This window comes from Varanus komodoensis, unplaced genomic scaffold (assembly GCF_004798865.1).
Source record: "Varanus komodoensis strain SLA01 unplaced genomic scaffold, ASM479886v1 scaffold14_1, whole genome shotgun sequence".
In the NCBI taxonomy this organism is placed as follows: Eukaryota; Metazoa; Chordata; class Lepidosauria; order Squamata; family Varanidae; genus Varanus; species Varanus komodoensis.
Genome location: NW_025335438.1, coordinates 25,891,463 through 25,956,836, shown reverse-complemented (window position 1 = coordinate 25,956,836; position 65,374 = coordinate 25,891,463). Strand labels below are relative to the sequence as shown.

General features: G+C 43.2%; 1 protein-coding gene across 2 annotated transcripts; it reads left to right on the top strand.

Moving 5' to 3' along the window:
* Window positions 1-22,017: 22,017 nt before the first annotated feature.
* On the top strand, window positions 22,018-61,153 carry GATA6 (GATA binding protein 6). 2 transcript variants are annotated; one of them, XM_044424071.1, is made up of 7 exons: window positions 22,018-22,265; window positions 23,870-24,864; window positions 37,868-38,034; window positions 43,132-43,257; window positions 45,957-46,044; window positions 46,128-46,237; window positions 59,338-61,153. In XM_044424071.1, exons 2-7 carry the CDS (start codon window positions 23,943-23,945, stop codon window positions 59,506-59,508), a joined length of 1,584 nt encoding a protein of 527 aa, XP_044280006.1. In that variant the 5' UTR covers window positions 22,018-22,265; window positions 23,870-23,942; the 3' UTR covers window positions 59,509-61,153. The 2 variants fall into 2 exon arrangements, with proteins under 2 accessions (XP_044280006.1, XP_044280007.1); XM_044424072.1 differs by lacking the exon at window positions 22,018-22,265 and adding an exon at window positions 23,252-23,379.
* Window positions 61,154-65,374: the final 4,221 nt, after the last annotated feature.

Genomic DNA, 65,374 nt, shown 5'->3' with positions numbered 1-65,374 from the left:
TCTCATTATCCAAACCTTAACCCTACCCTTGTGAACCCCCCCTAACCCTAATATAGGGGGACATTCCCACTGATAGGAGGGTGATTACGAAAAAGCCTTCCCTGAGTAGCTTTTCTGCACTGCTCAACCTTTTGGCCCAATCTAAACACATTCCAACCTGCAAAACCATTCCAGAAAACCTCTTTTTCTGAACCCTAACCATACCCTGGTGCACAACCCTAACCATAATATAAGGGTAATGTTCCACTGAAAAGAGGGAGAATTTTAAAAAGCCTTCCTTGAGTAGCTTTTTCTGAACTGCTCATCGTTTCTCCCCACTGTAAACACATTGCAAACATCAAAATCATGCCAGGACATCTCATTTTCCCAACTCTAACCCGACCCTCGTGCACAGCCCTAACCCTAATATAGGGGTAAAGATCCACTGAAAAGAGGGGGATATAAAAAAGCCTTCCTTGAGAGGCTTTTTCTGCACAGCTCATTGTTTCTCCCCACTGTAAACACATTCCAAGCATGGAAATCATGCCAGGACACCTTGTTTTCTGAACCCAAACATAGCCTGGTGCACACCCGTAATCATAATATATGGGTAACGATGCACTGAAAAGAGGACAATTTTGAAAGAACCTTCCTTAAGTAGCTTTATCTGCACTGCTCATCGTTTCTGCCCATTGTAAACACATTCCAGCCATAAAAGTCAAGCCAGGATATCACGTTTTCTGAACCCTAACCCCACCCTAGAGAACACCCCTAACCCTAACATAAAGTTACACTGAAAAGAGCAGGATTTTGAAAACGCCTTCCTTGAGTAGCTTTTTCTGCACATCTCAACATTTCTGCCCATTCTGAACACATTCCAGCCATCAATATCTAATCCTAACCCAGTGATGGTGAACCTTTTAGGGACCAAGTGCCCAAATTTCAACCCCAAACCCACTTATTTATCACAAAGTGCCAAATAGCACTAAAACGTTAAAACTGAGGGTTTAGTTTAGAAAAAACAAAGCTAGTCTTAGCAAATATATATATATCCTTGGTAGCCCACTGATCGGCAATGTGAAAACTCAGACTAGTCACTTCTAATGAGTCGCGGCTCGTGGCATCATCTCCTGGCGCAGCTACTCCTTTCCATGCATACCCATGGTCCCTATGTGCACTGTTTTTCGATCCTCTGCTGCTGGGGCGATGTTGGCATGACATTGCTCGCGTGCTGACAGAGAGGGCTCTGCATGCCCACTGTGACCCATGTGCCATATGTTCGCCAGCACTGGCTTCAGGCATCAGTTGGTTTAAGCTGACTCTGTAAATATCAGTAAAAACCCTCAAGACTCTCTTCGAGAACGTCTCTCAAGGTTGCTCCTGTGGAGTACTTTAGGTGAAGCAGTGTACCTCAGCAACTGCAGTGGCCCAACTACACGTTCCTTTAAGCATGCTTTGTAAGCCAACTGACAGCTTACAGTGAGAAAAGTTAATCCATTGTTAAACAGTAAATAGTGACTTTTCTTCCCTTTCTCTGTCTGCAGGGATGTGGTGTGGGACCTCAGCCAGGAAGCCCTTCTGCCTTCCCCTGGTGCCTCCACCTCTGAAACAGAGTTCCATTAGCACTCTGTTGTGCTTCCGCACAACTAAGGTTCTTATTCTCATCCATGGAAGCAGTAGTGCCACATAAATCCATTTCATATAGTATAAGTATGCTACCCCATGTCCAGCTATGTGTTTTGTGGGCACTTTGCATTGTGCAGGAGAGTGGATAAGCTCCATGTGCACTTTGAGTGCTCACAGTCATGTGAACCAAGAAGAAGTGCTCCAGAGCTGCTACATTCCGCACTGTTTAACGATTGCATTTGACACACCTAGTGAATTGCATGCCATAATTAGGTGATTTAAAGTGTCTCATGAATGCTGTGCAATTGACCTCTTCCCTGTATTGTTTTTGCAGCACACTGTCTTTGTTGGATAATTTGGGCACTGATCCAATTTATATTTTAGTCAACAAGTAATAATTCTGGTACTGCTTGATGGCCCAAATGAATAATTGTCACCAGCAGATGTAATTAAATTATTTTCCTTTTTAAACACAATAGGCACTCTGCACTCAGATGTGGAGTATATTTCAATTATTAACATATTTTTTCTGGTGTTTTTGTTACTGGTTTTTACTTCTGGCTGAGAATAACGTCCCAGTTTTGCAGCCAGTTTGTCAGTACCTTTTCCCATAGATTCATAGTGTTGTGGAATAGTAGGGTCGAAAGGGGCAAAGAAAGCCATTGAGTCCAACCCCTGCTGGCACAGCCTATCTCATCTCCCTCATTCCCACTCTGCTTATGACTCTATCTTGTTTGTTGCATCCCTCCCACACATCCAGAATGTAATAAAATGTGCACAGATGTCTTTTTTAAAAACCATTATGGCAGTAATCTTTTGTACAAATGTTGCTACAGATGTCAGAAGTATATGTAGTTTTGCCTGGTCAATGCCCTTGTATGTTTCATCTGTTAAACAGTACCAGAACTGACTGCATATTGAGTCATTTGGGAACAATTGACAGCTGTCCACTGCCTAACTGTTAACTGGAAATGCAAAAAAGCAGTGTAATAAGTACCCCAGAAGGGTGTGGCACCTCAGCAAAGCAATTCCCTCAATCTGCAGTGTTGAACTGATGCTTCTCAGTTATCTGCACCTTTTCACCATCTCTTTACATTTCCAGCTATTTAGAGATCTTAATGCTATCCATTTTTCATGGTTTCTTTTCAAAGCTGTTATTGTAGTTTCATGACATCCAAAACCCCAAGTAGGCAGCTGAATGTGCCACACTGACAGGGTGCCCCAAAGGGCATTGGTGGGGTCTTCACTAGCTCCCACTGGCACAGTCTGGGTGAGAACAGCAATGGGGAATTGCTGTTCTTGTTGAGTAACTCATCAGTCCATCCTGGTAGTGCACAATTAAAGCACTCTGCTGTATTCAGACAATATAGCAACCCACTGTGGGGCAAAACAAAGCACTGGGCCCCAGACAAGCCAACCTATGAAAAGTGGTCTGGGCTTGGATAACATGACAATATACTATGGCTTCTTACCATGTCAGATTGCTGAGTTACGAGTATGTAAACTCAGTTTCTGTTAACTTGTGAGTATAATGTATCATTCAGCCATGAGTTTATTGTGACAGTTTTTCTTTGTTGGTTTGAAAATGTAGTATGATGCCATGTGTGACGCCTTTTTAGATTGTAAACCTGTGTGCAGAGACTGTCTTGCTTTACTGATTCTATGTAAGGTGCTTCAGGGGCAGTTTTGGCTGGGGAGTGGGATAAAAAGGAGGAGATGTTGGTGGAAGGGTGATCTGAGTTGGACTGCAACACACCTGGAGGGCAATAGGTTGGGAAAGCTGAGATGGATAAAGTGCAGTGACCTTATGCTTACTGTGGTGTTCTTTTTTATTCAAGAGGAAACCTCTATTGAGTATGCATTTATTCATGGGATTTCATTATAAAAAGAAAAGCACAGTTCATGTTTGTTTAGAAACCTGCAGTTAAATGGAAGGTCAATTTAACATCAGGTCTCATTTGGATGTTTGCACACTATTTTCCCAAATGAAATATATTTTCTCTCTTGAAGCTGCTATTAATCCTGTGGGTGGGACAGTATGTGCACCTATCTTTTCCTCTTTTGGGGATAGAAACAACTTATGAGAAGGAAGAGGAAAATTGTTTGTTGTGATGTTAAACACAGCTTCCCTGGCATTACTTTCCTGAAATCCATTTCTGTTAATGATGAGAGATCCAGACCTTTGTAATTTTGGTCTTAGTTTTTAAGGTTCCTTCAAGTTCTTATTCGCTATAGTCACAAGAAGGGATATGAAGATCCTGTTGGAATTCAGTTCTCTTGTGCTCTCCAGACTTTTTTCTCGTGTTCAATCCTGGCCCTGGAATTGAACTGAACCAAAATCAAGTCTGTGAATGCTCAGGAACACTAGCATGCCCTTTCTTTGTACTGAATTATTCTTGCAAAAAGTATTTAAATCAAGACAAATGAAACGGGGGTTTTACTTTCATGTCATTGCATACTGCCAGAGACAGGACCCTTCCATGCCTGTCATTTACAATGAAGAAAGAGAGTGGGAAGGCCAGTGAGCTGTAACACCCTGCCCCCTGAAATCAAAACATATACGCACACAGAAAGAGCCAGATGCTGGCGGGGGGGGGGGGGAGTGTCTGTCAGATGAATATGTGCAAAATTAGATTCAAACAACTATTAGAACTTTGATAATATGAAAAGGGTGAATATGGGTGCAGATCATGGAGGGATTGTGCAAGCAGAGGATTGCTAGCACTAAAGAATGTTATGGAAAGATTGGCAGGCCTAATATACAAATGTTAGTGTCTAGGAATAAATCACAAATCAGGGCATGACTTCATTGTAAGAATTCACGATCAAGAAGCAGAACAAGTACTTCTCATTACACATGTTGTTTTATAGTAGGAGCTAAGAAACAAAACTGGCATAAACTTAAATTACACAAAAATCAAGTAGTACAGATTTGGCTTAAATTTAATTTATCGATGCAGAATATTTATTTATGATTATCTCACAATATTTATTTATGATTGACATTAAATCTTTCATTTCAGAGTTTCCCATACCTCCACAAGCCTTGAAGATATGCCAGTATTACAACATTACACAGAACCTGGTTGAGCATGGGGGTGTTTGAAAGTGCATGAATGTCATCCAGCCACCACATCCACTCCCATGTTTCTTTTCACAGGAAACTTGTATGTGATACATCTTTTCCCCTCCCTTTTTAAACTCAAGAGAAAGCAATTCATCATTGCAAGCAATAGCAAAAAAGAAAACAAAAAACACTGAATATATTTTTCTACTTCTTGAAAGCAATTTCCCATTGTAAGGCTGAAAGTGAATTTTTTATGGTTCTTGATGGAAGCAATCATTAGTAACTTCTGTTAAAGTGATCAGATTGAAAAAATAAGTTTGAAAATGTGCAAGAAGCCATGTTCAAGGTGTTTGAGAAAAGCAGTCATATCCATAGCTTTTCCAATATTTGTTCTCCAAAATGGTGAAAGTAAATAAATTGCTTAGGAAGCACTAAATAAATTGCTTAGCTTAGAAGCATTTGCTTTGCTCAGCCACTAACTAGCAAAAGAGGTGCAATTGCAAACCAGAAGAACATATATTGGGCAGCATCTTTCTTCTTTTTGCCTAATTTTTTCCCTATATATGCTCATGTTTTGTGATCAATTCAGAAAACAAAATTGCCAAAGGGCAACTAAAATGATCAAGGGACTGGAGCAGTCCATTATACAATTCCTTCCCAAACTTTGAGGAATGCTGGAACTAGAAGTGGCAGCAGGAAATCAAAGAGGACTTTGTTACCTGTGTATTTGCCATAATCCACCCTCATATGCTGTTTTCTCTTGGAATTTAAATCATTTCTTAGTCATTCACATGATGAGGCATACCATTCACATGAGCAGAATTTATGGATTCCTTCTAATCAAGTGAAAGCATTTCAGGTTGGAGCAAGAGATCCCACCTTCACATATATTCCAATGGGATCTTTCCTGATTGGTCAAGAAAGAGATAATGGATTTGTGGGGGCTACTCAGTGAAAAAGTCAACCAAGAGTATAGCAGTTGTTAAAAAGGCAAATCTCATGTTGGGCATAATTAATTGAAAATAAAACTTCCAATATCACATGGTCATTGCACAACTCTATGGTGTAACCTCACTTGGAATACTGTGTATATTTCTGGCCCCCACACGTAAACAAAGATATTGCAGAGTTGGGAAAAGTGCAGGAAAGGGCAACTAAAATGATCAAGGGACTGGAGCAGCTGCTTTATGAGGAAAGGTTACAACAGCTGGGACTGCTTAGCTTTGAGAAAAGGTAATAGAGGGGAGAATTATAGACATGAACAGAATTGTGCATGGTGTGGAGAACATGGCTAGGGAAATGGATGGTTCTTCCCCTCTGACAAAAGTAGAACCTGGAGTCATCTCATGAAGTTGATTCATGGGAGACTTAGGACAGATAAAAGAAGCACTTTTTCGCAGAGTGCATAAGATGTAGGGATGGCCATCAAAGCGGATGACTTTAAAAGGGGTATAGGCAGATCCATGGGGGATAATACATTATCTGTGGAACATCCTTTCGAATAGCACTGGGGATTTACCTGGAGGGCCCTGGCCTTGCATGGTGGGCAGTGCTGGAAACTGTCCTTTGAAGTGGGGAAGTGAAAAATTCCTGAGCACAGAGTGAACTCCTTATGCAGCATTTCAGATCCTAACCACTGAATTTCATTTTTAGTTTATTCCTTGGTGGATAGTACATGTATGTCTGAATAATAATTCAAGCTTTTGACATTTTTCTTTTAATTAATTTGATAGAAATCACGTACCAATTTTGGATCCTTAGAAAACAATCCACAAAAGAAACTAGAATAACATTGTTGTTATTATTGTTACTAATTACGTATCTATGCTGACCATATCTATGCTCTCTGGACAGTTTACAACACTGAAGTCACCCATCCAGATTTCAACCAAACCCAACCCTGCTTACTTTCCAAGATTAGGCAGGATTAGCCACTTCAGGCTATATGGAGGCTATTCTTATTTATATAACATATTTATTAGCAGCTGATTAGCTACTGTATGAATGGAATGCTGCCTAGATGGACACTTGCTCTGATGCAGCAGGGCTTTCCTTCTAATATTCTAGAAAATAGAATTCCATTCAGTGATGAGAAAGAATAATGAACTGTAGGTGTTGTGTTTGAAAGCAGCCAAAGAGGAATTCCTACTTCTTTTCTTTCAGGAAATGCATTGCAAGATCAGGTTGGTATGATTTTTAAAAATGGCAGTAATGACAGTTATGTATATGGACTTTTAGGTTTCAGTGTGGAAAAACAAGGTTCAGCTCTTCTTTCAGTTATGAAGCTGGCTGGATTGTTTGGGGTATATGCTAAGACATAGTTGGAAACTATGGACATTGTTGGAAACTAAACTATAGTAGAAAACAATGGTTTTAAATGGTTCACCTACAAAACTGATGATAGAAGATGTGTGAGATACAAATGCATTAAATCATTGGTTAATGGCAAAACTTTAGCTTAGTCTTCCTCACAGTATAGTGAGGCTGATGTGCTGCTCATACTTCCTTGGAGAAGGGGAAGGATACAAATGCTGTGCTGACCTTTGGAAGTGCCCTAAAGACCTCTTTGTTTCAGTTGGCTGTTGAATGATTTATATAGCTGTAACTGTTTCATCTGCTACTGCCATTTTAATGTTATTATGTACTGCTGATAGTTTTATTTGATTGTGCTATCTGATATTTTCATATGCTGCTCTTATTTCATTATATTGTTGTTTATGCAATTCTATTATTATTGTCAATTGGAAACTATCCTGGGATTGGAAATGCCTTGGGAGGCTTTTTAAAAATGAGTTCATCCTCATAAAGACAGTAAAATATTAGGAATCTACTTATTTACTTGTGCTGTTTTACTAAAGAAGTCATTAAAACACACACACACCCTGACCGGGGGGGGGGGGGGGGGGGAGAGTGAGAGAGAGAGTTCTACTTCATATATTACCTGGAACAACACTCCAGAGCAATTTTGCCTTGAATAATATATAACGTTGGCTAACTAATCCACTTTTGCACTGATCGTACACAGTCTTCACTTTCAGTGGAATTTATTTTTGTATGCGTGTCCAAAAGCAACTGACTGGTCTCTTATGGCTTTGATGTACACATAGAACTCTGGTCTATAAGCCTTTCCCCATGTTTCAACAAAAGAAGAAACTGTGCATTGGATCAGTCCTTTTCCATGCACAGAGTTATCACCTCTGCTGAAAACTATAGGACATGGGTCCTCAAACTACAGCCCGGGGGCCAGATCCAGCCTGCCATGACCATTTATCCGGCCCGCCTCAGAGGTTTTCAAAGCGCCGTGCACGCATGCGTGAAACGCACATGCTACCCGCGCCTGCCGCCACCGCCTTGCCCCCCACGTGGGGAGGTAGCAGCTTGCTCTCGAGGAGTTCATTTTGGACTCGCTCAGAGAAAAGGATCCCCAAGTGAGCAAGCTGCTGCATTGCGCGCCCACCCGCCTGCGCCTCGCCACACCCGTGTGCCCTGGTGTGCCCTGCTCCCTGCCTCAGCACAAGTGCCCACGTGCCCCATCCCCGCTGCTGCGCTGGCCCACGCACCCCTCCGGCAACACCTTTCTGGCCCATGCCCAGCCCTGGCACCTTTCAGCGGCTCCCTGGTGAAAAAATTTGAGGACCCCTGCTATAGGACAAAGGAGGGTTTATGATCTGCTTTGTGTTTTGTTAGAACACCGAGGTCCAGCCGCTGAAGCCAAATGAAAACTGGTGGCTCAGTGAGCAGAGACAATTACCAACTATAATCCAGGATGACCTGAACAATATAAATTTACATCCAAATTATTACATCTCAGGATTCTCTGTTCATTTAGACCTAATGCTATCACTCAACAATTGGAAGTTAGAGATCCTTGTTGACCTGCTGCAAATCACCCACTGCATTTCAACCTACCTTCTGTTCATACCAGTTGAAAACAACTGTATGCCCATTAAATTAAGTTGGAATGCATAGAGTTCTAAAGTTGGAATGAATGTGTGTGGGACTGAGATATTAAGCATTATACTACACTTTATCTGATTCCACTGTTGTCAGACTAGCAGTACACCCATGAACTTACCATGATCCATTGCTAGTTCAGAACAGAACAGCTGAGAAGCCTTACTCTAAGCCACATTCAAGGAATGGTGGCAACAGAATCCCTAATGCAGCAACAAGTGGTTGCAAAATGTGTTGTACTCATTCAACTGTGGCTTTGCCCTTAAGTTATGCTGCTGCTGAAGTTTCTTTTGGGATTGTTCCAGATTTAGTCATACATGGAGTTGGTCCTTAGAAATCAATAACTGTTAAGTTAACCCTGAAATTCAGTCCTGAGGTTACTCTGGTGTCCCCAGGATTGTTACACCTTGCTGTCCTGGACTGCTCAGGGATTGGACTCGATGACACTCTGGCCCCTGTTACCTCTACTATTCTACATCTCCTATCGGAACCAAGGCCTTTGATAATAATGGGAGTTGTGATCCAGTGCAGCAGGAGGGCAATAGAGGGAAGAGGCAGGCTTAGCTGTGACAGAATGGGAGGTGTTAGACATAAATCAGAATAAATATATCTCCAGCAGTAAGAGGAACCTTTGGAAGTTTTCAGGAAGATGAACAGGGATCTTTCACCTTTGAAAAGATGTCTTGATTGATGCAGATGATAACAGTGGGTGGAAACTACCTTCCCAGCCTCTCCCTCTTTTGTGCTTTACTCTGCTAGCTCTTCCCTGCAAATGCATGAGGATTTAATCAACCCTGAGGCAACCCGGGAGGCAACCATGTTGAGACCCTGTAAATATGGGAGCACTGGAAGCATTCAGGGTCTTGAACTTTATCAAGTTTGAATGTGTGATTGTGAAAGTAAAGAGCAGGAAAGTGAGGGCACTCAGTAAATCAAGCCAAAGGAAGATCAGTGCTGCCAATGGCAAGACTTTGTCAAAGGCTGAGACAGGAGGGAAAGCACTGCATCATCTTAAAAGCAAATAGATTTCAAATCCTTTAGACAGATTCTACAGGGACATGGCTCTCCTTTGCTTGATAGCTTCACATTTATTTATCAATTATATTTCTGTTCTTTCCAACAGCCCAGGGAAGATGCTGGGAACTGAAAATGTGTAGAATACATGCCCACAGCCTATCAACTGCTGCAGCAGCAACAAATGCACAGATATGTGTGAGTTTTTACAGGACTTTGTCTCCTAAGGACACCCCTATTTGCAAAAAGGGGTAAATGGACAGGGGAGACGAGAACAATTGATTTCAGAGGGGGAGAATCTCAGGTAGAAAGATGCAAGGGGTGTGGGGTAGAATTTAAATTCATTTAAAGTAACATAAATATATATTTCTTGTCTTCCCTTTCCTGTGCTCTCCCTGTATGGGCTAGGGAACCCACAATCCTCCAGATGTAATTGCACCACAACTTCCATCACCCCGACCATTGGCCATGCTAGATGGGGCTGACAGGAGTTCTAATCTGTCTGGAGGGCCAAAAGTTATTGAAGCCTGGTATACAGAGACCAGAAATTCCAGTGATGCATGGCTAGGAACCATGACACCTGAGATTTATGTATTTATTTATTTGTTTGTTTATTACAGTCATAACCAAGGCTAACTCTCTCAGCCAAATGAAGAGGCACACCCTGAGCCATACTGGGACTGAGCAAAATAATATTCAGTCTCAGTTCCAGAATTTTCCTGTTTTATGGTTTTTAGAAAGCCTGCAAAATAGCTAGTCATTTTTCTATCACCTCACACTGAATAATGACACATTTCCCCATTTTGCAGAAGGAAAAAATAGTTCATTATCATTATAGGATTTTTGCTCTCCAGGAGGAAAAGATGTGTTTATGGATTTTTCTGACTCAACTTGTAGGCCATTTTTCAGGACAAAATCCCACCTAAGACTGTATACATAGTAAAAATTCCATAGAAAAATTATAATAAATAATACAATCAATAAAGAGCAGAAATAGTAAGAAACATGCCACACAGAAGTACCAGAGTCTAAGACACAATTTGCAGCTACAAAGCAAGAACAGTCCAAAAGGACAACCAAGCAATGGCCAGAGAAAGCAGATGGCTCTTAAGAAACTGTCTGAAAGTTTCAAAGATGTGGAGGCCAGGTAGCAACCTGTTCCAGAGGTGTGGAGCCACTGCTTGAAAGGACCCCTTATTGCAGACTGAATTGCCCTCAGAGGAGAGCAAGTATGGATTTCTTGAAAATCGTAAAGTTAGGCAGGCTGAGATATGGGTCAGGAGTGTCCTTCAAGTCACTTCCCCCCAAATTTAAGAACTTATATGTTAAGACCTTAATTTAAAATTGGTTCAGAGTCAGAAACACACTAAAAACCAGAGCAGTTGGGGTGGTAGAAGTGTCATATGATCCCATGCACTTTTACTAGTTGTGGTGGGGGTTCAAAGTTGCCTCATGTAGCAAAATAACTTGGGCCAGCTCAGGTTTCATGGTAGTCCATATAAATACCATGGCAATTGAGTTGCTGTTGAAGGGTCCAAGAAGCCAGTAAGCTGACTCCAAGAATTAGCATTATTTTTCACGTGCAGAAGGTGATACAAATACTTTGAAAACACAGGACTTCTTTCTTTACATAGCAATAGTCTATTACTAGCAAATCCTGAGTCAAATGGCCAGGCTAATCTTCTTGATGGGAATGTCGTGCCTTTCCAACAATAATATACCTAATTGTTGTCAAACTATGATCTAGTGCAGAATAGCTAATTAGAAGGTGCAAAGCAAAGCAAAAATCTTGAACTTACAAGAAATGCATCTTACTGATGTCAGTAGCCAAACACCCTTTCATTTGGTGGTACATAATTATATCCATGGAGCCAGTCATATCCACAAGGTTGCCAAATTCCAAGATAAAGAGAAAGATGACATTAGCACTGTCATTTCTAAAATATGACTCAGGTCAGATTTCAAACAACACCACCAGCTTCTCTAAGTGTTAAACACACAGACACACGTATATAAAAGTTGCAAGAATACAGGGAGAAGTTGCTCTCTGGATAGAAACAGACTGGTGTCTTGCCTAAGGAACCAATGGAGGTAATTTCTGGGCAAAAAGATTCATAAATGAACTTCTTCTTATCAACATTAGCAATCCATTACCCCAAGGGACTAATTCATGATTAAAGGTGATACAGAACCTGCCAGGTCACATGCAGTTTGTGTCACATGTAATCTCCATCTTGTCATGAGATGTGTTTGTGGGGGAAGTAAAGGTAGGACAATACAGATCATGAGATCCAGAGACAAGATGCTGGAGGTTATTGGATGCTGATCTAAGAGCCAGTAAACAAGAAGTGAGGACAGGCTACTATGGTCACGGCACTAGTAAGTACAAAGAACAAAATGTGGTATTGTGCTGGCCTGATGGGATGGCTTGGTGTGTCACTAGTGTGAGCTCTGATGCATCCTTACATCTATTCCCTGATGACTATTTTTTTCTTCAGTTCAAGATAAAATCTATGCATGTTTAGACAGAAAAAAGTCCTGTAGTTTCCAGAGTGCCCTAGCCTCAGAATTTGTTTTAATCCCTTGCAATTAAGCTTAAATTTGGATGATTTGGGGCAAATGACAAATCTATTTAATTTGAGGTGATTAGAATGAAAAATGGATTGATTGTCTTGGTTGCCACTGAAATTTACATAATGGAATGATCCTAGCCAGACACATTCTCAGAAGCCCCTTCACGCATTTGTTACCACCCCCAACCAAACATTACTTCTGAGTAAACAGTGATAGCATTGTTCTCTAAATATTTCAGTTATGCCCATCTATTTGTTTTAGCAATCTACAGATGTAGACATGGGAATCCATCAAGTAAAATGCATGTTGTTGTTGTTTTATTTGATTGCTATTGACATACAGTCAGTGTGGACACTGGACATGACTTTGGGTTACACAGTGTTTTGCACCATTGGTGATAAGGTAGACCTCAACAGTCTTTAAGTAATTCTACATTTTCCTTCCAAGGAACTCAAGGTGGCTTATATAATTTTCCTCCTCCTTTCAATCTTATCCTCACAGCAACAACCCTGTGAAGTAGGTTGGGCTGAGAGTCTCTGACTGGCCCAAAGTCACCCAGGAAGCTGCACTGCTGAGTGGGGAATAGAAGCCAGATTATCCAAGTCCTAGCTCTTAGTTACACTCTTAACCGCAGCACCACAATTTCATCTCCAGGAAAGTTCTCAGGGAGGCACATTCCAGTAGAACATGGAACCAAAGACAAGGAAGGCAAGGCCAAAAATACCAGCATATTTCAGCATTATCCTGCTTCTGTCCATAACTTTGTCATTTCAGCCTTTCAAAATGGGGAAATATTCAAAAGCTGGAAGACCAGCAAAGAACTAGCAGCCGGAGTAAAAAGGGATGGCATGGAGGAAAGAAGTGTGGCCTTTCTGGAATCCAAGAATGTTGATCTGAGACCCTAGGATTTGGCCCACTGCCTTAGGCTCAGTACTCCTGGAAGAAGAAGAAACTCACCAACTTGCAGGTTTCATTAACCCACAAATTAGGCTGTGCCTCATGGATGCTACACAAATCTGAACAAAAGATCCATTTTCAATGTGTGAAAGAGTGTGTGGGGAAAAGCTGAGTATAAGTGCAAGTTGAAATTTGAACTAAAAATGAAAACAAGGCTGAAATTATGTCCCATGCAACTGATAAGATAAGAAACACTAACATTACAGCCATTTCAAGCCTATAAACCTCAATGATTAAAACACTAACTGTGCTGAGCTGATGGTACAGCATAGAATGGATGGCACGGCCCTGTTTGTGTTCCTCTCCTGCAAACATGGGATCTGCTTGCTTGGAAACACCTGCCACTGAAATCAGCCCAAACTATGTCTCACCAGAGAAATATCGGCATTATAAAGCTTGTTCATATTCTAAATGAGAAGCCCACTGAAGGTACAAATCCTACTTATGTTTAGACCAAAAATAATAGAAAATCCTACAACTCCCAAGATTCCAAAGCCAATATGACGGGCTGCAGAATGCTGGGAGGTGTAGGACTCTTTCCTATCAAAACATGTACTGAACTAGCTTTAAATCAGCTGCAGGTTTCTTTCACCCCATGCCCATTTACTCTGCTTAGATAGTCCATTGTGCAAGGATACAAGCAGGACTGCTTATATTAACATATACACGTATCTATGTACACAAGAAGAAACATGCTGGATCAGACCAAAGGTCTATCTAGTCTACCAGTCAGCCAGCTGCCTCTGGGAAAATCACAAAAAGTACGTGAGTCTTGGAGGTCCTCTAGTCCAGCCTTAGAATGGGATCTACACTGTAGGAAGTATTCCCAACACTTGCTGATTAATGGTCAGATCCACCCTCTTCTTCAAACGGAAACAAACGAATAAGAATAAGAACAAATGCCTTCAGCAATGTGCTTAGGATTTGCACTCAGAATAGTCCATCAAGTATGAATTAAATACTCCTTTATCTCGAAAGGAGGCTGATAGGATTTTGGAAAATAGCCCAGTCAACCAGAATAGTTGGAAGAAACCTTCTGCGTTTGCTGTTTGAAATTATGTCTGCTTGGCTGGCTGTATTTTTCAGGGTGAAAGGGATAGCTTTTTCGAGGGAACGCAACCTCGACCCTTAAAAAACCGCGCGCGCGCACTCATTTGCTTTGAAGGAATGGCTGCGTTTGCTGTTTGGGGTGTCTGAGAGTGGAAATAGTTGTATCATTGGGTGGCCTTGATAACCCTGCATTTGGCAGGGGGAGGGGAGGGGAGGGGAGGGGAGGGCAGCCCGGCACGGTGGCTGCAGCTTTCAGTAAGGTGCCCCTTCTTATCAGGCTGCTCCGAGCTGAGCAGCAATTTATAAAGCACAGCGTGTTACATAAACACCGTTGGAGAAGAATGCGTCTCTCCCTTTGATAGCTGCCAAAGTGACCTTTCGTTCTGTGCCTCACGCCGAGGAGGCGATGCCTGGAGACACGTTAGTTACCCGCGGATCTCCACGGCTCCGGGCACGTTCTGATGCGAAGCGCCGCGAGGCCCTCCTGGCCAGCGCGGTCCAGCCTCGCCCCGCGATCCGGGGAGCAGCCTCCAGCACGCCTCGGCGCCTGGTCCGCTCGCTTCTCAGGCTCAGCTGAAGGGTGCCCTTCCATATGTCCTTCCATATTCAGGACGGAAGTCATCGTTATAAGAATAAAAAGAACACAAACATAATAATAGAAAATAGTAAGGAAGAGATGATGATGATGATGATGATGGCAAGCTCTTTTCCTTCTCCTCCCCTAATTATTTTTCTCATTATTTTGTAATAACAGGCTGGCGAATAACACCTGGATTTCTCCACTAGTTTAACCACACGACTCTCCAGAAATGTCGTTCATTTTTCTCTCCCAGCCAGACGCGATTACTTGAAAGTAAAGCGGGAAATTAAAGGGGCGGCTGGTAGGGGCACACGACCCCTTAACATCAGTGCACCTCGCGTTTGTTTCATAGAAATCTAGGGTGGGTATCTGTCCAAAAGAGACTGATCCAGGTACAGTGTCAACCACAAATCACGGATCCCAAATACGGAGTAGTTTCTTCGAACGCACATGGAGACTTCCAAGGTAGCATCCAGGGACTGCGTCTTTCGTGGGAGCCCGCGTGGACGGGCGTGAGGCAACATGCTTTCAGACAGTGCTCCTTCCAGCACAACTCGACCCCCAAGCCCGATGAGGCGATGTACCTAACCTTCAGCCGGTATTCAACCCAGGGGAACCAAGCATTAGCCTTCAAAGACATCGCATCCATTTCAGTACGACGGGCTTTCCATCCGTCTGCAACCCAAGGCATAATTCCAAAAGGATTTTTTTGAACTTTTGGGACATGCTGTCATTTTCTCTGCTTCTCATTTGCTCAAGGTTGCGGGGTCGATTAGCGCCCGGGAGAGAAATCCAAAATAAAGAGGCAGACAGGTAAAGTAGCATTACTGAGCAGAGGTCTGTGAACAACGAAGAAGGGGGGACCAAAGCGCAATAATCTATCAGGAGCGCGGTCCCCCCCCCCCTTTTGCCTAGATGCTGCCACGTATATTTGCTCATCTGTCAGTTCCACGTGGTTCACCGCCCCTCACGCTCAAGGAAATGCGCAGAGGGTTGCCAAACTAAAATCAGTGGTACGTTTATGTGTGTTTACAACGTGAGCGTTTTTTGTCTTTAATTTTGCTTCCCTTGTTTAGCGCTAGATCGAATGTCGACTTAACATTCTGTAGTTCGCCTTACTCGGTTCCGGGATCGGGGTATGCTATCTGAAGATCAGTAACTGTGAACGTTTTCTATTCTAAAAACAAAAAGTGTTCTGTCCCCTTGCTTTTTGTGTTTTGCTTCACAGGACAACTCTCAGCACTTTTCTTCTAGACTACGCTATGACTACAATTCCCTGTTCCCCTGTATCCCATTGAATTCCATGGAAAACACTTCTGATTCAATATACCTAGGATCCGCAGCCTGGGGGAAAGGAGGGTGCGGGTAATAAATCCACTACTTTTCCGTTCATGGTAGCGGAGGCAACCCAATCCTCACTGTGCTCCACAGAGAAATGTTGAGTTCTGCTCTGGTCTTTTACCTCCAGAATAGGTCCTGGATAAAGTTCCGTTCTTCAAGCCATGTGCACCTTTTTGATTATAGCTGTTCTAGCAGCTGAGAGAAGTAAATTAGTTGGATATTCCCTGCTACACTAATTGCTGTTGTGTAAACGAGCTGCTAAACGCGCGATTCTATGCATTTTTACTCCGGAGTAAACCCCATCAGGTTCAAAGGGAGTTATTCCCAGATAATCGTGCATATGCAAGATTTCAGTCCAAGTTAAGGTGCATAATTTCTATTGAAATTAATGGGACTTCCGTTGGCAATGATGGACTATTCTCACTGAAAGCTATGTTAATGAAACCTAATGTGCGAATAAAACATTTACTCAGAAGTAAGCTGTGTTCTAGAGGCGTACTCTTCGATAAGAATGTCTAGAATGTAAGACTCGAAACTTATTTGAGGGTCCATCCCAATGTAATTAGCTTCTAGATAGTAGTAAAACTTCATTTGTGCAGAATAGCCTCCTCCAAGACACCCCAGAGGATTTTCTTGAACATAACAAAGTGGGTTTTTTCCCTATTCACATCGATTGTATCCGTTCCTACTCATCTGTTATTGAAGCCAGGACTAAGTGTATTTCTGGCCATGTTATAGAGTACCTGACTGGTACAAACTATGTTAGACCTCGGCCCCACAGCCTGTTGGCTTTGAGGGCCTAATTTGCGACTTCTACTCGTTTTAGAAATTAATCCAGCTACTTCGGAAGACAAGTGGGCAAGCAGTGGTGAAAATAGAGAATCTGAAACTTTGAACTTAATGTGCTCAGTTTGTGTGTGCATGCATGCACATGTGTGGATGTATTTGATGATGTATCTTACTTCAGCTGCTTTCAAATGTGGATGCCCAGCGCTGCTGCGGTTCCCCGCAGCCCCTCCTTCTGCTGAGGAGGACCTCTAGACTTTAGTCCCCCTGATGCCCCAACAAGTAAAGAAACGAGCAAGCTTTGGATATGAATATGAGCACCCCATTCCAGAATCTTATCACTAGAACGCTAAAACACTTTCACGTGAGACTTTCCAAGTTTCTGCCAGCTGTATGTGACACATGTGTATGTCCGTCATTTGGACCTCAGTCAGAAGAGAAGAGAAAAAACACGTGCTTTCTTGTGGTTGGCACCAGTAAAAGCCTTTTGTTCGTTTTATAAAACCACAGAATGTACAAGACAAACAGAAACAAACAAACACCATAGGTATAAAGGCGGGTTAAACACATTAAGAATTTCTTTTCCTGCCTCCTTTGGGGTTATTTTTTCTTAAATCAACAATGCTTCCACACCATCCTAACTTTCCTGTCAGAATTAAGACACATTCATATAGATGTGCAGGCAGAAGGAGTTTTTGTTTTCAGTATGGCTGAATGTTTAGTTTTCAAGCCTTTGGGTTCTGGGGTGTAAGCATAATATGTCCCCGGGTATTTGGAACTGCCTCTCCCTAAGAGAGGTTACACGCTTCTTGACACGCACAGCAGGAAAGCAATTGCAAATATCGAAGCCTACCAAAAGAACAAGAATGTGGTGGCACAAAATATAGACCTAACAGAGTGCTCGAAGGCCCACAAAAGGAACATCAACATCAACACAAGAGAGTCAGTGTGATGTAGTGGTTGAGAGCATGGGACTGGACTCAGACGATCCGGGTTCTAGTCCCTGCTCAGCCATGGAGCCAACTGGGTGACGTTGGGCCAGTCACAGACACTCAGCCCAACCTACCTCACAGGGTTGTTGTTGTGGGGATAAGATGGGGGAGGAGAATGATGTAAGCTGCCTGGAGCCCTTTGTCGGAAAGAGGCAGGATATAAATAGAAAAATAAATAAAAAAAATAAATAAAATATGCTACCCGAATAAATCTCTTCTGTGCATTTGTTGGGATGGACTGATGGGAGGCGACTGTAATTATTTCCCCACGTCCTAACTCTGGAAGTCTTTGTCTTGAACACAGAGTGACGGAGGTGCATATGTGTCCTCAGCCAAACCGAATCCATAGCAGAAAGCACCGGGGACTGTTTACCTCATGTCGGGGATTGGTTGGCTTGACCCCCCCCCCCTTTCTGCCTCGTGGTGCGATGCTGGGCAAGACGAATGCCTGGGTGGGAGGGGGTGCCCTGTGGTTCGCCACAGCTAATTGGATTCACACGTGCGGAAATGAACTCTTCCTCCAGAAACCTGCGGACAGACTTCCGCGGACTCCTCTCACCTCCCGACGCCCTCCGCTCGCCAATCCATTTGCTCCCACCACTGTGGAGGGACGCCAGCTTCTCTCCCTTCTCCTCCGCCCGTTTCAGTGCCTGCACTACTCACAGACACGCGCATCCGTAAAGAACCACCACGCAAGATGGTTATCCGACTCCCCGAAAAGCCAGCCAGGGGATCGACTGCCCGCTTTGGGAACTGCAGCCTTTTGGGTCCTGGCGGCAGGGGAGCGGGGCTCTGGCGTGTGCTGGCTGCTGTGAAACTGTGCCCTCCGTCAGTTGCGTTGGGCTACCAAAGCTCAGCATGGCTTGTTGAGGGACACTGGCAGTCGTAGTCCAATACCTGGGAAGGAGAGCACCAGCCTGTGGGGGAAGGTTGGTGCCAGACTAGGAACATCGCGGCGCTCTTGGCCAAGCTGGTGACTTCTTCACACAGTCGACCTTGATTCAGGGCTCTCCTACCATCTACTTTCATTTCCTAGGGACCACCTGAAGGACAGAAATGAGCCAACCTAAACAGTGGCAGCCGCGCGTGCAAATGTGAGGCTGACGTCCTAAGCACACTCAAGAGACGATCCTGAGCACATTCTGCAGAGAAAGTGAGCTACGTAGAAGGCGATATCCAGTGTTAATCCATTCTGAGCTCCATTCGTTTCAATGCCTCTACTCTAATTGGGACTAACAATGGCTGCAATTCATAGCATGGTCCACAAAACTAATGGGACAATAGCTGGAAATGAACGAGGCGTGTCAGCCTCGCTCACATGCCTGCAACAGGAACCATTCACACGAGCCAAGAAGGGGACATTCCCGGGCCACTCGCCTCTGCTTGTTATGGCCCTCCGTGGAGACGCGCTGCTTGCGCCCCTTTCGGGCTACTGCGTGCCGACCACGCCGAAAGCGGTCGAGTGGAAGGCGGTTGCCCGGGCTACTTGACCCTCCGCGGTTCTCCTCTTTTATTGCGGGCGTCAGATCCCGAAGCCCGGCTTCTTCTGGGCAAAGCAGAGGATAGAAAAGAGTTCCCCCCAAAATTCCACCCAGAAGCAGGTTCCCTATGAGAGTTCCACATAGAAAAGAGGAGAAAATGTGAAGCAGGAGAAGGAGGAGAGTGTCTTGGCTGTAAGGTAAACAGACAGCTCAAGTGCGATGAAAAAAAAAGGCTCGCGGGTGGAGGTTAAAAGGCAGGTCACTGCTGAGCCATTAGAGGAGAATCAGACCTTTGCTAGGCCGTCGCTCTTCTCCCGCCCCCGAGCAGAGGGCGGCCAAACCACCGAGCTGCTGTTAGTAATGGGGCGTGGAGATTTCCACTTATCACCTCCGGTCCCCGTCCGAGGAGAGCTCGCAGATCTCAGGCCCAAGTAGTCCTCGCCTCGCTTCCCCGGCAAAGGGCAAAGGGCGCAGGGCACGCATCCAAGGCCCAGCAGTGCTGCGCTGCGCAATCCAGTGCGCGGCTGCTCAGAAGTGACCTCCACTGAATTCGACGAGGCTCACTTCGAGGCGACGGTGCATGGGGCTGCCTCAGCGGCAGTCCTATGCACCTACCTGACAAACGGCCCACTGAACTCCACCGGTTTACTTTTGAGTAGACTGTATAGGATTGCGTAGTTTATTCTTATTTCAATCAAGCAAAACGCCCCCGTTTCCCGAAGACTACCAAGCTTATTTATTCAGGAAATCATTTAGATTTTCGTCGAAACGGGGAAGCTGGATCGGAAAAGCAGAGCCCATCGGTCTTGGATCTGGGCTTTTCACCCGCGGGTTCCCTTGCTCGCACGACTGCAGCGATGCTTGCAGGTTTCTGTCCACGTCGCCCAGTTCAAAAAGAGCCGACCAAAGGAACGCTGCGCTCCAGACGCGACGGGACTTCCCGAGCTCTCCGGGTGTGAATACGAGGCGCACCGCAGAAATGCGTTTAGGGAGTGAAGTTGTGAGGCCTGGACGCCGGAGGATGGGTTAGCAGAACGCTTGCAGCTTTAGAAATGCTGTTAGTACATGAAGGCGATAAAAATATCCTGGCTCCCTTTCGCGATTTTGTTATCTGAACACCTCCCTCGCGCGGACTAGCCGCGCACCCCTGTAGGCTAGTCGTCTGAATCACCTTTTACTAGACTGACGCTATTTGTGCCTCGATACTATTCCATCTGCCATCTCCAGAAAGGAACCCCTTTTCCCCCCTCGATGTCATCGGAAGGAAGTTGCACTGAAATCATCCGGGCTTATTTTTTTGTGGCTGCAGTCTTACCCACATTTACCTGGAAGTAAGGCGCCATGCGCTCAATGGGACTTCCTTCTGAGGAGACGTGTGTAACCTTGCATGGTTTATCTGTGCGCACGCGTGCGTACGTGTCACACACACTACTAAATTTGTATGTATCATGCAGTACACACACAGGGAACGTATGAGGCAAGTAGTATGTTTCAGTGTATTTTTCAAGCTCTATATCCCTGAAATTTATACTGGAATGTGATTAATATTTATACCTAGCAAGGTGTTTTTTATACCAAGGTGTATTTGTAGCTTCACTCACCTTCCTGGGAAGGACTAACAACGCAGCGCTCTCTCGCTCTCTCTCGCTCTCCCCCCCTTCCCCGCATCCCCAGCTGCCTGCTCTCGTAGTTTTGCCCTGTGTATGTCGGAAGGACAATTTCTGCGAGTTCCTTCGAGCAGGATGAGCTTCGTTCAGCCCCAAGAACAAGATCTTTCGGTTTCTGTACAAACTGATGATGACAGATATGTAGTTGATAACCTTGGAGGGAAGAAGTGATTTTAATTTCCAGTCACTTTCCTGCTAAGTACCATATCAGTCTGTATGCAGTTAAGATAAGAGAGAAGGGAGAGACGAGGGAAAAGGGAGAGAGAAAGTCAGCGAAGGGGGGCTTCGTTTGAGAAATCTGGACGCCTCGTTTGAGAATATAGTTTATAGTGTCTCTGGGTCCTTCAGCTTGCACCCCTGCCCCCGAAGCGTGGCAGAAACTCCACAAATTTGCCATGGGAAAATATATAGTCCAATTACATATGAAGTACCCCGGAAACGAAGGGAAAAGAATATTTTTAAACCCCTTAAAAAGGAATCAGAAATTATGTTTGATCATCTTAATGGAAGAGCAAATGAAGAAAAATCCACTGCTTCATCCATGATATTGAAGTTTTAAAAAGAAAATTAGAAATTGATTAACTAAAAGTATCACAGATAACAGAAGGTCTTTGAACATAGAAGAGTTTTTTTGTTTTGTTTGTTCTTGAAAAAGATCAAACATTCTTTCCTAAAAGGGAAGATGGAATAGTTTCAACTAGCTTCGTCGATGGCAAAATAAGAATTGTGTCGCGCATTTTTATTCACAGCTTTTGTGTGCTGTCGGGGGTGGTTTTTGGGGGGGGGATTGTTGGCACTGGCCAGCTTAAGCGCCTTCTCTGCACACCTAATTGGCTTACGGAGGGGGGTCGGGTTGTCTCCTCCCTCCCCCTCCCCCCTCCCCTCCACCGGCGGGGGCATTACCTCTCCTCCCAGCGCCGTCTTGTCTTCCAGGGCAGGGCCTGGCGCTGGGACGGGCACCCCCGTCAAGAGCGCTCTCTCGCGCTCCGATATTTGCTCAGGGCTCTCCCTGAACCCAATCAAGGACTCGCTGGCTGCACTTTTCCGGCCGGGCTGCTAGAGGCGCCTCCTCTCCCCTTTCATATCTCCATCGGCTGCTCGCAGGAGCGGCCGCCGTCGCGCAGCTCACTTCGCTCCCTGGATCGGCCCGATCGCAGCCCGCCGGACACGGAGGAGGGACCCCGATCCCCGCGAAAGGTGCGACCGGGGCGCGGGGTGGGTGCTTCGCCGGTGGCCGCCCGCCAGCATCTTCCTCGGGACAGCCGCCTTATCTCCGCCGCCGGGCTCTTATCGGCCACTTATCTCTCCTCACGACAGAGGGAGACGAGTTCGGTGCCTCTCGCCGTGGCGTTTGGGCGCCGAGGTGGGAGGGAACGACGTGGCCGCTCGTCTCAGCCTGAGCGTGGCTCCTCCATGCCGATGTCGGCTACTTGGCGAGAGGCAGGGCGGCGGCTGGGGGCGGGGAGGGAGAAGATCTCTTCGCTGTTTTCTACCGACTCCAACACACGCACGTTCCGCAGCCTCAGGAACTGGCAGTCCCGGTGCGGGAATGAGTCCCCCGAGAGGTCGAGGAGGGCGGCGGAGGTCAGTAGCGGCCACCAGGAGCTGCGCACTGTGTTGATGGTGGATGGGTGCCATTTCTAAGGTGTGCCGTGGCGCTCCGGGGCCTGGAACGGGCTGGGTCAACCTTGGCAGGCTGGAGGGAGGCGGAGAGAGCAGGGAGGCAAGGGAAGCAGGCGCAACTTGGCGCGGACTGGCACCGCCTCCCCCCCCCCCATGCTCCACGGCTTCCCCTTTGGCAGCGACGCTCTCGGCCGCCGGCGCACGCGACAGCCGCGCGGGATCGCGAGCCAGGATCGCAGTCCCCTCGCCGCAAACCCTCCGGGCTGCGCTCAGCCATCCCTGCACCCCTGGGGGCTGCGCCACTGCGCTCTTGGCGGCTCTGCCGCGCCACTTCTCCCCGCGACCCCCGCTCCTGTTAATTGCATTACTGATTGTTTTCATTCTGGGACGAAATCCAGTGACTCACTGGCAGAACCCGAGCGAGCGAGCGAGTGCGCGTGGGGCGGGGGGTGGCCCGAGCGGGGCCCGTCCGAGTCCACGCCCCGCTCTGCTTCGCTCCCTCGCGGGTGGAGAGCAAGTCCCCGGAGGAGGCGCAAGGACGCGCCGGGCTGCGCTCGGGCAGGCGTGGAAGCGGCGCACTCCCAAGAGGTGGGACGGTGGCGCGGGGACTGCGGCCAAGCTTTCCAATGAGGCGCCGCGCTTATCATGTAGAGGGCTTGGGTCTCCGTCTTCCTCTCTCTTCCCTTGGGTGTGTGTTTGTTTTCTTTCTTCGTGGAGCTCTCAGTCGCCCCACTTTATAGATGGGGTCACAGAGGCTGCGGGAAAATGGGATCTGGTCGGGAGAGTCGAAAGATAGGAAGCGGCTTCCTCAGATTTCCTTTTCCTGTCGTAAAAGGGGAGCGCCGGCGATGTTGTGCCGCTGGCGTCGGCCCGGCTGTTCCGGCGTGAGCACGCTGACCCCGCTGTAGGCATCAGAAACCCTTTGGGGACAAACCGAGAATTTCTTAAAGGAGACGTCTTGGGGTACAGAGAGGTTTGGAAGTCATGTAGGTTGGTTGTATCTTGGGCATGCTCTCTGCGGTTACTCCATGGGAAGGCAGTAGCTCTCTGCACGTGCCCAGGGGCACTCGTTCTAGTGGCATGTTTACACATCTCTGCAAATTGGTAGGTGGGTCAGGACCGAGGTCCCAGGGGCTGCTGACGGTTGCTAATTCACCTTCCCCTTTCTCTCCTTCTAGAGGCCAGCTTTGAAGGAGGCCCCGGAGCAGCAGCGAGGCCAGGCCGACGCTGAGCACCCCGCCGCAGGGCTGGATGGCCCTGGCTGAGGGTGGCTGGTGCCTGCTGAAGCGCTGCGCATCCCACGACTCGCTGTGCTCCTTGGTACCCAGGGAGCTGCCTGGTCCGTCACCATCACCCTCCTCGTCGTCGGACTGCTCCCCGAGCGGCAACACCTGCGCGAACAGGACCTTCAAGCAGGAGCCCGGAGGAGTGCTGCAGCCTTCGCAGCAGCCGCTGGGCCTCACCGAGGGCCGGGCTTTGCTGGGCCCTTTCGTGTCCTTGGCTGCAGCTCCGTCCAGCTTGCCCAACTGGGAGGACTTGCTGCTCTTTGCGGACCTGGATCAGACCAACAAGCTCATCTGGTCCAGCCGTGCCTCAGCCAAGCTGAGCCCGGATCCTGCCCAGCCTCCCCCACCATCTGTCGAGGACATGTACCCCCACCCGCACGCCCACCACCCGCACACCCACCACCACCCACAAGGCCTTCAGGGCAGTGCCTACGATGGCTCGTCTCCTGGCAGCGGCGGCGGCAGCTTCGTGCAGTCGGCTGGATCGCCTGTCTATGTGCCCACCACCCGTGTGGGCTCCATGCTGTCCCCCTACCTTCAGAGTCCTGCAGGCGCTGGTCAGGGTGGAGGACCATCGGCTTGGCCCCCACAGGCAGGCCCTGAAAGCCCATCATCCTCTTATGGTGCCCCCAGCGGCGGGTGCGCCCACCCAGCTTCTGGCCGCTTTGCCTACCCAGCTAGTAGTCCACCGGTGACCAACGGCGCCTCCCGCGAGCCCACCACCTACAACCCCCGCGAGCAATTCCGGTCTCTGAATGGATCCTACTATGGGCCTTATGTGGGCGCCCAGTTCAGCACCCCGGGGTGGGCCAGCCCCTTCGACAACTCCATGCTGCACTGCCTGCCCAGCCGAGCCGCTCCCCTCGCTGTGCGGCCCTCCAGCGCAGGTAAGAGCACAGGTGGTGCAGCAGCTAGTTGGTTTGGCGATCAGCTGGGGCAGAGCCGCAGTCCCCAATTCTGAGTTGCACTGTGAAAGATCCTTTGTTGTGAGGGAGAACCCCTGAGCTTAATCAAAGAAGTACAGATGAATTGCAACTACATGGGGAATTAGGAGCAGGAAAGAGAGAGGGAAACAGTGGAGTGGATATTGGATTAAAAACCAATATCAGCTTTATTATTAGAACTAATCTATAATACTCTGTTATAATTATATACTGTTATTAATCTTCTAGCTAACAACAGATGGAATTGCATTGCAGTGGCCATGGGAAAAGGATCACTAAGAATCGTAGGGTAATGGAGAGAAGAGTGGGCAACCTTGAAAAGTGCTGCTATAAATTTGTATTTCAGTAAAGGTTTCTGGAGCAATTGCTTGGGAAAGGAATGGTCCTAGTCCACACAGTCATCATCGCAAATTCACATTTTCTGCTTCATGTCAAGAAACTTGGGACTGGGGAACATTTCCGTGGGTTGTGGTCAGTCTTTGGCTTCTTGTGCAATCCTAGCAATAGTTCTTAAGGGCAGTTTTTATTCAAGTGGAGGGGTGGATGCCATGAACACTTCCAAACTGCTGTTGAGAACAAATAGGAATTGAAATAATAACGAATTTGTTGGTGAGCTATATGGAAAGAGGTGGCACCATTTTCTGCCACTGGCATCATTTCTGCCTCTTAAGTTGCTCTCTATCCCCATCCCTCATGTTTTTATTTTATTTTATTTTACTTTATTTTATTAGAGTTAAATCCCACCTTTTCCTTTCAATGAACTCATGGCTTACATCTTTTTCCTGTTGTAAGTCTTCGCACCACAACAACAACCCTGTGAGGTAGACTGGGTTGAGAGTCTGTGACTAGCCCAAAGGTACCCAGTTTGCTCCATGGCTGAGCAGAAACTAGAATTCAGTTCTCCTGAGTCCCAGTCCCACACTCTTAACCATTACACCACACTGCCTTTCAGTAGTAGCTGCAATGCTGGATCGGCACCCTCTCCTTACAAGGCAATTGTCAATCTGAAGCCAGGAGGGAGAACCAGAACTAAGTCTGTAATCTACGCACGTAAACAAGTCCTACAGTTCTCAGCATTCCCCAGTCAGCTGAGAATGATGGAAGTTGCGGGACTTTTTTCTGTCTAAATATCCTGTAAGGTTGAGTCCTTAACTATACTGAAAGCAAGGGCTGACTTAATAGGCCTACTGCAAGGTCTGGATCCAATCCACTGTGTCTCCAGAAGCCTTTGTACGATCAGCTGGATCGTGCCACTTATATGTATGGAATGGCAAATTCGAATCCCTTTTTCTTGACTTTGGATGGGAATAGAGTTGGCTTGCCTTTCGGCCTCAGTCTAAAGGGGTGGTTGGAAGACCTCCACACCTCATCCGCCCCACCAAAGCACCTAGGGGTCTGATGTTTGCAAAATGGAAGACCTTTCCGGGAAAGCCAGCATTGTTTTAACAAATTAGTTTAACTCCTGGGAGGAGAGGATACACACACATAATGCAACATCACCTCGGCATCCGTCCCTCCGTGGGTTGGACGAGTGGCTAGGACGAGTGGGCATGGAGGAGGGAAAGGGTTAAGCGCCTTTCCTCCCATTGTCCGTGCGGAGAGAAGCGGCGCCTTTCCCCGTGGAGGCTGCGCTGGCGCTCTGGTCACGCGCCTTTGCGCGTAACGCGCCATTTGCGCGAAGGGCGAGGAAGGGCCCGCGGGCAGGGCCGGGTCGGCGGCGTGACGAGCTTCGCGAGCACTGCTCTGGCTTGAGGGTGCAGCGGGGAAGGTTGCGGAGGGCCGCTGCATTTCGGAGGTTGCCAGCTGCCCGTCCAAGATCAGGAATCGATGGGTTGGCAGTGTTCCGTCTTTGTGCTGCAAAGAGACCTGTGTGAGCCATGCCATGGCACCCCATTGAGTCAGATGGCTCGGTCACTGGTGCAATCTTACTTTTCTTTTTCAGTAGCTCAAAGGAGATATTAAAATGCACTAGTTTTTATTTCATTTCTTATAAATAACCATCCAATGCAGCAATCCCAAAACACATTTACTAGGGACTGAGTCCCATTATACGCAGTGGGGATCACTTCTGGGTAATTACGCTTAGGGTAGAACATGTCAATCAAGACACTGGAAACTGGAATTTTGGGGCTTCAGCCTAGGCAAATCTATGCAGAATATTATTTCAATGAGTGGTATTAGGGTTAGAATAGACGTGCATCTTAGTTTGCTAATCAAGAATGGGAGACTGAATAGCCATCTGGTAACTTTTCAAAGTTTTCTTTATTCCCAAGTAGTCAGTGGCACCACTGACTGCTCTAAAGGGCATTAAAATTTGGGACATTTTAGTGGATATACCAACTATCTTCTCGGCTTTGACTTCTGCATTTGAAAATCACACACCTCAGTGTATGAAAGGTCTATTTTTAAATACTATTACTACTATCATTGCTCAAAAAAGAATTTAGCTTTTCCTGCTGTTGATAAACAACATAGTAGGATTCTTATAATTTCTTTTATTAAAGAAATGCTGATAAAGAAAAAGTAATTGAGATTCAAGCTATATAAATAACAACAAAAAGGTCCAAGTTCAAAACAGTCAATTCTTTTAATTCATTTTAGAAATAATTTAAATGAGATACTTGAAAAAAGTTTCATAAAATTTCTAGAGAGAGAATTTAATTGAATTTCTCCAGCTGTCTTTGGAGCTAGATTCACTTTTTCTTTGAAAAGAAATCTTGTGGCCATATACAAGCTAAAGCTTATTGGCAATATGTATTGTGCAACATAAATATGTGGTGTTTTATTTTTTCATTCTCTACTGATCTAAAGCCATTCTTTTACCATTAAATATTTTAGGATTGAGAGTAGAATATTTTTATTTCCTTGTAAGAAAAAAATGGGTGATTTTAATAGGACATGAATCTAAGTAATCATGTTTTGGATTTACCTAGAGAAAAGGGGAAGAACAGAAAGAAGATAGCATGTGCTCCCATGGGATTGTATCCTTGTTCTTCTTAGAGCAGAACCACTGAAATGAATGGGACTTAAATAAGAGAATTCTTGGGTACAACACTTGACTCCCACAATTTTTTTAAGCAGAATTAGTTAATCTTTAAAGTAAAGCTGCCATTCCAGATATACGAAAGTATTTAGGAAATGAATTTAGGAACTGCAGAATTGTCTGATGTGCACTTATACATAGAAGTAAGAATTTAATTTGAGTGACAGTATGTTTTCAAAAACAAAAATCCATTTCTTTTCAAAGCAATCTGTAAATAAAATCTTACTGTTTTTTCTTAGTACATTTAAAAATATTTTTCCCCTTCTTCCCTGAAAAATATTTTAATGGTCTTTTAAAAGAATGAGGGAGAATTTTAAAAATTATATTCCTTCCTTTTTCGGTGGAAAGATTTCTTCTAGGATTGCCTCCTATTGTAAAATATATTGCTACTGCCATAGATGATACTATGTATTACCGCAGACAGTAACAAGAAACTTGTGACTCTGCAGGAGACAGGAAAGTGCTTTCAAATGCCTTACTTATTGATTCATTTATTTTTAAGGCATTTCTGTACTGCCTTTCTTAAACATGAGGTCATGTACCCCTGCAAAATCGAATTAAACATTAAAAAAGAACAATTTAGAAAGGTGTGCGTGTAAAAGGTAATTAATCTTTTCCTGAATGCAGAGAGAGTGGACACCAATTACATTTTCAGTGGAAATACATTCCACGATTAACAAAATGGTGATTTTAGAACTAGTTTTAATGGTGGGGAAATGGATGTCTCATATTGCTATGCATCAAACAAGCAAAGGGACATTTTCCTATGGGCTGGCAGAGTTTAAATGTTTCTATTTAAAGTGCCTGAACTCAGACATAAGTTTCATTGCGTCAAATAGGGCTTACTTCCAGGTAAATAGACATAGGGTTTCAGCTTTAATTGCAAAAAGCAGTGCATATTTAAGGTTATTTGCTATGAAGATTTTCCTGTGTTATTGTTAATAATAATAATACACATGACCAAATTGTTCTCAGACATCACCAGGAGTAACACCACTCTTTTTAGAGTTAATGACTCCATGTCTTTGATATGAAACTCTAGTACTTAGGCCACATACGTACTGAGACAGGGTAGAAAATGGCACTTACCTCTGAGTAAATATGCACAGGATGGTACTGTCAGATCCTCCAGTGTCCTAATCTAGGTCACCAGGAAGAGAGAGAGGGAGAGGGAGAGGGGAGCAATGCCCCTCTGGCCCTTCTGAATCTCCCCATCCATGGCAGAACATAGTTCTGCCAAATGTCCTGACCCAAAGCACATTCCTTTGGAAGACAGTGCTTTGTTTACTTAAAATTATTTCTAGCCTGCCTTTTAGGGGTGGGACCCCATGCTCCATGGATGCCAATGAAAATCACCTACTTATAAGCCACAGGGATTGTTAAAAAGATAGAACTGCAACATGATCAATATGCTGCTTGCAAGAAAGTTTGAAGAAGTGTCACAAAACAGCCTAGGGGACAGTTAAACGTGGAAAAAAAAACCCTTCCCATTTGTTCAGTGTAAGTCTTTATAAGAGCCTGTTTGCCAGGGTGCTTTTCAGAGAAGCCAGAAATCCTTGATTTATTTCCCTGATCATTTTCAATGTTGTTTTTCCCAAAGGACTGTGACCAACTTAACCTTATCGATGGCCTGATTGCCTGCTTGTGCTGTCAAATGGCTGGGCTTCATGAGGCTTGATGCCTAAAAGAATTTTACGCTAGGTAAACTCTGAGGTTTTCCTTAAGGATGGGGCTATATAGCCAATGATTCTTTGAGAAAGAAGGAATAGGACAAGGACAATGTGTCTTAATTAGGTCTTCCACAATTGGGAGACCTACCTTTCAAAACTCGAAAGCTGTTAGCTGGTTAAAGTTCAGTGAGTTAACTACTTGTTTTTTAGCAGACTGATTAAGTAAGCCTTTAAAACAAACATTACAGTTTCTCTGCACTCAATTGTTCTAAAAAGGCTCCCAGGTTGTTTTTCCAAAATAACAGCTTTGGAAAGTTTGATGAAATTAATTTATTTCAGTACATGTAGAACTCTCTCATACTGCTTTTCAGAAATAATTTAGGCCACACTGGCTGAATTAATGCAGTACAATCCTGCCTAACTTTTCTTGGAAGTAGGTTTCTTTACATGCAGTTGGAATTACTTCAAGTATCTTAACTAAAGCAGTTCTGTTAGAGGATGCTTCAGGGAGAAAATGTCTGAAAAGGCTACTTTTTGAGATCAATATATTATGCTACCTCTAGTGTTGACAAATTTTACAAACATCAGCTATAAATAATTCTGAATTTGGTTATAAAATGTTGCCTAAACCAAATTTCCATTTGTATTTCATTTCTTTTCTCCAAAAGGTTCATAATATCTTGAACTGAAAATAGTCCATTGACTCACTTGTATCAGCATAACTACACTTGTAATACTTGCCACCATTACAGACTATTCTAAACTAATGGATTGTAATTTAATGTACTGTGTTGAGTATGAGCATACCCAGAAGGATGTCCCAGCTGGGGTTTAAAAAGTGAGTGTCCCAAATATGATAACTTGCATTCTAAATTGGATTATTCCAAATTGATCCAGTGGTGACCTTTAAGACAGAATGCTTGGCATGTTTAGACTGAAATAGGTCTTACAACTCCAGCCTGCTTAGAGTCGTTGGGCTAATTTATGTTCAAACATGCATAGGATTGCCTCCTTAGTGTGTTTAGTATCATCTGTGTGTCCAATAGTGTTCTCAGCCGCCATACCCTTTATCAAACACAGTGTTATTATCTTGTGCTTTCAGTGCACAGAAAATTCCAAAGAACCTGTGGTATGTTATTCACATTATGTCTTTTGTTATTTTGTTTTTTCCTCCCATGACTCTTATAACTCTATGACATGTACTTAAAAACACTAGCTATCTCAAGGTGTTTTTAGCAGTACTTACTCCCTTCTGAGAACATTTTATTTTATTTATTTATTTAGGATATTTCTAGGCTGTCCATCACTTTTATCTCTGGATGGCTTACAATAAAATCTATAAATAAAATGTGCATATCCCAAAGAATATCTAAGTCGGCTGTTTGCCGATGAAATTCGATGAAATTCATAGATCTGCCCTCGCATCCTGATCTCTCATATAAGGGCCCCAGTCCCAGGAACCAAGTATTGAGTTGTGTGAAAGTGGCAGGCAGGGCTGCTTCTGTAGCTGGCATAGGATGCTGGCTGCCAGGATGAACTGAGGACCCCCTGAATCCAATCTTTAGGAGCCACGAACTTACTCAGTGGCCTCAAGTTAACTATTTCATACCTACTCTCTTCCTATCTTTAATATTGATATAGCTGTGCCCTACTTGGAAGGTTTCCTGTGAGGCTCTTTTGGACACTTAAATGTATAAATACTGTGGAGCAGTAGTGAAAGCAGAACTATGTCCAACCCATGTTCTGTTGGACAAGGCACACTTGATTCTACTTCTAACATTCTGGGGAGACTTCATAAGTATCCCTTGCAACCAAACAGTAATCTTTGGATTATATTTTCTGCATAAAATACTTCTATATGAACTCCTTTCTGGGGAAACAAAATTATAACCAACACTAACAGCCATTTCTGTGCTTATTATTATTATTATTATTATTATTATTATTATTATTATTATAGGATCCAAGAATAAGATGCACTTTAGTTTTCCTGCTTAATAATGTCTTTTGGACATTACCATCAATAAACATGTGTACTGAAATGCTTAATGCAAAATAAAAAGGAATAAAATAGAACAGTCTTGGTTTGATCCACTAAGTACTTAGAAAGGGATGTGTTTTCAAAGAGGCATCCAGATAGATTAGAGTGAGGAACATTGCTATGCAAACGTGAACATGATTCTTAATGCATACTTGCCTCAGCACTAGCTTTGTGCTCACACTTGATGGGATTAGGATGAATCTGAAGAATGGGGAAATGTTTCTGTTTTCCTAATTTTCTGATGTAGAAAGAGTTTCGAATGGTGCAGAAAGATATTTTAGAGCTGGGAAAACCCTACCTGAAACCCTGGAGAGCTGCTTCCAGTCAGCATAGATAAACAATAGTAGTCTGATGCCCTGGATAGCATAAGGCAACTTCCTGTGTAACTGAAGGTTGCAGGGAAACCTAAGTGTTTGAGAAAAAGAGTTTAACATTCTGTAAGCTCTTCTTGCAAGGAAATGGATAATTGGATATTTTAAAAAAAAATACACCAAGGCACGCTTTGGAGAAATGGTTTAATATCATTTGTTGTCAACTAATTGCAATTCTTCTGGGTTGTGACCTTGTGCGCTTACTTCTACATTACGTTCTTTTTTAATCTGTTTAGATTGGGGTACCAGCCATTTCACTGATGTAATTTTTAAGCCATCTATCAAGCGAGTGATTAAAATAAACACTACTGTACCATGTAAGAACAGCCACCCAAATAACATGTATCAAAACAGACACCAGCTTAGAGATGTTGAAAGACCAGACCTTAGCCCAAATAATTAATTGTAAAATGCATTAAATGCAGACTATAAATAATTTTAGATATATTTTCAGATAGAAGGACCTTAAGTGAGAACAAAAGATGTGCATAAATTGTGAACTTGAAATTTGCTCACAAAGTGAGGTGCATTCATCTGATCATTATTCTGAATCATAGTTAACAGCTGCCCTTTGAAACCCAGAAGTCTACCTTAACTGTTAAGAAAATGGATAAGCATTTCTTAGAAGAAATTGTCTCTTAATTAAAAAAAAATGAAATACCGTTTTTAAAAATGCAGTGACTGAATTCTCTAAATTAAATGAATGAATACATTTTTAGATTTCCTAACAAATATGGATGCAAACGTTATGTTTCCAAATAACACAATTATAATTGAGTATACATTAATTTGTAGTTCCTATCAATTCCCCCCCTCATCCCCCAGTATTTAAAATTGTCTGCTTTTAATGCTTGCCCAGTTAATTGAAAGCTGAATATTTTGGGTAGAACCTGGAATTTTTGCAATAGATTCTTTCAGTGGCTTGAGTTCTCCCATATACAAAATGGGAAAAACAGTGGTCTACCTTGCAACCCTGTTGTGAGAACAAACCAAATATAGATCTATTAAAATGCAATTTCATCTATTCTACATATAATGGGGAGGTGAGACGTCTTATTGTAAAACCCTGGAAAACAGAGAGGTTGTTGTGTTTTAACAATGAGAAGAAAAATAAAATCTTTTCTCCAGTGCCCTTGAAAATCTCACACATGTATCACTTTCCTCAACCTGGTGTCCTTCCATGCTTACTGGGGTTGATGGGCACTGGAGTCCAACATTCCTGGCAGTCAGTCAGTTGGGGAAGACTGCTTTCCTAGTAGCTTGTGTTGGAGAGCTCTATCCACTGCCAAGGAGGTATTTAAAATCACAGTTTATGTTCCAGGCTGGGTCTCCAGCATGCTATGATTTGCATGTTCAATGTTGGCCTTTTCCTAAAGACAAAACACTTTTGAAAAGAAGAAGGGAAAGGTGGAAGGTGCCTTTTTCTGGCACCAGGTTTTCAAGGCCCCATTTCCGAACACGAATGACAAAGGCTTCCTGCTACTTATGAGATCCCTTTCACTTTCTGGTGTGTCAGGTGCATAGGAGGTAGCAGCAGTCACTGTTGGAGCATGCTATAATGGCAGGGAACACAATTGATGGGAGATGGAACTCTTGGCAGCCATTCAAAAGTCAGTCCCCTTCAGTTCCATGGGTATTACTCCTGAGTAAGCATTGTGGCCGGACCCATTTTCCAGAGTGCTGCGTAATAATCTGGCATTGACATGAACAGGGTTGTTTCCCTGGGGCGGCCTTCTTTAACCCAGAGCTCTCCAGACATATGAGACTAGAATGGTAGAATGACTACATCCCTGTTAGCCCCAGAAAACCCTGGTTGGGGATGGTGGTTGTTGTAGTCCCACAATCTGGAGAGCATTTGCTTTGTTGGGGAGGCTTCCCCAGGGAAACAGTCCTGTGGATTTCAGTTGTGGAATGGAAAACAAACACAGTCCTCTCCTATCTTTAGCTAGGCACAAGATGCTTTATCCGTGAATAGAAGATGGGTGTGTGTTCTCAAATGTGCTTCTCTATTCACCACTTGGTTTAGGGTCATTGATGCAGAGAAAGAGTGGAAAACATGGAAAATTCCTCTGTGCCGATAGTAGAAAGAGAATCGTATATTATTTGTTCTGAGGTGTTGTATCCTTGCCTCTATGTTCTGCAGTGCTTTGAGAATTCTTACAGTAAAACTTGGCTGTGCTCAGAGGCAGGCTTACTCAGTATGTTTCAGGAAACTCACATTCTGTGGCTTGCTTGTGTCACATTTCAAAAACAACCAAGGGCCAGCCATTTACTTGGAATTACACTCCCCTGCTTCCTCCAGGATTAACAGCGCAGTCCTATCTATGGCTACTCAGAAGTATGTCCAATTGGGTTAATGGGAGTTACTTCTATGTAAACGGGCACTGGGTAGCAGACTAATTTTTTAATGGCAACTGATGTAAGGTCAATAGACAAATGAAGAAGACCAAGCCACAAATGCCTTCTTTCATTTTTTAGTCGCTCTGCCGTTGTCCAGTTTATAAATTAGACTCCACTATCATACCCAGTATCACCAGCTGATCCTGCACAGTGTTTACACAGAAGTAAAGCCAACTGTGCTCCAAGGGACACACAGAATTATAGAGCAGAAGTAAAGCCCAAAGACTTCAGCAGGCTTTTCTTTGTATTTTCTCTTTGTATTTCAAAGAGCTAGCTCTGAAGAACTTCTGTGGAGATTGAATTAGTGTTCCAATCAAAAGTTGGTCATCTTGATATCAGTGGATCTGAGTCCCAGATATGATTGTTCAGGAAGTTCTCTAGGGTAAGCCCCTTCACTGGAGAGCCAGTGTGGTGTAGTGGTTAAGAGCATGGGACTGGGACTCAGACGATCCAGGTTCTAGTCCCCGCTCAGCCATGGAGCCAACTGGGTGACTTTGGGCCAGTCACAGACTCTCAGCCCAATGTACCTCACAGGGTGGTTGTTGTGGGGATAAGATGGAGGAGGAGAATGATGTAAGCTGCCTTGAGCCCTTTGTAGGAAAAAGTCAGGATATAAATCGAAAAATAAATAAAATAAATAAAAAAAACAAATAGGTGGATGTTGCTGCAGAATTTGCACCCATATCGAAACTATGTGTATTTGCTCCTTCAGAACAGAACCATTGATTTAAATGGAAACATGCATCCTGATTCTATATTTAGCAAAGGATTTCAATGGAACTTACTTCCAAGTTAAGTCTTGAGAAGTATATAATAGAGCCCCCCCAACTGAGGCTTGATTGCAAGGAATTCAAGAGAAGCGTAACTCAAACACTCCATTCTAGGCAAGTTTATTCCAAAGAAAATTAAAGAATATCCAGCAGCTTTACTCCCAGTTTAGTCTACATTGCCGAAGGCTGCCCTTATATACGGACTTAGCTTGGGAGTCAGAGCTACTGAATTCAATAGGGCTTACTTCTGAGTAAAATTGAACAGAATCATACGGTGCATGTATCATTGGAAGTATATCCCTCTGAGTTCATTGTAGACATCTGAATCTATCCATCTACACATATTTTCTGACCCAGGGTGCCTGTTCTCACCTCTGTATATCTGCAGAGAATGTGGTTATGGTTACAGTTTTCAATCAACCAGGAATTGCCTCGAATAGAACCTTTCCCTTTTGGAAAGTTTGTTGCCTCCATTCTTTTGGCTTGGGTTTAAAGGAAATCCTGCAGGATCCTCTTTCACATTAATTCAGTTCAGTAATTCTCCAGGAACCTGTCAAGATTGGCTCCCCAGCCAAGAACAAGTCCCACTAAAATCAGGGACTAGAGTGTGAGTAAGAAATGTCCATATAATAAAAAATATTTGGAACAGGGAAGACAGGAACCATTGTGTGCATACAAAGGTTGAGGAGGCCAGGAAGAATCTTGCAAGAGCTTTTATTTTTTATGGGGCTTTGAACACTGTTGGCCTATCTCCTCCCACGCCTGCTGTTGCCTCAGAAGAATGTGTTTATGCACACATTCAATAAACCATAATGAAAGAATCGCTAGCCCCATTTCAGTGGAGGCAATGGACAGGAGGATTAGAGCGCTCCTGCCCTCTTTTACTCCCACCCCACAAGTCTTCCATTCCCTTGATTGACTGATAGGCAATATATTTGACTATGGCTTGGACAACAGCAGCTGCAGGCAGGGGGAGTGTGCTGGACTTTGGAGCAATGACGGGAGCGGGCAGGGCAGCCTGCGAGTTTCTGCTTTAAAGGCTGGCTCAAGATTTCCAGGCAGCATCCAGCTGTGGGCAAATGGTGAACTTGCCCCCATTCCCTGTTTTTAGCACCTGACTTTTTCTGTCTTTTTTGTGAGTGGCTGGAGAAGGGGCTTTGGGAAAGAGATCAGCCACTTTTCCCTTGGAGATCATTCACTTTCCCCTTGGGCTTGGCATCCCCATCCTGACTCTAAATTCCTAAACTTGCAGATACATACGGATCTATAAATTCATATATACTTCAGTGTTTAATATCTAATATATCTAGATTATATTAATTAAGTTTAGTCTCTAATATAGGTACACACATGTGTAACTCCATGGAAGAATGTATGCATGCATGTAACTTTTAATTTTAAAAATGAAATACATGTATTTACATTGTATGCATACACCATGGAAGTCTTAAATTTGCCATGTGGAATACATGTCTACAGCATCAGAGAGTTGATTACTGAATGGAAGCAGAGAAAGTGGGAGCATATTTTTGAACAATGTGTGAACAGTACATAAAGATAAGAAACATTTTGTATACATTTTGTATACAAGTCTATTGCAGGGTATGGGAACCATGATCTGGGTTTAAATCCATACTGATTTATTAATTCCTGAGCCAGTCATCAATTCTGGCCAAACCTACCTCAAAGGGTTGTTGTAAAAATAAAATGTGCAAGTGGTAAACCATGAGCTCCTTGAAGAATAGATGGCATTGTGTCCTAGATACCAACAATGAAGTGAGGTTATAAGTTGTGGTACCGTTGTACCCAAAAAGGGGAACTGATGAAAAAGCTAAGTATTACTGCTACTTGAGTTCGGCAGAAGTAGAAAAAATATATTGAAGAGGCAGATTGTTGGCAAGACAGCCTGGTGTGGACTGAACATACTTGGTGGATAGGGCAGAACATTGAGTATCTGTTGGTGGGGCTGGCAGGGGAGGAAGGAGTGATGAAACAGAGTCTGTTGAAAGAAGTCTTGTGGATGGATGGCTACAACATTAAATGCTGCAATACTTCTCTATAGTGTCCGTAGTGTAAAATGTCCCATCAAAATCAGTGGGACTTAATTCTGAGGAAACGGGAAAAGGATTGCACTGTTACTGCTTAGAGTCATCAAAACAAGATCCAGTGCTTAGGACCTTTTGGGCAATGGCTAGAAATAAAATTGTAACCTCATTTACTGAGACTTTAATCCTGCACAGATCAGCTGAGTTCAGCTTGACATTCTTTGTTGTGAAAGTTTACCTGCAAATTTGTTCAGTTGTGTTTCTGAACAAATTTTGGGGTTTCTGTCCAGATAGGGCTGAATAGAGGACCCTTTAGTGTGTCTGATGGAGCGTCCTCTGGGGCACTGATTTCTGAGTAAACATGGATAGGTTTGGCCTCTTGGGAACTTAGCTGTGTTGAAATCCATGGGAGTTTGCTTTGGGTGCTATTCTAACCAGGAGGACACCCTCTCTGGGCAGTGTTTGGGGAGGAGGTGGCAGAATGGCACCCACTCCCTGTGATGTTGTAATGGGGGCTTCCAACTTCAAGAGGTGGTGGGCAATCCAAGACGGTCGGGCAGGGCTCCCTGCCGGCTTCCATGCTAACCCAGCCTTTCTTCCCTGCAGATCTCCTAGATGATCTCTCAGAGAGCCGGGAATGTGTCAATTGCGGCTCCATCCAGACCCCGCTGTGGAGAAGGGATGGCACTGGCAACTATCTCTGCAATGCCTGTGGGCTCTATACCAAGATGAACGGCCTCAGCAGGCCCCTTATCAAGCCCCAGAAGAGAGTGGTGAGTGCTGTGTGCATGCGGGTTGGGCGAAGAGGAAGGTTGGAAGCATTTTTTCTCCAGATCCAGAGATCCATGCATCCTTCTCCCATTCTGTTTTAAAATGGTATTGTTACATGTTTCTATTATATTAATGAACTCTCAATCTCATCCTCACAACAACAACAACCCTGTGAGGTAGGTTGGGCTGAGAGACTGTGACACCCTAAGTCAGCTCCATGGCTGAGTGTGGACTAGAACCCAGATTGCCAGAGTCTCAGTCCTGCACAAAACAATTCCATCAATGACAACATAGCCCTGTGAAGAGTAAGAATCACAACTCTGTGCCAGGGCTTTCTTTCCAGGAGTTTCTTATATGCTTTTAGCACCTAATCCACCACAAAGTAGGCTACAATCCTATGTGCATTTACCTGGGAGTTAGTCTCATTGAATTGATGCTGCCCAGGGCACACAATCTGTATAAGAAGTAGCAGGAAAAAATAGGGCTGTTGGTTAACAAATGTGACATTTTAAATTTGTGGACTGACTGATGACTCTGATTTTACAGATCCTCAGGCACCTTTCTGTAATAAAATACACAATCAGTTAAGTACATACCTTTAGGAATATTTAGGATTCCGAGTTCCTGTGCTACACATAAAGCCCTTCAAAAAACATAAATCTGCTTTTGATTTCCTGCCACATAACCCACCACTCATTCAAGCATGACAGTTGCATCCATTAAAATTTTTATCGGTGGCCTGAAATGTGAACTTGCACCTAGCAATATTAGGCACAGCAGAAATGAAATTATTAAAATGCATTATGTGCAACAACTATAGTCATGCACAGATTTTGTTTGAACAGTGAGATTGGGAAGGAATACAAATGGGGTACACCCTTCCTGATCTTAAACTCAGTAGCTATGCCTCCAATGTCCAATGATGCTTTAGACATGTTCCCCCTTCCCACAAAGAACACCCACCCCAAAATGGGAGCCAGCTGTTAAGTGGGGAATCAAGGAGAGAAAAATGTTTCCAATCTATGCCCATTTTCCTGGAAGTAACTCCCATTGAACACAATGGAACACCTTCATAGAGATTCATAAAATTGTACTGTTACTGCAATTAAGATTGGGATGTGATTAAAGATAGCTGAGAGTCTGATTTTAAGTGCATTCACTTTTTAATTTTACCTGCATTCACAATTTTTCAGGCAAGTTTTTTTGGGATAAGTAATGAGCTTATTATAGTTTAGCATAGACTGTTGTTGTCTGCTTGATTCCAGTGAAAGGACACAGTTGCTTTCACCTTACAAGCATTCTTTTCCAGATCATAAGGGTTATAAACATGCTCTGTTTTTCAGAAACAAAATTGAGATCCTCACTCCTGTCAAATGAGTCTTGCATTTTTTTAGGGTTGGATTTTCAGGAATTCAGAGTATGTCAGTATGCATTTGGATTAGAACCCACCAATTTCCTTGCATGCAGCAATTCATAAAATATAGCCCAAACATTCCTGGTGGTTTCTATTTTGGCAATATTTAAGTTTGTTGACCCAGGAAGCAAGTAAATGCTTACAATTCCCATTCTTTATTGAGGGTTTAAAGCTCAATAGTGCATAATTTAGGAGATGGTTCATAAAAAGTCACATATACTATGGGAATGATCTTTCACTTGATATGGCAGGTAAGCAATGCAGGAAACCAAGCATGTGAGGCAAGGTGAAAGGATGAGCTACAGAGGGAAGAAAGGTGCTAAAGGGCTTTTTTTGAAATTCATTTGTCCCTCCCATGTGCTAGCCCTCCTTTTGTCCCCAAAGTTCTTTCATCCAGAAATTAAATTGTTTCTGAGGGCAAAAAGGGACTTCAGCCTCCCTTTGCTGTGACCATTTGAGAGGACAGATTTGGGCTCAGAGACAGCACCTTTTACCTGCTTTCACCTTTCAGGCAACTATCATAGGAAGGGATTTATTCCCTTCTTTTGGCCATGAATTTCACTATCCTTGTTCAGGCTGATACAGCCACTGTGGGTTTCCTTCTGCTAGGAATATTATGTTGTTTCTGAAAGGAGGCTCACCTAGAGATATGCCAAAGGGAAATCTGTTTCTTTCAAGCCCAACAGATGTTGTACTTACTTCTGTTCCAATGATACTGTTATTAGACTGCAGCAACTATCAACCATAGCCAGAATAGCCAGTGATGAGGTATTATGGGAGTTGTATTCAATCAATACCTGGAAGGCCACATTGCCCACCCTTGTTTTGACTGGGCATTATCTCAGTTGGCCTAAAAATGCATAGGGATGGAGATATGTTTATAAAGAACAAATGATTGTATCTGATGCTTTGTTTCAGGTCCGTCCTCCCCGCCATAGCTGGAATATATTTATATTTTTCCTCTATAAAATCATGTGGCATTATTAATTTAACAATGTTCTTTCTGTATTGTAATACTATACCTTTGAATCTAGTGATGTTCTTTAGCTAGATTGTGTCATCTTGACCACACCTCAAGGAGGAAAAAAACCCAGTGCCCTCCAGGTATAGACAATTTAAAAGTCACACTAGATTGGATTATCATCTATTCAAGAAGTCCCTGAAGCCAAAGGGCTTTTCTACTTTCATCACTGCTGAGATTTCGTAACTAGTTATCTACTCAGTTTAAGTATGACATAATATACCTAGAGCAATTGTTTCCTCTGCTAGGTCTTCCCTTAATTCATCCCCATTCCACCTTGTTTTGGGGAAGCTCCTTCTAGAAATAAAGGATGTTTTAGGATGTTTCATAAATATGTGCCTACGCATTTCAAACAAACAGACGGGAGGTTAGAACCAGATTTAGTCCTGTTTAGACTAGACCAAATCAAGATCAAAATCAAGGGGACAAGTAAGTACTTGTCAGAAGTACTATTGAGATCCATAGGTGCACTCTAGGTCAGACTAAATCTGACTCCTATCAGATGGTTTCATACATCTGAAAAAAACAGTGTGATCCTGTTAAAAAAGAGAATATAAACATTGATCCACCCCCACACGGAAATAAAATATGTATTTAAAATAAATGCGTTTGGTTGCAAAAGTCAGATCAAAAATTAGTTTTAGAATGCCTTTCAACTACTAACTATAACCATGAGCATATCTACCAAACTAATAATTAAAAAGTCTTTAAAACAATGGGTCTTTTCCTTCTGAACCACTGGAAGTCCATCTGAATTATTTTCCTAAACCTATATGCATATACAACAGTGTCTTGTGTACCATAAAAATGGACAAATGTATCCGTTTTTAAAATTCTGTTCTGCTCTGAATTTCTGCTGTTGGTGGTGTTTTCAATGTTTTAGGGTGGAATCCTGTGCATGTTTAGATGGAAAAAAATCTTTAAGACAAAACCAGAAGTGTCACAATAATATCACTTGCTTTGCCAGACAATCCTCTACCTATTTACTCAGAAATAGGTTTCTCAGAAATGTATTCTCAGGACCCCTGGGTAAATACAATTGTAGCCTTAGTAATTCATTATCTGCACAGTCCTATTGTCTTCTAGTGAGAAGTAAATCCTACAATATATACAGGACTGCAACATTTCTCATTGTTATTTCCTCTGGTGTTGTTTGTGCAAAAGATCTGTTGAAACTGTGTTCAACATATTTTAGCATTTTTATTATTAAGAGTGTGTCTAATTAAGTGAGAAAAGATAAGGATAGCTGTGTTGTTTTTTGATGTGACAGTTGTTCCAAGGAAGCAAATCATTAAGCAGTATTCCTAGCAATCCTGTGGATAATTTTGCACAAAGTTGGGTGGGAGTTGAGTGAATCCAGTTTTGCCAGCGTGTCATTTTACAACTTAGGATGAGAAGAATACAGATTTTTGGAATTTTTTTCCCTGTGCAAATGTGCTATAGTCAGGCAAAGGATACCTTTTTTTAGAAGTGCTGTAGTACTTGTGCAAAGCAGCAAATTTATGATGTTATTCAAATTCTTTGCCTGTGATTAATGTAAATGAAACAATTGCTAAGGGAAGTTTTATAACCCCTTCACCTTCAGTTCACATGTTTATGGGGATTGGCTTCAGTTATGATCTATGGTCTATAGTTGTAAAACTCTTTGTTGTACGATTATTTCTGATGTACAGTTGCCCCATCCTGGCTCCAAACTCTACTGAGGAGTGTCATAAATGACTTGTTTATAATATAGGCCTTTTTGCTGTACTGGCACTCACCACGCACCCCACTCCCAACTTAAGCCCAGTTCTGTAAAGTATCTTGGAATGTTCAATCTGCCAAATCCTCTCACAGAACTAATGGAGAATGATTAATATAATCATTTAGAATTTGGGGGTGTGGGTGAGGAACTGAACAGATTCTGCTGAAACTAACATGATTCAGAAGTAGGAGTACGTTTTAAACAGAACACTTACATAATTTTAGCTTTGTTACTTAGTGGGAGCAGGAGTTAAAAGTGACCAGCCAGTGCACTGTGGAGGGGAAGAGATGTGAAATGTGCATCGGAATCAAGGTTTAAAGGATCCACACATTGAAAAATAAAACCCACTTCCTCAGGTATCTCCCTTAAATGCACAACATGGTGGTGTTAGGTACATATGGCATCTATCACGTTGAAGATGAATGAGACGGAACGGGGGCTGGCTTCAGCTCGGAGAGGAGACCACCTGGGAACTGCATGTAGCCACCTCGAGTTCCACAGTGGGAGGAAAGTGGGATATAAATATAATAAATAATAAATAATAGTTACACCCTATTGAAACCAATGTGCAAACTGAGCAATGACTCAGATGTCCTATTCATTTAAATGGAAAGGTGCAATTAACCTATTCTAGCTCAATCCTCCACCTCTCATTTACCAAATGAATTGGCATTGCAAATTTCAATCAACACTGCGCATTGCACATTTCAGTTGGTACTCATCCAAGTTACATTGCATAAGAGATGCTTGAAATGTATTAGGGTACCTCTCTTTTCCATTTGTTATTTGTGCCTTTTCTTTTAATGTTGACAGCCATTGTACAAGTAGAGACATTATTGTTGCTGCTTAAGGAGGCCAGCTGTTCCTGTGTCTGTTCATATTTCTTAGGTGATTTTGTCTTTCCTTATGCTTGCCTTTAGCCTTCTTCAAGACGACTAGGCTTGTCTTGTGCCAACTGTCACACTACGACCACCACGCTCTGGCGCAGGAATGCAGAAGGGGAGCCTGTGTGTAATGCCTGTGGCCTGTACATGAAACTTCACGGGGTAAGCAGCTATTTCAGTGCTATCAGAAGCTATTTTAGTCCTTGCTTGATGCATGTTTCATAGGCATGCCATCCTGCAACTATTCCTCAGATGAAAGTTGCATGAGGCTTTATGAGAGAGTTGTCCCAGGTCCCATTTTTGCTAGAAAGACTGGGAGAACATGGGAATTGTTTTTCCATGTATCCAGTTATGACCATATCAACTAAATGATATGGGAGAATGACAACAGATGAGTCCAGAGCATCACACATAATCCCTCATAAAGTTCTCTATTAAATATTTTGGTAAAATATATTATATAAAAGAGAAATAATGGATTGCAGCTAGTGGCAGACTTTTAAGTACCACAAACTGTTAAGGAAAAGAGAGCTGTCTTTTTCATCTTGGAGCCAATAGGCATCTTTTCCCTAACTTTATCTGGAAAGTTCACAGAATGTTTTCTCAAAATACTTCTCTTATTCATAAAATGGCTACTGTGGGTGTGGTTGGTCACAAAACCAACTGGTGAAATGAAAAGAAGAGTAACTTATCCAAGAAGCTAAATACTTGATTCCTAAATTAAGTGGTTTTATATTTTGGTGTGCATTCCAAAATAGAAAAACACTCTTTTGAACCCAAATAAATATGGTGTTGCCTTGAAGTATGCTAGCTTCCCAGCTAAAAGAAAAACATGTTTAAAATCTTAAAAATAAGATAAAAATATAAATAGGCAAGGAACTGAATGAGCAGCAAGAGAGCTATCTCTGGGCATCTTGGTGCTCATAGATATCCCATTATAAACTCCAGGTTTACTGCATTTCTCTAACTTTCTAGCCATAAACCATTTTCTCCAGCAAGTACACACCCCTGAGAATTGGTAGAAAGAAAGCAGCTACCTGCAGGTTTGGTGGTTTCTCCCACTTTTTAATCATACAATAATAAATATGGTGAGAATATCTGTGGTGTAGTGGTTAAGAGCATGAGGCTAGGACCCAGGCAATCTGCGTTCTAGTCCCTGCTCAGCCATGGAGCCAACTGGGTGACTATGCACCAGTCACAGACTCTCAGCCCAGCCTACCTCACAGGGTTGTTGTTGTGGGGATAAGATTGAGAGCAGCAGGAGGAGAATGAGCTAATTGTAAGGAAAAAGTGGGATATACATCTAATAATAAACAAACAAGATAGAAGATAGGGTATAAGATAATGCTCCCAAGTTAATAACCACTGAAAAAGACTGTGTTTCTGTGGGATTCCCAAACATCAAGTATGTTATTCAAATGAATTACCTATTGCATGGCTTTGGACATGGTGTAGCATTCATTTGGGGTCTGGGTCGGCACTCTCAGTGCTTCCACCTGAGCTCCTTGTTAAGCATGCTGAACCTGTGTTCTGTCTTGCGTGCCAGCAAGGTCATGTGATCTTCACTTCAGTGCATGTGCAACTTTGCATGGAGTGCAGATGGAAGACTAAGTGTCACTGTTTGCTGCCTCAACGTGCAAAACAATCCAATCTTTTATTTGTATGCATAAGGTGAGAAATAAGTGAAATTTTGTATGAATGGTTTGTATGTCCTCCTTTACAGAGGACTGTCCTCTGTTCACAGCAGACTGAGTGAGCACTTGAGAGTGACTGTTTTTCTAGGTAAATTGTTTCTAAATTTATATCTATACATATAAAGTAGCATATACACTAATCATAAGTGTGCCCTTTTTCATCTTCCTTCCTTAATGATACATTTCCTCTTTTTCAGGATAGTTAAGTGGCCACCCTAATGAATAGTGGCCATGTAATGAATTAGAGAGCAGTCCTAAGTGGGGTGAGGGAGGGCAAAGAGGCCCATCATCTGCTACTTCCAAAGCCTTGCCAACTCATGCAAGAATGAGTAGCTTTAAATCACAATTTTTCCTTCTGTTTACTTTTCAGCCATGAAATCGGTGTATAATTCCCTGTCAAAAATGTGCAAATTTCCCAGCCACTTAAAAAGATAAGGGCAACTCCTTAGAGGTTTTAGAAATGGAAGGAATGCATCAGGTGCCTCTCATTTCCTCTGCCCCACTCAGCTACCAGCTGCCACATGCTCCAAGAAGAGGTGGCTGCACCAGTTCTTTCCGGACTAGCTGGAGACTTGGGAAGAGTCCCAAAGGTGGACAGCACTGAGAAGTGTCAGTGCAGTACTGAAAATCCAGAGGCCACCTTACTAAGGGGGAGAACTACAGCCCACCCCCTTGGGGTGCATTTACATTCACTTTCCCCCAGTTTCTGTGTTCCAGCTGATAGCCAGGCACTTGACAACTGTCTATCATTTGTTATGTAACCTGTATGCAGTTTCGCTGTAACTGACAAGGCAATAGACCAGCCAAGAGGGCTATATCAAAAAGGCAAAAGAGTACGCTTGTGCAACTCTCAAAGGCTGACCCCGCCCCCCACCAATTAAATTAAAAATAAACTTAAATAAATAAGAACTGCATATATACTGGGGTCCAAAAAAGAATTTTAAAATCCCTCAATTGTGCTTTTTGGGGTTCTTAGGTAAAAATGGCAGAGAAGGAAAAGAGGTCGCAATTGGAGCAGATAGATGAACAACGTCTCCATAGGAGTGGGGATGGTGAAGACAAGATGGGTTGTAGCTCATTGGCAGTGTACCTTGCCATGTTTAAAAACTCATGCCATTTCTAAATGCTAATTCATTGGTTTCTTTACATGTTGGCATTCTTTTTTAGGTGCCCCGACCCCTTGCTATGAAAAAAGAGGGAATTCAAACCAGGAAAAGAAAACCGAAGAACATATCTAAGATAAAATCTTGCTCGGGTAAATATAATCAAAGAGTGTGGAGGGACAGACTTGGCCACCTGGAGAATACACGATTATAACTTGGTGTGCTGCTATTGCAGGTAATAATAGCAATAATGGTGTTCCTATGACTCCAACTTCCACATCTTCTACGAACTCAGACGACTGTAGAAAAAACTCTTCACCTAGCACACAAACCACAGCCTCAGGGGTAAGTGATAAAATAGTATCCAGACTTGTAAGCAAGTGGATTTCTGTGGCATGTGTTATCTCCATTTTTATCTTATCTAGCAGAACAATAATCTAAATAAACTTTTCAGTTTGTTTGCTGATACTGGAATGGGAATTTCTCAGGAAATTACCTATAAACGCAAACACAATGTAAAACTAAAGTACTTAACAAACATCTTTATTAAGATACAGATATGAATTTAGATATGAATGACTTCTTTCATATTTGTATTGTATTATGTTGTGCATTGCATAGCACTCAGTTCTATGCTAGGTGCTGGCTTTTATCCAGGATGATCCTGATGCTGGAGCAGATTTTCCATGTGCACTTAACACATATGGTTTTTGTATAGCCTGAAGTGCCTGATCCTGTCTAATCTTGGAAGCTAAGCAGGGTCACACCTGGTTAGAATCTGGATGGGTGACTTGAGTATATGATTCTTGTTGCAAACTGCCCAGAGAGCTTTGGCTATGGACAGCATAGAAATGCAATAATAATACTATTGTATAATGCAACATCCTTCAAGTTTGGCATCCACACTACATGGGGGATTTACAGTCATAAATATACAGCAATATGCTGTACCTCATGGGTACAGAATCACAGAATGCCTCTCCATTCATTTTACTTGCTCTTGGCATGGGGCAATTCAGTCTAGAAAAGGCTTACTTATAATTTGTGGAAAGGCAAAGTTAGAAGTTCTTCCATTTAGAAGAAAATGACTACTTGGATTTCAAATGTTTTAGCATCTAGTGCAATGAAGAGCTTGTTAATAAGGTCAGTTATATAAATGCATATCATCCAGGTTCATGAGATTAGTATGAACATTTCTATTCATGCTCTAGTCAGCTAATGCTGAAGCTGGACTGTCAACATGTTTAATTTGAACTAGTGGTGATTTAATTATCTCCCTTTTAATTATGCAGCCCATGAGTGGGATCACCAATTAAACTATTACATTTTAATTCATTTGAATAGTATGAAAATCTCCATCTTCAGTGCTTTTTGAGAGATTGTGGAATAACCAACAATTTAACAAATCATTCCGATGTTTTAATTAGGGGAAAACAACTGAGCCCAGTGTACTGTAGGTGGACGAGACCCCAGCCCCACCCTCAAGGACATGGGGTTTCATTTGTTAAACCCCAGCTTCGACTTCTAAGAAAGGGAGAGGAAACCGTTGTAGGGCCACTGACCTACAGGGATGGAGAGAATCAGTCAGGGAGAAATACACAGAAGTTTTGTTCAGGCATTCAAGGGAAAGTCCGAAGGTTTGAAATTGTGCTGTGAGGGGCCATGCAGGCTGGACCCACCTAGTCCTGAGCTTGCCGTGTTGGGTTGGCAAGGCCTGCACAGGAGGTCTCCTCATGGTTGCTGGAACCCTAATAGAACTCTGTGCCTAAGCAGGAGCCCAGTTAAGGCAGGATAACCATATTTATAATGAGCAACAGTTTAGAGCTCCAGTAACAATCAAAACTGTAGTTAATCTAACTGTGTAGTTAATCTGACGGCCACTATGGGGAGCGGAGAGGGAGTGCACAAAGCCAGAGGGAATCAAGGATCAGTCCCCAGCATCCAAACACAGATACCTGGAAAATACCCATATTAACATTGTGTAATTTCCAGAACAAATGATGTGTATTTTTAAGTAGCCTTATATTTTTATTGTCTTTGTATAGTTCATATACAAGGGGTTTTTTTTTTAACAGAGTGCCTGTAAATGGTTTAATAGATGTATACCTTATGCATACCAAAAGGTACCTCAATATGGCTTTTTCCACTCAATCACTATGTTTCTTATAATCTGCTGAGTTCCAGTGTCTCTTCTTGTATGTGACCCTATCAGTTTGCATTTATTTCACTGCTCAAATTTGCAGTTACTTTGTAAAAAAGGAAGTATGTCATCCTGCAAAGGTTGCCATGCATGGACATCTGTGGCAGTGCCACTAATTTGCCTTTCAGCTGGCTGCCCCCTCCCAGTTAGGATAACATTGCACGATGCTGGAAAAGACATGTGCTTCCTTCCCTCAGTACAGTCCTTCATAGGCATACTTGTCAGTAAGTAAGTAAGTTGACTGAGTTTCAAGGAATTTACTGAGCACATTTGCCACTTCAGTGAACTCAGCAGGTCTTCTGTCGGAGTCAACGTGCTGAGACTCGCACTGTACGGCTACAATCCTGCGTTCACTTTATCTATCTGTAAGGCACTTGTCCATGTTGCTTCCCTCAGGAAGTATGTTGCTGGGTGTTCAGTTCACATGCTATTCAGTTGTTCATGCATGCTTAGAGGTGTCGCTGTTTGCCCCCCTTGTGTTTTAGACTCCAGCTGCAAGCATTTCTGACCATTGACCATGCTGGCTAGTGCCAATAGGAGTCGAAGTCAGGACTGGCATCAAGGCTAGGATTAGCAGAGCATCTGCTGAGACCTGAGCCCACTTCCCAACAGGGGCCCTCAGGGAAGAGCCTTCTCGATTTGGTCCTTCTCTTCACCACTGCAATTTGCCTGCTTACCTGCTTCTGCCTCTTACCCAGGCAATGGCAGAGAGAGGAGCAAAGCAATAGATGCCACTGCCAGCATGCTCACTGGTTCTTTGCCAGTCAAACAAGAGAGTGGTAGCGACAGTGAGAAAGGATGAGGAGCCATAGCAGCAGGTGACAGTCATATTGCAAAGATAGACTGTTGAGGGCATCTCTCCAAAACTTGGAGCTGCCACTGGCTGATGGTCAAAACAACTGGATTAGGAAAGACTGGTAGATGACCTCTTACATTTGCCAAAGTGCTCAAAATACAAGTAAGGACAATGGATGTGGAGTTGCAAAATGGTTGTGGAAAAGAAAGAATGGAAACAAGGAACATCATCAGGGTTGGTGAGGCAATGTATGTGTACAACATGCAACTGAAAGAAGATAATTTTTTAAAGTCTAGAAGTTTTGGCAGTAAGTGGCCTGGACAGTGACTCAGAGGAAAAGCATTTGAAACATTTGTCAGAAAAGGAAAGTGGGTTTCCAAAGAATGAAAGGCAGCATTACCTCTAAGAATTTCTGCAGGAGGAACATGAAGTATGCCAGTATCTGATATGCATGTGCATATCTTTCAAGATTCCCACATGCAAGTCTGGCTAGATTTGGTAACATTTCTCAAAACTGTGAGAACAGTGTTTAAAGCCAAATGTACACACAGCTATTACTTCTCCTCTTTAGACACCAGCTGCAGGAAACAGTAATGTAGCCTTGGGCTTTCGCACAACAATGATTAACAAATAGCAGCATCACCCTGCCCACTATATTTGCTAATACGTATCATGTGAAAATGAGCTGATACTGTATCCTTGGCTGGACTGTTAGAAAGGTAGAAAACTTGTTCCACAGAAGACCTATGCTGGGAATAGATGCCAAATGAATGCCCATTTTGCTTGCTTGAGATCTGCAAGCTTTCAAATGTATTTGTCAACCCATTAAAAAGTTAGGTTTAAACTCCTTTAAATAGTTCTGATTTTAGATGTTCTGAATGGGGTATGGACTGGTATATTTACAGCTATAAGTGGTTCCACGTTACCTCCATTATTAGAGGCACTTGTTAGAGAACACAAGCAAGAAGGTGCTCTTTCTTTCAGATATGTTTGTGGGCTTTCCATAGGCATATGGCGGGCTGCTGTGCAAACAGAATATTGAACTAAGAGGGGCATGTGGACTGATTCTGCATGGCTTTTCTTAAGTTAATTATCTTTTGTAAGCCGCTTTGGGAGGGCTTTTCCAGAAGTGCATATAATAGACATATAATCTGTCTGGTGGTAGGGACAGATTCACTTTGCTTCGTGCCCCTGGCTGCTTTTGAACTAGATCCAAGCAGAGGCATTAAGCACAGGCCCAAAGCACACATGTGTGTAAGCTAATAACCCAAGACCAGCATCCACATTAGCACATACTTACATTTTATCAGTATTGAAGAGTGACTTTAAGCATATGCAGAATGCTATTCTCCCACCTTTGAGCAATTCCAGTTTTCTTCTTTTCCCTCTACAAGTAACACACACACACCTCTCACGGATATTAAAACCGAAGCATTCCTTTCTAAAACTTAAGCACTGACTGTACTTATTGAAGAAAAACTATATTCTATTTCTCTCCACCTCACAATCTATCCTCATTTTTCTTTCTCCCAGCAACTCTTCACAAGCGCTCCCTCCCTCCCTCTCATATAAAGTTGCAACTCTCACTTACCTGACCATAGGATTCCAGCTCTCACCTCCTCCTCTTCCTTCTGAGCAAGCTCCCACTTTTCTCCCCCCCCCCCCCAATTTAAGCCAAGCTTTCATCAGGATTCACATCAAGGAATCTGTTTTCAATACACAGGCTGAGTTACAGTTGAAGTAGCTTTGAGCCTCTTCGGAGTGTCTTTCTCTCACCACTGGAACCAGATTCCTTGTCAGAAAATAAAATATAAGTGACAAAATATGCACAGGTCTGGCCTGAAAGCAGCCCAGTCACCAGACTGGGGTGGGGCAGGTGGTTTCTTAAGCCTGCAGTACCATGTTCAAAATCCAGGGTTTATTTTGGAATACACATGCAGGGGATGGGTTACAAATTAGCCCTACGCACATCTACCCTTTCCCCATGGGATGAATGAATGAGTATGGGACTAGGGAAGGGGTGCAAGGAGCCCTGCCCTTGGCATTGTCACACTCTTCCTGGCTCTTCCCTGATGCCTGTGCCCGTCTGGCCTCCAGGCCCGAATGGGAGTCTGGTTGTCCTCATTTCACCTCCTGCACGCAGTTGGGACTTTTGGGTAAGCAGGGCTCCTGACTGCGTAGAGAAGCCCCCACTTAGTGCAGCTGGCAGCCTGCCCCCTTTGGGCCTTCACTGAATGGGAGAGAGCCAGGGGTAACAGGAAGCAGGGCCCACTCCTCCGTTCGTGCATCAACCCTATGTGTGGAAGGACCAGAATCAAGGATGGGCAAAGCTGGTCCTTGCAGAAGGTGCACAGCCCAGCAGCATCCCACAGACAAGCCCCACTGGGCCTCTTTCTCCTCTTCCTGATGGTAGCCTGCTCGTGCAACACCTCTCACTCTGCTGCTGCCTCCTTGCTTCCAGGCTCTCTGCTTGTCAAGCAACTGAATGGCAACAATAGTGAGAAAGAGAATGTGGAGCCAATAGCAACTGGTGACAATAGTGGCAAGGACCTAGACTTACTGGGAGGAGCCCCCAGTGAGGATATCTTGCCCCAGAGCTCTCAAAAAACTGGAACCGTCACTGGGTAGGACTTCTGTCTCCCATCCCAGTGTACTTCCCAGGGTGTTGTGGGAAGTTGAGAAAGCTTCTGCAAATGATGGACTCTTTAAAAATGCTATAGAAATGATAAACATGATTAACTGGACATTTTGAGAATTCCGTGTTATATGATTGCACTAATACTTACTTCAGGATGAAGGAGCAGGAGCCCTATTTCCTATCCTCTGCCAGCCAAGAAAATTTCAAACTGGCATGAAGGATTAAAATTCAGTTAGGACTGAATCTGAAGACATTTGGACATTATTGCTTTAACTTCACAGAAAAGCTGTTAATGAATTGGAGAAAATGAATTGTTTCACTGCTAGAAAATTATCGATTAGCCTCTTCTGGAACATGATCTAAAATACATTCCGAGCTATGTGGGAATTCAGCAGAACTCATCTCCCCCACAATCATTTTCTGACCGAACTGATTTTACTGCCCTTGAACAGTGACGCTTTTCAGTAGGGCCTGGCCATGATCCAGTACCTTTTCACCCAGAAGGTTTTTTGTTGTTTATGCTTATTGCATTTGATTCAGTCATTTGATCATCTGCTAGTGGACAGAATTTCCTATCTCCACAGCATGCCTCTACTCAGACCTGCTCTGGAGATTTGGGGAAACTTCAGGATCAAATCTGAAGCATGGGAAGAAAACAGGGAAGTGAGTGGGCTTTGGATTATGCAACACTTGGATCCAGTGCTTTGTCACTCAGACATTACCATGTGTGATCATGGATCATGATCACACATGGTAAGTGGCTCCTTAAGTGGCTCCTTCCTTCCTCCCTCCCTCCCTCCCCTCCCCCTCTCCCTCTCCCTCTCTCCCTCTCTCCATCCAAGTTAGTGTGTGTATATCTTCCATTCACATAATTGTGTAAACCAGCTACTCTTTAAACTGAACTGATTTTCTGAAAAAATCAGAGGTCAAGATGCAGCAGCAGTGATATAGTGGTACATCTTTGAAAATACAGGTGCATATTAGGACAAAATGCAATCTCCTGTGTTGATCTGTACCTCTATAAATGTGCACCAGGTGTATGTGTGTGTATTAAACTCACACATATGTATGAGCAATATACATAACATCATACCAAATTTATTTTGAACAGCGAGTTGACCCAAGGACATTGTACTGGTTAGCATGTTGGACTTTGGCTGGAGGGAATGTGAGATTGCATGAGAAAGGAAAAGAGGACAGAACATGTTGCATCAGTGTAAGACTACTGGCTCAAGATTCCTGTGGAGTTTCTTTTCCTAGTATAAGGGAGAAAGAATTTTATCTCAAAATTAGTGAACCACTTCTAGCTGTTTTCATCTCTGTCAAGGAGTTCAGCTTTTGTAAAACAAATGGGGCTTAATGAGCCATTTAAGACCAAGTCAGGGATAGCTCACAACAGTATATGCACTTTTTGTGTGCACTTTTTGAAAGAAAATGAGTGATTTTAGCCTGATATATTTGATATACTGTTACTGGCAAAATTGTACCTAAACTCAGAGGGAAGATGGAGGGGTGTGTCCTGGTAATCAGAGAGTCCTGCTATTTTATCTTAGTAGGCCCTGTCTCCACTGCACTGCTGGAAGGCAGTGTAGGGTGCCCACTTTTAAAGAGGACTGTCCTCTATTTGATGGGCTTCCAGAGAAGTGTCCTCTCTTTGAAGGTTATCCTGTCCAATTCCAGTTTCAAGATTTTTTTAAAGTAAGTGCTATTGACCATCAATTGTTAGCATCTGCACAACAGATTAAACAGGTAGGTGTACAGGTCACTGTATGGTGAGATATACTGCATTTTTCATATTCAAATCATAATAATTATTTCTAGATTTGCATGTCTACTTATAAATTAATATATTCCAATATTATGCATATGGGTATCCTCTTATCCTCTTTTTTTCTTTTCATTCTGATGATACTTATCCTGTGTTTTGGTGACAATCTGAAGCAAATACCTCCTCCCACCTTTAGTTACTCAGGGTGTAGACTCACAGCCAGCCAAATTATTTTACTACCTGAGACATAAAAACCCACAGAACTTTACCTGTGAATGCAGTCAAGCAAGCACAAAATGTGTAAATAATGGAGATGCAGAATCCAGGTAGTACAGAGTTCTAAGTAAGCTACAACTTTGCTTGCCTCATTTATAAAAGCAGTGAGTAGCATCTTTCATACAGGGCAGTCTAAGGACTTTATGTACTCCCTCTTTTCTTGGAAATCATGGGGTTGCTGATTTGACTCTATGACCTAGACTCATTACTCCATCACTTATTGTTTCTCACAGGAATTGGGCTAATGCTATTGAGCCCCTGCCAGAGTCCTTTGCTTAGCGGACCAGCCACATGATAAGGGCTAGGTTGATGCCCAGTGAGGATTTTGGCCAATCCCCTCCCCTGCTTCTTCTTTTTTCTTTAGTAATGCTCCTGCCCAGTCTTGGGATATATTAGTGTATTGTTTCAATATGAGTTAGATTCTGTTTTGAATTATATTTACAAGATGTTGTGAGAGCAGCCTTGTAGCAGGAGAATCGATGAGATGAGATGAGATGAGATGAGATGATGAGATGAGGACCACAGTTGATAAGTTACAACCTTGCGATTTGTCCAGTACCATTAAATCTGCTGCTTGATTGGGAAAAGAGACAGCTTGTATCACCAGTTTTCATCTCCTTCTTTTGTCTTCCACTCATTCCCGCCTGCCAAAGAGGAAAAAGCCAGGTGGCCCTCAAAACAGACAGAAGAATGGGGTAAAACAGAAATAAGTCACACTGGTTCCACATACATAGAAATACAAGGCAGGAGTCTCCAGAATCCTGGCTTACAGTGAATGAACTGCATGCTTGTCCACACAACCTGTTCATTCCTGTTTCACTCCTCCTGCTAGCACAACTAACTAAACAATCCAGAAGTCATTTATTTAGCATGTCATCTGAGCCTAACATTCTGGCCTGCTGTTCCCAAACAATCAGGATTCCTAAGTCCGCTGTACAATCCTGGCTTGTCAAGGGATCAACAAACCAAGAGCTCAGGTTTGGCTGAACTGCCAAGGAAGCAATTTTATTTTGCTTAGCCAGTTGTATCAGAGGGACTGGAAAGAAGCAGGAATGAACAGGCTGTGTGAAGCCACGTGCAACTCATGCCCAGTAAACATGCATTCTCTAGAATCCAAGCTGACTGTTCTGTACAAACACTCCACCATCTCCTGAATGGGCTGTGCACATACATTTGAGTGTGTAATCTCCAGGTTGCAACCCAGCACAGTTTAAGCATAGGAATGCAAAGATCTGGCCAGAATCCAGCTTTCCTACACTTGCAGGACATCTTTCCTTTGCTCAGTCCTGGCCAGGGAGCAAACCAAGCTGAGATTAAGCCCACAAACACTCAGGAACACTTCTTCGTGCAAAGTACACACATTTTTGCACCAAGTATGCAAAGCCTCCATATCACATGTGCAGAAGCAGAACTCCACTTGCATAGCAGGTACACAGACCATGGGTGTAAGGTGAAAAAGCCCAGTCTCTTGCCTGGACTTGCTTCTTGCCAGATGCCCACACAGGTGCTCAGCACAAGGTGAACTTAGGGCAGAGATAAAGCAGGGCATATGTACTGTTGGATCTAATCAGAATACTTGTTGGAGTAGCCCAGCTCAGGTCTTGAAATACTTGCAGACAGGGCTGTGCATGTTTCAAGTATACTGGAATACTTTCCCAAGAGAAATGCTGGATTTGCACATGGAAAGTATGGATATCTGTCCTGAAGACATCAGGGCTTTTCCCACTTGTAGCACCCGGCACCTGTCTGCTCAGGAGCAAGTGAGTGTAGCACAGTATCAGAAATCTAGACATGCCTATTATGTATTTTTTGCTGCTGCTGGAGAACCACTGGATGGGACAATTGTCTCCAAATGGCATTACCCACGTCTTTTTCTGTGGAGCATTTCTGGTTTCATGTTGTGGGGTTGCTGGTCTGGTTTCTTTTCATGCAGCAGAAGAAAAATGTCAGGGCTGCTTTTACTGTAGGAGTATGTTATTGGTGAACCTTTTCCCAGAGAGGAGTAGGCTAGGTGCTAGGGATGGATGGAGTACTTGGATGTACTGTTGGATCTAATCAGAATACTTTTTGGAGTAGCCCAGCTCAGGTCTTGAAACACTTGCAGACAGGGCTGTGCATGGTTCAGGTATCCTGGAGACAACTGTCCAAGTAATACAGGGTGCAGCACATGAAATGCCTGGAATCAGAGAATCCAAGTCACAGGTTAGGCTAGCAGTTCTTCAAGTGCTGCTAGCTGATTGTCTGTGAGGGGCTCAAAGGAGACCTACTGCCACAGGTATGTGTAACTAACTCAACTTCACATCCCTCCAAAGTAGCAGAGGAGTAGGAAGCTTGTCACAGAGTGCCATGGTATGTGGACTGACTCTTAAGTGCTTTTGTGAGTCCTGATCTTCCTAAACATTTTCTTAAATCCATGCAGCTTTTGCATACACTGTGCAGGGGTGCAAGAGTAGCCCTGTAGTAACATGGAAAACCTCACAAACCGATTTTTATGGCTTGTGTTCCAGAGGTGCTTTTGGGCCTCTGGACTTATCCAGACATATGCAACTGTGCCTATTTCAGGCTTGATGCAGAAATGTGTCCAAATAATCATGCTGTTTCACTCCCTCCAACTTGGCCAGGGCTCCAGATGCATTGGAGCCGACTCCCACAGCACTTGCTGGAGGGATCTTATAAGAAGAGTATGGCTGAGTTCTTGCCATCTGCCTCCTCCATAGTTGGAGCAAAATATGACATGAAACAAACCTTGCTGGCTGCAAAGGCTTTAGCACCTACAGCCACTGCTTCTGGGTTGAAAGTAGTTCCCTGCATAGGGTCTTATGGTGGAGGATAAGATATGGATCCAATGGCTAGGCAAGTCAGTTATGAACAGTGGGAATATTTTACCAAAACAAGGGTGATGATAGTATCAGTACCATCTATTGCCTAAAGGGAAAGCATTTTTACACACAACATTATGTTGCAGGATTGTACAACATAGAGTATGAAAGAACTGCGTAAGAGCTTTTTTCCCCAATATAATAGGATTTTCCCCCAGTGAATGCCTTTTCCGCCATGAATGTTTCCCATTGCCTTTCCATGGGTGACTTCTATGGGACACTTTGCTGTAGGGAGGGTGGAGAAAAGACAACAGGCTTCTTCCAGATTGCCATGCAGATTGCACAGAGGTGGCTCACAGGGGTGTGGAAAAAGCTACTTTGCTAACGAGTGAAGTGGCAAAGGACTGTAGGGGCTCGGGGAAGAGGCTGCTGGGAAAGAAAGGCACATGCAGGTTTCTTGATCAGGAACTTTGGGACACAAGTGTGCTCATAAGGAGTGGTGGTGGTTTTGGATGTTCTTGGATGTGGCACTTTTCAACAAGCCTCAATGAAATCAGGCTCCCAGGCTCAGATAACATGACAACCCCTAGAACAAGCCATGAATTGTCAGGGTGGCCCTTTTGCAAAAATTAAGCCACCCTGCACTAGATGCGCCTGGTTTGGACAACATGACAGTTCATTGCAACTACCTGCCCAGGATGGGCCATTATGTTGTGCAAATTAGTAGAAGTCAGAAGAGGCTGATGAACCAGAGAGACTGTTTATTAATTTTATGAGTGGCGCCCTTCCTCTTGGCTGAAGATCTCTGCATTACAAAGACAGATCCTGGATCCAGCCCCCAAGAGAACAGACGCTGACTCAAGTTACTAAAGAAAGACAGACATGTGCCAGTGTACCTTGTTATTTGCTTCCACTATTCTTGTTCTCAGCCTTGGCACTGATAATCATTTCTGAGGCTAAGCCCACCCAACCCCTGATTCAGATTACGTTCCACCTGATGCCTCATTGGCAGCTGCAAAACTTCACTGGAGTCAACTGGAAAAACGAGATGAAATCAGTTTTGAAGTGCTGAGACCATTCATAAAGGATTGGGAGGATCCTGTAGGTACACATTTACTACAGCAGTCTGACTGTTTTTCCACTCCAGTTTCTTATCTCTTATCACAAGGTCAGCTTCTGGAATTCGCACTGATCTTCTGTTTTGAATATCTACCAGAAGTTGTCATGTAGGCTAGACCCGTTGTCTGTCACACACAGCTGCACCATGCCAGCGATAAAGCCACTCAAATGTGTTTTCCTTGTGCCTAAAAATAGGGTTTGATGTTGGACAGGTTGTTTTTTTATAATAGGAAATTATTTTTTAAAAGAGCCAGTCTCAAGTGGTGTGGTTAGAAAATCAATCATAGCTGCAGGAAAGTCCTTGCGGTAATATCTTAAAAATTGGCAACTCTGTTAGGATCTAATCTTGTACTGGTTGAGACAGAAAAAAGTCCTTAGCCCTAACAGCTAAGACTCACAGGCCATGTATCTGACGGAGTGGGCTTTAGCTCAAGAAGCGTTGTGCCAGCAATTATCTGGCTGAAAATTATGGGAATTGCAATGCATCTTCTCTGGTGGACAGCACAATGGGGAAGGCTACCATATAATATGATTCTCAAAGACTGGATCAGGCCACCTACAGGGTAGGAGCAGACTTCTGGCAGAAACCCTGGGAATTAATTCCTGCCCTGACTGGTTTATGAATGAACTGCCTAGGTGATGAATTGTTGTACCTTCCTTCAGTCCCTCAAAATTTGTCAACTACCATGATTTTTCATTTGTCCTTACTTGGGCCATGAGGATTCCTCTTGGGTATTTCACCCATGAGATTTCATGCCACCCAACACCAAAAATATTTGGGATAGATTAGTTGAGTTGCATTTTCCCAGCAAGAAAAGACCATCATTTGAGTTCTGAGAAAATGCAATATTTGACTTCCCAAACTAATCTACACTAAGACATTTCAGTTCCATGCAACACATGTTTAACAACTGAATGTGTCTTGACCTATAAATGAATTGGTCTGAAAAGGCCACGTGAGGAATAATTGACATTTAATATATTAATTAAAAGGAGTAGAAATATGCTGGTAACCATTTAGTTTTCAGTTATTCTTACCAGGCATGAGTTATGGCCAGTACATTGTGGATTGGGCAGGGAAGTAAGAGCAAGTCTTTTATTGTGACTGAACAGCTGCACAATAAAACATCTTGTATTTTTAGTCAACAGGGGTATATAAACTGGTTCTCAAGCCACAAGGTGGGGGGTGGGCAGGGAAGTGGGAGGAAAAATGAAGACCCAAACTTAGAAACAATGGGGGAACTCTTCTCTATTTTGAGTGGAGGTTTTTAAAAATAGTTTTAAAGCTTTGGGGCGTTTTAGTCTAAAGGCTTCCAGATCTGATCTAAAAAATTGGAGTGCTTCACTCAATATTCTTTTGATCAAAGGGATAAGTCCTGACTTTTCCAAGAACTCATTTTAATGGTAAATTAGCAGATGATGCAGCCCACATCTGCTACATGCAGCGTGCATATTTCTTCAGATATGCTGCTCAAGTGCTCAACCCTCACACGCAATAATATTTACAAACCCATTGGTATTGCTATGAAATAGGGTTTTGTTGGTGCTGAAAATGGTGGGTTCAAAATAATTGTTTCACATGCTGAGGCTGCCTTGTACCCTGTATTTTGGAATATTGTCTGTTATGACTAGCCTCACCTCCATGGCAGCCATTTTGTGAGGGTGTCCAGGGCAGTTTCTGAAATGTGCCCACTAGCCAGTAACACCTACCCCTCATGTAGCTAAGGATGATTCCTGGTTTTAGTTACTGCCAGTTTTGCTTTTTCAGAACTGCAAATGTGTCGCTTTTGTGTGTTTCTTAACCTTTTACTTGTTTTTCTTTGCTTCAGGGGGTCTCTGCAGTGATGGCTGGCCGCGGAGAGACTACCAGTCCTGAGAACAACACGCTCAAATATTCTGGCCAGGAAGGGCTGTATTCAGGTGTCAGCCTGACTTCCACTGCAGAAGTGACCGCCTCTGTGAGACAGGATCCTTCCTGGTGTGCCTTGACTCTCACATGAATTGCTGACAAATCCATGGTGCTGGATACTTGCACTGGGCAGCCGCCATCTACACTTGTCTTGTGTATTTTGTTGTTGTTGTATCAAGCAGCCCAAGAAGCAATGAGAATGATGGCAGGGTCATTCCTCGCCAGTCGTATCTGTGCCTTGATTTTAGAGGTGTTTACTTCCCTTCCCCCATCCCACTGCCTTTGTTTGATTGCCCAGGTCCTCTGCTATGCAAGACATCAAGGGAGCCCAAACCGCTTCTGTTAGCTCTCGAGGAGTGTCTGCCTGCACTATTGATAGATCTTCACCACTACTACTAGTGTTGCCTTGTGAATCTGTGGATTGCATATTTGTTTCCACCCCTGCTCTAAACATCCAGGATCCAATTTGTGTTGGCATTTTCTGTAGACAAATAGGCCAAGTTTGCTTTTTTAAAGGATAGTGCAACATAGAAGAGCTAAACAAGCATGCGGCTTGTTCCAGTGTGCGTATCTTGAACTTGATGGTTTGATGTGATCTCATCTTGCAGGTCAGTGTTCCAGCTAGTGCCTTCTGCTCACAATATGCCCACGTTTCTGAGTATCTTTTCTGAAACAGACTTCTAATACAGTCCAATGAAGGAAATCACATTTGGTACACCCTTCTCAAGTTAGAACTTGCTAACGAGAACTTGGTATAAGATATTTGCATTTTTTTTTAACCTATACTGTGATGGAGGAGGATTTTGTGTCTATGTTGTGACTGTACTGTATGTAGTCAGTCAGAATTTGTAAACAGGGTAGCATTCAGATTTTTTTCTCCTTCCATATATACATTAATTTTTGTCTTTTTTATATATAAAAGTGCAATTTGTGCTGCAGCAATCAGTGTTAAATCATAAGCATAAGATTTAACAACAGTTTTTATATGAATGAATGGAATGAATGTAAACATTTTAACTTAATGGTACGCAAATAATTTAAAAGAAAAAAGTTAACTAGACATCCTCATAGGGTTTTTTATTACAGCAAAAACATTCTACTTCTGTGTTTCTGATTTTTAAAACAAAAGTTTCAAGAACAAATGTTTTCTCAGGAAAAAAATGACCCTAACTGTCTTTCTGGTCATAAGCTTTTATAGAAAACTACACAGTCATCCCCAGTATCTTGCCACTGAATAAAGTATGTGCTAGAAAAGTATCAGTTGCAGTAAAACTTTACTACCTAGTGGATAAATATGTAAATACTCCATTAAAATATTAAGGCATCTATAAAATATTAGATGCAGTCTGTATGATGTAGCTAATCCATAGCTAGGTTGGCTTACATTTTTTTTAATGGGATGTCATGTGGAAAGTTGTTTTCATCAAAGGTTTAAAAATAAAAGGGTTATGTGTTCTTTCTGTACAATCTGATTTTTTCTTTAGTATATTTATACAACAGAAGCATGCTCAAGTGTGTAAAGGAATTGGGTAAGTAAACATTAGAACACTAAGCCCTCTGCCAACCAAATGCACAAGTAATGGTAACTTCCCTTATTATCACCACCCATCAACAGCACAGAGAGGGATGGACCATTCATATTCTACCAGTTTGGGCTATTCAGCGTGTTGGACAGGTTTTGTAACATTTTGGTTGGTTTTAATAAAAGTATTGCCCAGAGGTGGATTTTGAACAGATTTTTTTCCCTTGTGTGGGTTTTTTTCTTTTTTTGTTTATACTGTACATTGTATACTATACTACTGACCTAAGATACTTGTGTTAGATCAATCAATCTGGTCATTCCAGTAATATCAAAGGGCAAAGGAAATCAGGGACTGGAAGTTACACAAATAAGGACTGCCATGGGTGGTACAAGAATTTTATGACACACTTCAAAAGATCTGAATCTGTGCTGTACTCTTGCCTGTGAATATATTATGACCCCAAGGTGGTTTCAAAGGTGGTTTCTTTCTTCTTTCCTTTTATTCTTTTAAAAATGCTTTCAGTTTTAGGATTTTAATCAACTATGTGGGTCCATCTAGCTGAACATGGAGTCTACGCTGATGGAAGCAGCTCTCCAGAGTTCAAAAAGGACTTCCTTCCTCTGAAATTGAACCTGGAGATGGGAAGGTTTGCAATCCTTGTCCTCAGGAATGCCAGGGTGATATCTTTCTACCCTGAAAATCTGTTGTGTCCAAAATTCCGGAGGCGTTGTCATATTCCAGCTCCTGTGATGTTGTAGAATGTAGATACATCCTTGTTCTAAACCTCTAGTAATGCTGACAGAAATAAAAGAGGGAAAGCAGGTCATCCCTCAGTGGACCAAACCAGTATTTGGAAGAAGCAAAAGGTAGGGTCTGAGTTCACACAATGCAACCACCCACATTTGAAAGCTGGGTATGAGTTATGGGTGGGTTGTTCTGTTTTGCAAACCTAGGCATATAAACCATATTTTGGTAGCATGGTTTGGGTCATGCAACACACCAATCCATGTCCCGCAACCAGTAACACTCAACCTTGAGTGTGGTTGTCATTCTGTGTGAACCCAACCTAGAGGTTTCTTTTTCCCTTTTTTAACTCTTCTGTCAGCCTTCAGTTGCTGGCCTTCTTCTTGCCATCACTGTCCTCGTGCTTCCTGCTCTTTTGATAGCAATATGTGTCAAAAAATGAAAGAATAATAAACTGGCTCCTTTCCCTATCAGATCAGAGTTTGGAGGAAGGGTCCCTCTGAGCGGGTTCCATCCTATATGGGCACCATGGGCACAACAAATTCTCATGGCCCAGTCCTGATTTAAAGGAGCCTCATAATGTTTTATTTTTGCAGCATTGTATCCAGGAAGTGCTGTTATATTTCCTTGCAGGGATCTTGTGCTATACAATCAAGAACAATTTAAAACTTCCAGTCTTGCATCTATTGCCAGAGGGAACTGTCAGCCTCAAGTTTGTGTCCTCTCATGAGTTCCATGGCTCAAAAAGAATCTCCATTTTTGTGGAAATGCTGGCTGGACAGATCTAGGAAGGTAGGACAAAAAGGCAGTTGAAGGTTCCCACCTACTCCAACAGAGGTGAATACCTATTCATTGGTGTAAGATTTTTAAATGCTTAATCTTTGTCCATGTCCTAATTTAATCAAGGCCATTCTGTATCACCTATTAATTGGCAATGTAGAGTCCAGAATTTTCCAGAACCTTTGCTAGAAGTACTGTAACATATCCAGATGTTTTCATATGCAGAATAACACAGTTGCCTTGTTTCCACTTGGCAATAGCCCTTCCAGGACCAACCCACTATTCTGAACAGGTTTTTTTTAAAGTGCACACCCTCCAGCCTTGTTGAGCTGTACTCAGTCTGGTTGACTCGGGATCCTGGATGAGGTGCCTATTTTCTGCATTTCTGAACAGTGATTCCAGAAGAAGTCCTGCTTGATGTAGTCTTAATGCCTCTGGGATCCTGGTTTTGGGTGATCTTTTTTCATATGGCCAGTTGCTTCACCCAATAAAGCTTTGCCACGGGAAAGGGAAATCTCTTTCTTCTGTCTTATCTGAATTGACCCTGATGCTAAGAATCTCCCTCCTTCCATGTGTTTTGGACACAGCAAAAGAAGGCATGTGCTTTCTCTGCCATCCTCTCTTACTTATGTTAGGCTTCTAACTTGCATCATGGCAAATCTCTTATGGAGAAGTTCAGATCTTGTCTGTACTGCTCTCTCCCAAGAATCCCATGAAAGCCCTTCACGATGCAAGACTACACACCAAAGTTGTGCATGCTGTGATCCTGTGTGTTTAGAAAATGCAGCCATTTCTGGCCCTGCTTTACCAGTTAGATGATAGGCTGTCATTAAGTGAGCAAAAGGTTCCCATGTGGCTCTCCAAGTGACCCCTGTCATGCCTGATAGCTGGCTATTCTGAACAGGGCTGATGGGACTTGAGTTCCCAACAACATCTGAAGGGTCACGGTTCCTGTAGCTCTGCCCTTCCATTTGACCTAGCACCCCCCCCCACACACACATTAATTGATGTTCTAGAAGGCATATTTCCTAAGTATGGCCAAGTAGTTTGCAGATATGCAAGAGACACACGTCCTCAATGTAGTAACAGTTCTGTCTAGTTAGTGATCCTATCGTAAATAGGTCAGATACTTTTTCCTGAGTAAGATGGTTCTACCCACAGATCATTAAACGCAGCACAGGTCAGCATATAAACTGCTGGAAATGTCTCACTCTGGTCAAAGAGCAGATTGGTGAATTTTGAGAGTGCCTCTGACCTTTTGGAGGTGAGGGGGAGCTAAGATAGGTATCTAGAGTTAGTGCCAACTCTCAAACAAGGGATCAGAACCAAAAGCACCCATCAGCAATCCCAGGAGTTGGCAGCTTGCAGCCCCCCACATGTTGGACTGCAGTTCTCATCAGCCCTAGGTAACATAGCCAATGAGGGTTGATAGTAGTTGTAGGCCAAACTACCTGCAATGCCTCAAGTTGCCCACAAGGTCATACAAAAGCAGTGTGGACTAAACTCAACATGGCATTGGAGACAGCCTCATGTGTGAGCCAGTCCTATGGTGCAGCGGGTTGTGTATGAGCACAAATTGCCACATGTCCATGATCAACTAGATAAGAAAGATCAACACACAATTGAAGGGCAGACTACATAGATGATGCATTTACCACACATAGAATCAACCCAAGCAGGAAGAAACCGTGCAAGGATTCATGAATGTCCCATCCTTCCTGCAAATAAGTCTTCTGTATTACATTTTAATAGCAACTTGTGGCTATGTGAATGTTTTGGCTTGCAATTCCCACTGTACCTCACTGTTCACTATGGTAGCTAGGGCTAAGGGAGTTGCAGGCCAAAACAAGCATCCTATTTCTGCTTTAATACATTGTGTAAAAGGAAGTCTTTTGGGAAAGACATACATTTCTTCACCCTATTCCACCAGTAGTACATGCACTTCAACGTCTCTGTACTTCAAGGCTGAACACCTTGGTTTTGAGTCTAAGTGTGGTGGCTGATTGATTCATTATGTTCCTTAACAGATGCACTTTCTGACCTGTACCAAAGGGCAAATATGTATACTAAATGGGAGTAATGAAAGGACGTGATAAAAGTAGCTGATGTCATGGAATATTTTCTCCTTGACACTCTTTTTGCTGAGTGTATGGAAAATAAAACCATTCAAATACAGGTAGAATTGTACAAGCACCTCAGACTGCTTTTAGATGGAATTCACATATTCAACTAATATTTTCTTTGTAACCATCCAGTCAGAGGAGCCCAGGTCTGGTGCTTCAGACTCCACCATATACAAAATGCCAAAGAACTATTTACACGTGGGCTTGTCTTATACAGCACTGAACTAATGGTCCATCTTGCCACAGGGGAGTCTCCCTCACATCAGCTCCCTTCAGCAACCCACCCTAACCAGCTTCCTGCATGTAGTGACTTAGAATTCTCACAATCCCAAACCAGCATACTTAAGATGGTGTCAATTGTAGCTCAAAGCCACCCGTTTGGAGAAGGCAGCCTAAGGATCTTGGACAGGGCCTTTCCCAAGCCTGCTCCTTGTGTCCTTCCAGCTGACAATGACCATACTGCTATACTGCTCAATTTAGACCCTTCCCAAATTTATTTTGCTTTTTAAAAAGGTATACTTGATTGAAGATTCAGTTCTGTGGGTTGCAAATTTGATTCTGACAATGCATAAATGAGTTAAGTATGTGCCGTCAGTAAAACTGAAGAAAACTCCCCCTCCAGGGGTATCTTCAGGAAGTTCCTACTAAATTAGTTTCCTTTGGCTGCAGTTCCACACAAACTTATATGGGAGTATGTCCCATTGACTATAGTAGGGCCTGCTTTCTTCCAGGAAAAGTCTTAACAGTCCAAATGCTTTGCAATCTGCACACACTAAAAAAAACAGGA

Excerpts from the sequence above, each read along its gene's own strand:
- GATA6 (XM_044424071.1), top strand. The coding sequence starts at position 23,943 with ATGGCCCTGGCTGAGGGTGGCTGGTGCCTGCTGAAGCGCTGCGCATCC. Across the intron at positions 38,035-43,131 it reads TCAAGCCCCAGAAGAGAGTG|CCTTCTTCAAGACGACTAGG; the intron begins GTGAGTGCTGTG and ends GCTTGCCTTTAG. Across the intron at positions 46,045-46,127 it reads TAAGATAAAATCTTGCTCGG|GTAATAATAGCAATAATGGT; the intron begins GTAAATATAATC and ends CTGCTATTGCAG.